At 34.2% G+C, this 72,089-nt stretch overlaps 2 protein-coding genes across 3 annotated transcripts; both read right to left on the reverse strand.

Annotated features, from left to right (window-relative positions):
- Positions 1 to 36,535: 36,535 nt before the first annotated feature.
- On the reverse strand, positions 36,536 to 51,261 carry LOC131151968 (double-stranded RNA-binding protein 2-like). Of its 2 annotated transcripts, none has more exons than XM_058103503.1 (4): positions 50,590 to 51,261; positions 49,356 to 49,632; positions 38,772 to 38,991; positions 36,536 to 37,981 (listed from the first exon to the last, which is right to left on the reverse strand). In XM_058103503.1, exons 2-4 carry the CDS (start codon positions 49,599 to 49,601, stop codon positions 36,672 to 36,674), a joined length of 1,776 nt encoding a protein of 591 aa, XP_057959486.1. In that variant the 5' UTR covers positions 49,602 to 49,632; positions 50,590 to 51,261; the 3' UTR covers positions 36,536 to 36,671. The 2 variants fall into 2 exon arrangements, with proteins under 2 accessions (XP_057959486.1, XP_057959487.1); XM_058103504.1 differs by having other exon boundaries at positions 50,419 to 51,161.
- On the reverse strand, positions 42,522 to 45,723 carry LOC131151969 (uncharacterized mitochondrial protein AtMg00810-like). The gene is made up of 2 exons (XM_058103505.1): positions 45,653 to 45,723; positions 42,522 to 44,583 (listed from the first exon to the last, which is right to left on the reverse strand). Exon 2 carries the CDS (start codon positions 43,712 to 43,714, stop codon positions 42,716 to 42,718), a length of 999 nt encoding a protein of 332 aa, XP_057959488.1. The 5' UTR covers positions 43,715 to 44,583; positions 45,653 to 45,723; the 3' UTR covers positions 42,522 to 42,715.
- Positions 51,262 to 72,089: the final 20,828 nt, after the last annotated feature.

Below are 72,089 nucleotides of genomic sequence, written 5' to 3' on the forward strand. Positions count from 1 at the left end.
AAATAAGTGTTGATTGATTAAATCAACATCAAGTTGATTGAATCCCAAAGCCTATAAATAGAGACTTTTGAAAGTGACAAAGACACACAGATACAAAAAAGTCATATAGACAATTGAGAATGAGAGTAAAAATTTAAGAGTTTGAGAGAATTGTGAGTTTGGAGGAGAGTTTGTGAAGAAAGAAGAAATCGGATAAAGACTACAATTTAAGAGTCAGAAAGGTTGCAGATTCTGAGGCTTGGAGATTGTAGAAGGTCAGAATTAGAGAAGAATTGAAGGACTGACATCAAGCTTGAAGATAGAAGGAGTTCGAAGAATAAGGTTGGTTCTGTTTTGTTTACCTACTTAATTTTGCTTTCCAATTGCATAAATGTTTAAAATTGAAGATCCAGTGGTTTGAATGTAAAATTTTATTTAAATTAAAAGGTTTGGATATGACCCGTTGATCGGGATACGGTTCATTATTTGGATCAGACCCGTTGATCTAAGATTCGACCCATAAACCCAAGATTTGACCCACTAAACCAGAGACCAAGATACAATATCCAGGTCCAATTTGAACCTGGACCCATTAATGATTGAACCTAAACATGACTCGTAGCCCAATTGAGTTTTGGGAGAATCCAACCCATATGATAAGTAACCCATTATGCAGGATAGGTTTTATTGGGCTCTGTCCAATTAATTAAAGCCCAAATTCACCAATTGATTGGTCCAAACCCAATCCCCAAATTAAGTTTGATATGGCCCAGCTAATTAAGTCCAGGCCCAATGCTCAAACTAAATGTTATTTAGCCCAGCTAATCAAGCTCAATCTACTCAAGCCTAAAATCTAATCTACTGGCTGTTTGTTTCACAATTGAGAAATTTTCTTGAGAAAATTTAAGTAAGGCAGAGAAAATCAGATAAAGGTAGGAAACTTATTTTTGATCTCAAATATAGTGGTAAGAAAACAAACTAAGGCTTCTTGTTCATCTTCTTAGTGCGACTTGTAAGAAAGAAAATGGAGTGAGAAACAAAGGAAAAGAAAAGAAGCAGAGAGAGTGCGAGATCTGAAAGAAAAATGAAGAAGAAAAAAAAGAAAAAAAAAAGTGAACCACGTGTTACCACTGTGGGTGGACACGTGACCCACCAAGCCCAACCGGATTGAACTCGGTTGAATTGGTCTGATTTTTGAGCCACTAGCTTTATTTATTTTATTTTTATTTTTTAATTGATTTTTAATTTTTTGAAAAAAAAATTGGGAAAATAATAAAAAATCAAAAAATCAGAAAAAAAATATTTTAAAAATCAAAAAAATTAATTAAAAAAATATTTGAGTTATTTTGGCTCAAATTTATGATATGAATCCTTACTGAATATTTGCTGGGGTGTCCCCTACGAGCGACGCGTTGCACTTGAATCACTTTGGTGTAGCAAAAAGTGGGCGAGGGTGGGCTAGGTCGTCGCCCTGAAGCGACACATTGTGTCGGCGCTCGGGTACAGTGTCAAATATGCGAGGGTTCTTACATCATTCTGGACGTGGGCAGGTAAAGATGTTAGTTCAGGAAACTAGAATTAAATTAGCAACTTGGAAAATAGGGACACTTACGGGTAAAAACATCGAAATTGTGGATACAATGATTATAAGAAGAATTAATATAATTTGCCTTCAAGAAACTAAGTGGGTGGGGGAGAAAGCTAGAGAAATCAATAAATCAGGATCTAAACTTTGATACACTGGAAAAGAAAAACATAAGAATGAAGTAGACATTATTATGGACAAAAATTTAAAAGATAGTGTTGTGGATGTAACTAGAGTAAGGGATAAAATTATAAAAATAAAGATGGTATTAGGACAAGAGATAATAAATATCATTAGTGCTTATGCTCCTCAAGTTGGCTTAGCAGAAAATCTTAAGAGATAATTTTAGGAAAATATGGATAGTATTATATAAGGCATACCAGGAACTGAGAAAATATTTATAGGAGGAGATCTGAATGGACACATTGGAAGAGATAAAAAAAATTATGAGAGGATACATAGAGGATGAGGATATGGATATGGAGAAAAAAATGAGTCTGGGGAAACGATCTTAGACTTTGCTATATCATATGATTTTAGTATAATAAATACTTGCTTTAAGGAGAGAGAGAAACACTTAATAACCTTTAAAAGTGGACAAAATAGAAGTCAAATAGATTTTTTTTAACCAGGAGGATAGATCGTTTATCATGCAAGGATTGTAAAGTTATTCCAGGTGAAAGCCTAACCACACAATATAGAGTCTTAGTGTTAGATAAATGTATTAAAAAAAAAAAAGGAAGAAAAAAGATAAAATAAATTAGTGTAAGAGAACTAGATGGTGGAACCTAAAAGGAGAAAATATAATAAAATTTAAAGATAAAATGTTCAAAGATGGGGATTGGACCATAGAGGATGGGATAGATACAAAAACTCTTTGGAATAGATTAGCTAACTCTATTAAAAAGATAGCAAAAGAGATTTTAGGTGAATTAAGGGGAAAATTCTCGAATAGCAAAGAAAGTTGGTGGTGGGATAAAAATGTACAAAAAATCATAAAGATAAAAAGAATTTGATATAAAACGTGGCAAAAAATGTAGAAACATAGATAACTTTGAAAAATATAAGGAGGCAAGAAAAGATGCAAAAAAGGTCGTTAATGAAGCTAAGTATAGATCATTTAATTGTTTGTATAATAGATTAGGTACAAAAGAAGGGGAAAAAGATATATTAAAATCTGCTAAAGCTAGAGAAAGGAAGAGCAAGGACTTAGGAAATGTAAAATGTATAAAAAGTGAGGATGATATTGTCTTGGTTAAGAACAAAGATATAAAAGAAAGATGATGAAGTTACTTTAGTAAGTTGTTTAACGAAAACCAAATAGAAGGCTTAAACTTAGAATTGTCAAATGAGGAAAGTTATGGGACCAGATAACATCCCAATTGAAGTTTGGAAATGCTTGGGTGATAACGGAATTATATGGTTAACTAATTTATTTAATACAATTGTAAAAAACTAAGAAAATGCCATATGAATGGAGGAAAAGCATTTTAATACCTATATACAAAAATAAAGGAGATATTCAAAATTGTAATAACTATCGTGGAATTAAACTTATGAGTCATACGATGAAACTATGGGAAAAGGTAATTGAACAAAAATTAAAGTTAGAAATGATGATCTCAGAGAATCAATTTGGTTTTATGCCTGAGAGATCTACCACAGAAGCTATTTATCTTTTAAGAAGATTAATAGAAAAGTTTAGTGTAATGCCTCAACCTGGGTCTATCAGGGAGCATTGCGTCTCTCCTCGTCCACCTGGACTAGACAATAGGAGGGCGAGCCTTATCGAACTAATGACTGGCCCCACAGACCAACACGTGCCTTTTTTAGTGTGTTTTTTTTTTTTCACTCACACACTTCTTGAGAAAACTTCTTAGAAGGTCACCCATCCAAAGATTACTTCAAGCCAAACATGCTTAATTGTGGAGTTCTTATGGGAAGACTCTTGAAAATAAAGGAACACCTTGTTGATACGGGTAGTAACATTTGATCTTTTTTAAGCCTTTCTTCCACGGGGTATCACATTCTCCCCCACTTACAAAACGCAACGTCCTCATTGCGAACCCACATTTCCAAACCCAGGCGATGTGAATCTCACCACACTTCCGACTGGGTAATTCCTCTAATACCAAACTGTAATGCCCCGAACCTGCAAACCTGGTCTGGTGCGTTATACCTAATTAACCATGCTTTGTGGCGCCCCGAACCTGCCTTATGGGACCCGGGTGCCACGTCATTCATTTTCCTGTACCTGTTATTCCATTTATAATTAAGCATCGGAAAACATAACTGTTGCGACGTCCCGGGAGCCCATGTGCCCCGGGCGGCGAAATTAAAAATTAATTAAATATTTTCATGAAAAAACATGGTGTAGGAGTCGCCACTAACCTTTAGTGCGGTTAGAACACATGATTACTACCCCGTTAGGGGTAGAATCGGTCTACATTACCAGAGTTGGGGTCGGGAGTTCGGTTACGCGAGGGGAAGGTACGAGCACCCCCTACGCGCCCGTTCTTACGAACGGTACCTAATTAATTTGAAATTATCCCTAAGTTAATCTAATAAGTCTTTAAATTACTCATTTTTATGAATTTATAAATACATGTGAAAAATAAATAAAATAATAAATAAATAAATATAATATATACATATATATTCCCTCAGAGCTTAAAGGTACGTGAAGCCCGAAGGCTAATACCCCCCGCAATAAAATCATAGGGATTATAAAAATCAAAAATATTTAAATAAAAAAATATATAATAAAATAAAATAATAATAATCGTTATAATAATGAACATAATAATAACAATAATAATAATAATAATAATAAATAACAATAGTAAAAATAATAATAATGGTACTAATGATAATAATAATAATAGTATTAATATTAATAGTAGTAATCCCATAGTAACAATAATAAATAATATTAATACGCACATATTAACAATAAATACGTATTCTAAATATCATAATGGTAACATAATGATTTCACACATGATAATAATAATAATAATACCCTATAAACAAAAGGTAATAATAATAATCTTCCTAATGGTACACACCCCTAATATCCTATAAATACCTTTACACCCATATGGAAATAATTGATAAAAGAGATAAACTAAATTTCAAATTAAAACATGGAAACCTATGCACAAGTAAAGAAATAACGAAATTATGGAAACAAGGTATTGCTGAGAATAATAAATACAAGATGGTTGCCAAAATTAATACACAACCCTAACTATACACATATTAAATACAAAGTGAGTACAATAATGACCAAAAAAAAAACCCTAAGTACATAATTTATATGAAAGTAATTTCAACCCTAAAAGTACATCAAGATACAATAAATCAAAATATGAGAATACAATAAATCAAAACATGATATACAATGTTAAGAATATGTAGTAGTAAGGCAACAATTTTAAATATACCCTAATATACAATAATAACATAATCTCAAAATACTAAGGTTACCAGGATAAATGATATTGTGTACATTAAAATACTACAAATATGATAGTAATAAATATATTATATGTAATATCCATTATAATATTGAACATACCTTAAAACTAATTTTCTAAATACACTAAAATACTAAACACAATATTACTAGATATATCAACATGCCAACCGTAACCAAAATGTAAAACATGCAAATCAACTATATAAACCTAAACATAATAATGAAACAATCTACATAATAAACCCAATAATAGCATATAACAATAATAAAACAATCCACATAATAACAATACCAACCGTATGCAAACAATAGAATATTAATACTAATAAAATCAATATGATAATTAATATAATAATAACATCCAAACCATGCCGTAATTTTACTAATAGTAATATACAAACCAGTAACATAAGAATAACGCAATCATGTAATTAATAATAATATACAAACTACGTAATACTAATGCTAATATAATTAATATAATGCCAATGCTAATATTAATAAACCAACTATATAATAATATTACTAATAATGATATATAAATCATATAATACTAATAATAACAATACACCTATGATGTGATAACAATATTAGAAATATTATACAAATCATACAATAATATTATTAATGGTAATATACGAACAATCTAACAACATTATTAATAATAACATACAAAACAACATAATAACATAACATATAAATAATAATGATATTACTATCAATAATATACAAATAATAATGCTAATATGGTCAATATAGTGTATACATATAGAGGCAAATATATGAAAAGTTTAAACTTTAAGTGTTAAAACCCCAAACCAAAAAAAATATCAAATATCTAATATGTGCAAATAATGTAATTTGACCTTTTAAAAATTGAAATAATCCTCAATAAAAATCCTGCAACCATAATAGATCAGTTAGTATTTAATATGCATAAACAAAAATAAAAAAAAAATAATAAAGATTTAAATATGAACAAAAAATTCTGCACCCAAGAAAAATGAATCAATTAGTAAAAAAAATATTTACAATCATAATAACAATATATGTATACTAACTATAAAATAAGACATACATGAGATGCATACCTATATATGTAAATAATAATCATAAAAATATATACATACAAACCCACTGGTTAGGGAGGAGCTATGTTGCGTGTGTGTGTGGAGGCCGAGTGGTGAGGAAGCAGCAGCTGGGTCACAGAGACGACGACCAGCTGGAGATCCTGATCGTGGCTAGTCTTGGAAGCTGGCCGTGGCTTGCGTGGTGGCTGGAGAAGGTGACGGGGTCGTGGGAGAGAGACATGGCCGCCGGAATATGGCGGCGATGGCGTGAAGAGCAAGAGAGCAAGCCGCGGAGGGGCCGTCTGCGGCTGTGGCTGGGGCTGGTTGTTGCTGTGAGTGCTGTGGTCTGCGCGGATGGAGGCTTTGTAGATTTGTATCCTCTTCCACAGGTTGTGCACGGCTGGGTCGGAGTCTGGCTGGACGGTGAGGGCGGAGAGATTAAGGGCGGTGAAGAGGTCGGAGCTGGGTTGCAGGTTGATGCTCAGAGTTGCAAGGAGACCGTAATGGGAGGTGGCTGCTTTGGGATGCTCATCTGCTGCTTGGCCGTGGGTGCCTGTGGTGGTTGCAGTGGATAGAGGGGCTGCTGTGGGGATGGATGGCCGGAGAGGGTGGTCAGGCCTGGTGGTTGGGAGGATTGTCAGAGGATGAAGGAGGCAGCAAGGAGTGAGGCTGTGTGTGTGGCCGTGGTCGGAGTGGAGGTTGCTGGAAGAAGAAGAAGGAAAAAATCTTCCTTGGCTTGCTCTGCGTGCTGCTGTGTAGCGCCCCCCGGGCTGGAGTGTGTGCAGCGCCTCCTTATATAAAAACTTTTAGCAACCCTAACCCATCTCTTTTCCTTTTTTGAATTTTTGTATTTTATGGTATTTTTTCTTTTTGAAAACAATATATATGACTATAACTACTTATTATGGTAATAAGGAAATAATAATAATAATAATAATAATAATAATAATAATAATAATAAGGTAAAAATAATAATAATAATAAAGTGAATATAGAAATAATGTTAATAATAAAGATAATAATAATAATAATAATAACAAAAATAAATAATAATAATAGTAGTAATAAAGATAAAAATACTAATAATAATAAAAATTAAAAATAATAATGATAATAATAGATAATAATAATAATAATAATAATAATAATAATAATAAATAAAATAGAAGTAAAAATAAAAATAAAAGTAATAATAATAATACTAATGAAAAATAATAATAATAATAATACAACTAATGAAAATTAATAATAATAATAAGCATAAATAAAATAATAAAAATACTAATAATATTAAAAATACTAATAATAATAATAATGATAATAAATATATTGGGCCGGGGTAAAAATGGGGTGTCTACAAACATAACTACAATCCTCTATCAATAATATATCAGAGTTTTCTACTTCTATCTACATTCTATAATAATCCATTCAACCATCTGTATCTACATATATACATATCTCCAAGAAAAACATAACCATCAACTTCCAATATTCACAACCCAGAAGACTTAAAACATAAAACATAAATCATAAAATATTTACATCCTAAAAATATCATCAACATTATACCCTTACTTTCTATAACTCAAAAATGCTATAATAACCTCGAGCTCTTTAAGCTCGATCTCGTGGAGGTCCTGAAAAAGATAAATTTATATTTTGGTGAGACACATCTTAGTAAGGGAAGAAACAATATATTAAATCAGCGTGTTACCAACATGAAATTATAAGCAACATAATATTCAACATTTGCAGATCTTTAACATAATTTCTGAAATCATTTTTTGAACCTAATCAATCACATGTAAGATATTTTACTCATGAGAAAAACCCTAGGATAGAGGTGATTACCCGCCCATACAAGTAGCACCCCTCTGCTCTAATACTTTAGGCAACCCAAAAGTCACAACTGAAGCATACCAGGGCACTCACCTTACTCAGTAAGCCCTCAGATGAAGAAGTAATCTCATACTCACACAGTTCATCCAAAGGTTTACCAGCAAAGGACCCGAGAATAGGGAAATCTACCCGCCCATACAAGTAGTTTCCCTCTGCCCTAATACGTTATGCAACCTACTGCTACACCCAATACTAACCAGGGCACACTAGCCTTTCTCAGCAAGAGCTCGGGCGAAGAGTTTAAGCCGCCCAAACGTAACATGTTCTACAAGTATAAATAATGATGCTACCATAATACATTATTTTTTCTGTTATTATTCTGTAATTCTCATCTGTTCATGTTCTCAATTTTGACATTCATAACATTTCACTTTATGTTGCTCTTTCCCATTTCACGTTGTTCACATTTCACATTTCATTTTCATTTCATTCTCATTTTCATTTCATTTCATAATATACCCAGCATCTTTCAGTTGTTTTTATGTTAGTCCCAACATCTTTCAACTATTTTTGTGTTAGTCCACATAAAAATGCGCTAGTCTGCTACCTAGTATCTTTCAGCTATTTTTGTGTTAGTCCCAGCATCTTTCAGTTATTTTTGTGTTCGTCCTAGCATCTTTCAGGTGTTTTTGTTTCCATGGTTGCATTAACACCCACATGCAGCATATTTCATATATCGTTTTCATACTCAGTTCATTTCCTATATGTCCTGCATCTCATACATATAACATAATTCCACACAAAATTTTATTTTACTCATGCCACACTATTTAGCAGTAAAATTCATATATGTGAATTAAATGGAAAATGGATTATGTTATGTATATACGTGAATATGTTTTTGTATGGGTTTAAAAACACCAATTGTTTAAATTATGTTCTCTGAGCTTAGGGCTGTTTATTTAGATACGTATATGTGAAAATGAACTGATGTAAGTGAAGGATATTTTCAAGATAACTATGTAAGAAAGGAAAGGTATATTTTCAGTATATAAGCCAACCTACATTTAACATTTATATACTGAAAATATACCTTTCATTTCTTACATAATTATCCTGAAAATATCCTTCACTTACATCAGTTCATTTTCAGATATACGTATCTAAATAAACAGCCTTAGTCTTAAGGAACATAATTTAAACAGTTGGCGTTTTTAAACCCATACAAAAACATATTCATGTATATACATAACATAATTCATTTTCCATTTAATTCATAAAAATCTGGTTTAATATATATTTCCCCTTACCTGCATTCTTGAATTACGCCAATAGGAATCCCCAAGATGATGCCTGTGACGCTCACCCGGATCCTAATTCAAAAACCCTAGTTTAATCAGATAAGCCACAAATAATCTACTATTTCTACATTTTCTCAACCTATAAACCTCAAATAAACATTTAAAACCCCAAAACCAAGAATCTTAACCCTTACCTCAACTTTGGAGCGTTTACTGAAAAGCCCAGTTTAGAATTATGCTCCGCTAGATGTATAGAGAATCTTCCCTATAACACCGTAGTGGTCTCCATTTTTTGATTCAGGTTGAATCCGGGCCGAAAACTTAGATAGAAGGCAGAGGAGGCGATTTCTAGAGAGAGAAAACGGAAGAGACTGTTTTCTTCATGAGGAAGCTTCCCTGGTTCCTTTTATACTCAATTTTGCTACATGGCCTCGTCGACGAGAAAACAGGATTCATCAACGAGTCACCCAAGGAACTTCGTCGACGAGATATTGCATTCGTTGACAAAACTTAAAATTCGAAAGTCTGTCATTTGAGATCCCTTAGTCAACGAGAGACTGAACTTCGTCAACAATTCTATATAAACTACTCGTCAATGAGGACAAGATATTTATCGACGAGTTCTGCTATTTTCTTTCCAAAAAAATTTCCTTTTTCCCTTGATCCTTTATTTATTTATTCCATTTTTTATCTTCCTAATTATTTAGTCATTATAATTTTTTGGGTCGTTAGATTCTCCTTTCCTTCAAAAAATTTTGCCCTCGAAATTTTGGTAATAATTTTTTTTCCCATTTCTACCATGGTTAACTTAATATATTCCATACAATTTAGTATATATCAAAAAAATACTTTTACATCATCTATAATATAATCATCATATAAAATTCTCAATCATCCATAGCCAAGTTAAATCATTATTATCTTAATCATAAACCCATACCTGTTCCCCCCCTGACATTCTTTGGCTCAGGCTGGATCAATGAGTAAACTCGTGCTGGACCACCTCTGCCAAGTTATATTGGTTGTTTTGGCCGATCCTGATTTTGTGTAGGTATACCACGTAACGGTTTTTGACAATTCTTCTTAATATGCCCCAATTTACCGCACTTGAAACAACTAGGAGTCCTAAACCATTATTCACATCTATGTCTCTTATTACATGTCTAGCATATGGGGTAACACTGACTATCTTGATAATCGGGATAACCCCGATCTCCTGCCTCCTACCTCGAGCCGACTGCATCTTTCCCTTTCTTTCCTGATCTCTAACTGACCTCAGTTTGAAAACTGGGTGGTGTAGGCCTCTTCTTTTGCTCTGTAGGCTCTGTACTGCTCTGGGTGCTCTTCTCCAACACCGAAACCTTATCAATCAAGTTTGAAAAATTTTGGACCTGGAATCCCACCACCAACTCATAAATTCTTTTTTCAAATTTCCTAGCCTTCCTTACCTTGTTTGGAATCAGGAATGGAGCAAAACGCAACAATTCAACAAACTTGGCCACATATTCTCCAACTGTCATATTTCCCTAGGTCAGGTTAGTGAACTCTTTAATCTTTTCCTCTTCAACAGATGAAGGAAAATACCTTTCAAAGAATAGCTCCTTGAACCTCTCCCACGTTAGAGCTATCTTTACCAATCTCTATTCCTCTAGTAGCTTCACAGAAAGCCACTAGCGTCTAGCATCTCTGGTTATCTTAAATGCGGTATAACAGATCTTCTGCTCGTCCGTGCTTTCTTCATGAGGAAGCTTCCCTGGTTCCTTTTATACTCAATTTTGCCACGTGGCCTTGTCGACGAGAAAATAGGATTCGTCAACGAGTCACCCAAGGAACTTCGTCAACGAGATATTGCATTCGTCGACGAAGCTTAAAATCTGAAATTCTCTCGTTCGGGATGCCTTCGTCCACGAGAGACTGAACTTCATCGATGATTCAATATAAACTACTCATCGACGAGGACAAGATATTCGTCGACGAGTTCAGCTGTTTTCTTTCCAAAAAAATTTCCTTTTTCCCTTTATCTTTTATTTATCTATTCCATTTATTATCTTTCTAATTATTTAATCATTATAATTTTCTGGGTCGTTACATTTAGGGAAAAGAAGAGGGACTTGCATATGATATTTATTGACCTTGAGAAAGCATATGATAGGATACCTAGAAAAGTTCTATAGTGGGTTTTAGAAAAAAAAAAGGTGTATGTTGTATGTATACCAATGTCATTAAGGATATGTACGATGGAGTAATAACTAGGTTTTTTTTTTTTTACTAAAGGATGGTGGCACCTCCAATTATTTATTGATATACCCTCACTTTTGGTAGAGGAATACCATAGTTACATGACAATCATTGGGAGATTAAAAATAAAAAAGACATTAAAGGCCTTCCAAAAACAGCACCAACAACCAACCAAAATAGGATTACAAATCCAACCAAAGCTAAATAAGAAAAAAATATAAACAGACCTAGAAAAATAAAATAAAATAAACTAAAATAAAAAAATCTAAACCAACCAAACAAAAATTGAGAGGATGAACTAATGACGAAGGGAAGTGAGACCCAATCTATCCATCCAAAGGATACCTTTCAGAGAACGCGGTAAAAGATGTTATTTTTTGTAGATGAAATTGTTTCTCATTTCTCCTTCTCTAGCTAGAAAATCAGTCGCACTATTACCTTCCCTATATTGATGGATCACCATGAAGTTCACTCCTTCTAACTCCGCCACTATTACCTTCCCTATATTGATGGATCACCATGAAGTTCACTCCTTCTAACTCCGCCACAAGGTCCTACCAAAAATCCCAAAGATACCACAAGGTACATCTACCTTTTTGAATACCATAGGTGTACATCAAGGATCTACTTTGAGTCCTTATCTTTTTACTTTAGTGATGGACCAATTGACTAAGAGTATTCAAAAAAAAGGTTCCATGGTGTATGTTGTTTGCGGATGATATTGTATTAATTGACAAAACTAGGGATGGAGTAGAGGCTGAGTTAGAATTATGGAGAGAAGCTTTGGAATCTAGAGGCTTTGGGATAAGTAGAAATAAAATAGAATATATGAAATGTAATTTTAGTAATGATAGGAGAAATATTGGAGACAAAGTTAAACTTGATGATGAATAAATAAATAGCACTAGCATTTGATTTCAGGAAAAATAATATGTCTATTTATATTATTTATATTTGAGAAAATACTGTTGAAAATGATCATATGTTGAATATGTGAAAAATCTGTTACTGTGGCATGAGTAGAAAATGTTATGAAATACTGTTTTCTAGAAATGTGATTATGATACAGACTTTTATAATGGAAAACCGGTGTATGGGCCGATATTTTTATATATTTTTCTAGTGTATGGGTCATGCTATGTGTGTGATTTGCCAGCGTACGGGCTGTGTTATGATATGATTTTTCGGCATACGGGCCGTGCTATAGATGTGATTTGCTAGTGTATGGGCTGTGCTATGATATGATTTGCTGGCATACGGATCAAGCTATGGTAAAATGTGAGATACCGGCGTACGGGCCAATGATTTTTATGATATATGTATATATGATAAATGATATGATTGATTTGACAATTAATGATATGAAATATCCATGTATCACAGTTTCAGTATATGTTATATAGTATCAGAACCTAGTTGGCTTGGTCTAAGCTAGCACTTGCACGGTACCATTGCTATGTGTCCATGGTCTTCGTGATCATGATATCTGTGTTAACGCCGCTGTACGGAGTGGTGTGAGATTAGATGGTCGATGTGGTTTTTAAGAAGTGTGTGATCGCTCCTGGTGTACGGACCAGGTTAGGCAGACCCATCAGACTTACAGACTGTACTTTTGACTTGACAGTGGTCGGCCAACCTTTGTCAGGTCCCGCCTTCGGGCCACACAACCCAGTCATGTGGGGATAATACATGACAACAGCCAGTTAACCTACCAGGGATGTTTTTTTATTATCATTATATGAGATGAAATATGTTTATGAAAATGTAGTATGTTCTACCATGATTTGATGATATGTATGTTTTCCTAGATACATAACAGTTACTGAATATGTTCTATATGATTTATGTATGACACAGAATACTCATGTTGCCACACACTGGTATTAGTTTATTTTTCTTACTAAGAGGTGTCTTACCCTTAAATTTTATAAACTTTTTGAAAGCCTCGGATAGGAGAGCGGGAAAAGCCCTACTGATCTAATGATGTTTATCTGCCCTTTTTGAAGGGTAAGTTTTTGTAGGGACAGTTAGAGTTTGTGGGGAATGTCCCTAGATCTTATTTTTGGGATGTATATACTGAGATACAGTGGATATAGTGACTCTAGTATTTTTGGTAATGAGATGGATGTTTTGTGTTTATAATACTGTGATTATATGTTTCCTGCTGCTTAGGCTTCCGTTTTGTGGTCTGATGTATCCCTGGTACCCACGAGTCTAGGTGGATTATGATCTGCTGAGTTAGAATATGAGATCTTGATTTTATTATTATATTTTGTGGAAAAAAAATATGGAAAATAAGCAGGTCGTCACACCACATTCCTTTGTTGGCCTCCACAAGGAGCCTGATATACTCCCCAATGGGGCCTGGGAGCTAGGACTTGGTATGGCGGTCCTGGACATGCACGTGCCATGTGTTCGGTCTCCCACAACGGTTACAAACATCTCTCCCTACCCAACATTCCCCTAAATGATGTCTCTCGCATGTCTGACACACTGGGAAGGTCTGCACACCCTGACTCTCACGAGGTCTTATCGTCTGCCTCTGATCTCCCCTATCACGGCCTCCTCTCCATGGGCCCTTGCTAGAGCCAGCCTGAAATCCCTGAGGCGCAGGTCTCTTCCTTTGACTCTGAGCTGCTATACCTCTCTGTATACCACTCTCAATGATCGCAGCTCTGTCTACAACCTCCGTAAATGTCTGAGCTCTAAAACCAATCACCTACTCAAACAAGTTCTCTCTCAAACCCTCTTCAAACTTCCTTGCCTTTTTCTCTTCATCATATGCTAGATGTGGATCAAAATGCGAGAACTCAATAAACCGAGTCATGTACTGAGATATAGTCATCTGCCCCTGTACCAGGTGCATAGACTCTGCTGCCTTTGCGCTCCGAATGACTGAGGGAAAATATCACTTGAAGAATAGCTCGTTGAATCGGTCCTAAGTCACTGGCATTAGAACCAGCCTTTGCTCCTCTATCAATCGCGCTGATGTCCACCAGCGCTTCGCCTCTCCTTTTAGTTTAAATGCTGCAAATACCACCTTGTGCTCATCCGTACAAGGAAGCATAGCCAACGTCTCTTCAATGTGCTGGACCCAATTCTCAACTACAATCGGGTCATCTCGTCCAGCAAAGGATTGGGGCTTCATCCGCGTAAATTGCTCAATCATACAATTATGCTCCTCTGAGCTCCTGGCCATCTCAGCCATCACCTACTAGGTGACGCTGCGTAGTACTGCATCCGTATCACCACCACCCATGCTGGAAGGACCTGACCTGTCTCCCCCAGTATTTGTGTCACTACTTCCTAGGTCCATCTTGAAAACAAAGAACATACTTTAAGAATCTTATCTCTTGCACAGACCTAATCTATTTTATTCCACTAAAATCCCATATTCATAACTAACTAACTTCCCCGATCTTAATTCAAAATCCAACTCTGCAAACGAGACACACATCCCGACAATAGTTTACTATGGTTTTCCTGAAATCGTTACCCCAGGAAAAACACAGAAATGACCACGGTAATCCTGTACCCAAACTACAAAACAAACCTAAAATCTTTTCCTATACTCTGGTATTGCTTCCACTACACTCTAAAGTCCACAGAACCTAGCAACTTAGACTTTGATACCAAATTGTAACGACCTGCTAAAATTCTATATATTTATATATTAAGTTAAACTGTGCTGAAAACTCCTGATGGAATAAAACATCAACCTAAGCAGCAAGAAGTTGAAGTCAAGTATCCACAACCATATACATATACAATATAATACTAGAGTGCTAAATACTTCCAAAATATAAATACATAACTGAACTAGGGCTACACAAAAATACCCTCTTTCCCAAAACGCTCACCCTCCTAGAAGGGTAGCACTGTAACCCCTCTTCCTGCGAGCTTGATCTGCTCGCCTAGCTGGATCACCAGAAAAATATCGATTAAATGAGATAATGTTATTACTAGGGTGTAGCAAGTGAGTCATATATTTGGAAAATCTGATCTACACAAAAATACCATATATAACAAAACTGAGAAAACCTATATACTTGTTATCATATAAAATGAGCTTACATAGCTTGACATAAACTGATTATTCAGAATGTTCTATTCATAAACTGATAATACTTATAGTATAGTTGTTGTCTGTAAATTTGATTCTAATAAGTATAAATAATAACTGTGAAAATTCCCTGGATAGATAACTGAAGTCATGAATTAACCCTTCATGATAGGGTTGTGCGGCCCAAACGCAAGACCTAACCTGGCTAGCTGACCATGGTAAGTCAACTGAACTCTGACAGTCAGATCAACCCCCTCAACCCATATCAGAAGGGGAGTCTGTCCACAACATAGGCACGATCGACTTCTGAATACCACCTATTATCTAAATAGGGGTTGCACTCTGAACCGAATATAGCTACAGTATCGTGCTCTACTGCTAAATATGGTCCATCAGGGTCTGATACTATATACGTAATTGATATTTCTAAAAAAATAAATATTGTTTTTACCATGATTCTATAACATCTTAAATAACCATAACATCATATAAATTGCTGAGTAAACTATAACAACTGAGTTTCTGAGATATCTGCATATATGAATAACTGAAATATCTGATTTACTGTATGAACTGAATGTTATAGTTTTGAAATAGGTGTATCATAATATTCTGAAAATACTGCAAAATACAAGTTTCTCCGCATATGTTGAAAATCATGGTATTCTAAAAATTATGGAAACCTTGTACTGAGCTAATACTAACTCATGCCACACAATTAAATATCAACATTATTAGGCTTTGAAACTGCATAAATAATCTGAATAATTATTTGCTGAAAACATATAATTTATACTGAATCATAGTAGGTTTGCCTAGCATAGCATGTTTCCCTTACCTGATTCCTGCTAAAATCTCCTACTGTGACGGGTCCTACACCCGCTGGGCTCCCCACTTACCACCCTGAAAATCAAATATCCCATAACAAAATATCATTATTTCCTTGTGACTACATTTCCTACAACTTATGGAAAGCCAAACTTTGACAAAAAGACCTTACCCTGAATCTGGGATGAAATTCAATTCCGTCCCACCGACGATCCGCTCTAGCAGACTTAGGGAGAACTTCTGCAAGAGCATCGTGGTGGCCTCAAATTGTCGATCAGGTGAACGACCGGGGCCGAAATCGAAGAGAGAGTGAAAAGGAACCGTAGAGAGAGAGAGAAGAGAGAGAGTTTCGCTGAATTTTTGCGTAAAAATCCTCGTTTTACACTATTTATACTGTGGCCTTCGTAGACAAGCCACGTCACCTCGTTGACGAGATCAAGAAGGCAACTTATCAACAAACTTTCCCCCTCACCGACGAAATTCAGAGTCGCCCAAATATATTCTCGGTATCTACTCATCGACAAAGGACGCCCTCGTCGACAAGCTCATAGTGCAACGTCGTCGATGAAGTCTGCTTCCTCCTTCTGTTTTTGTTTCCATTTCCCTCCCTCTTTATTATTTCAATACCATTATTCTTCAGGTCATTACACTATACGTTCAAACATACACGTGCGACATATCTCATTTAACTCAAATGTGTGCATGCAAATAATTGTAACTGTAAATGAAAGTATACACATGCGGAAATTGAAGTACGGAAATTTAAATAAGAGAGAGAGAGAGAGAGAGAGAGAGAAAGAGCGTGCGACACAAGATTTGTTATCGAGGTTCGGTCAAACCAGCCTATGTCCCCACTTTGGGCATACCCCTAAGGATTACACTATCACTGCTCACTTAAACGAGTGGAACAGAAGCCGTTAAACCCTCTCCTTATGAAGCGAGGTAAACCCCAGCTCAATTACCAGGCTGAGTCCAACTGGTCTCCCTTATGAGGCGAAAACACCCTAGTTCAATTTCTAGGCTGAATCGAACCGATCTCACTTTCGGGGCTGAGACTCCCCAGTTAATTTAACAGGATGAACCCAACCGATACATTAAAAATAATTTTTTGAACAAAAGATATGCTTCTAAATACAAGCAGATATGTTCAATTTTAAGTTTAATACGAGCACTCTAATATGATATGCAATAATGCTCAATAGAGAAAGTGTATTTTTCAAAACAAATAATCCAATCATTGAAGAAAGATATATATGATAAAATACATCAAAGATTTGAACCCTAATAAAATACTCACCCAAAAATATTTTTCAAAGACGAACTGGAGAACCTAGGGTTTTTTGTCTTAATAATATTTTTGCAAAAACGAAGATGTGTGATCTTTGATGTTAAGACTTCAAAGATCAAAATAAAATAAGTATTTCTTCAATAAATATTAGCAATAAAAAGTATTTGGAGAAATTAGGATTTATGCTCAAAAGTTATTTTTGCAATAAATACAATCAAAATAAATTCCCCAAAAAAATAAATTCTCTCTTACAAAAGATTTTCCAAATAGTAATAAAGAGAGTTGGAGAGTAAAAAATTTAACTCCAAAATGATTTTTGAAATAAAAGTGTATGTGGAGGAACTTTGATTAAGTTAAAAATTTGAGAGAAAATATTTTTTAATCAAAGTTGTTAATCTAAGTTATAAAAGGGGTATTTATAGTTTTTTTCGAAAATTATGACTGTTATGAACATATTGGAGATTTTTTAAATTGTTTAATTAGAGTTCAACCCCAATTATCGCAGTTAATTCTTGGCAACCCGAGAGATTTGGTCACTTGGTCCCTAGGGCCGGTCGCCCGAATAGACACAAAGCCTGTATTGGGTTCGGGTGACTATGGGTGAGTCCGGTTAGCTAAAGCCAAGGTGATTTCCCAACCTTCGTAGGTTCGAGGGCCCTGTTCTTGGTTTGGGTTGCCGGTTCTAACTATTCGGTCGCTTGAGGTCATTTTGAACTGGAGGTTCGGGCGGCTAGGGGTCGTAAAAAGTGTCAGCATTCAAGGCTCGGTCGGCTGTGGAATTTTAGTTGAAATATGGGTCGGACACCCGAGCCAAGTCAAAGAATTGACTTTTTACTAGTTTGGTCAGCCGAGGCATTTTTAACGCCCTATGTTCGGTCAACCGAAGCCCTTTCAAAGCTCAATTTATATCCTAATTTTTATTAGAATTCACCCATGTTAATAATGGTATACTTTTAAGTTATAAGGGATTTTCCATAAAGTGTTTATGAGGACCTAAAGTCAATCTAAGGCCTATCTGAACACTAAGTCATATCATGCAAGATGTATGCATTTATTACAAATCACAATATAAAAACGTAAATGCATATACAAATTAAATTAAATATGTCTTCTTCTTCGCTCTTCCGATATCATGGAATGCTCCTAAGTATATAGTCTTTACGTCCTTCAAGGCTTCCATTGCCTGTCTCCTTATGTATGTGTTGGATTATAATTTGTTCAATCACTAAATACACACATAAGAAACATGTGTTTTGTCAGCATAAAAATAGGGATCGGACTCAAAAAGCTAACAATCTTCCCCTTTTTGATAATGACAAACGCTCTAGAACAAAATGGGTACAACCTGAAAAGGCTCCCCCTAAAAATATGCATAATTGAAAAATAAACAAAAATAGTACAAGCATATTCAATAAAGAAAACAAATAAATAATCATGCATTTAAATTTTTGCGTTAAAGCACAAGTTCAAATAATTGTCCCCAAAATATTTTCCCAAAAAAAAAAAAATTCCCTTGTGGTCATAAACATTTTGCTTATAAAGTTCTCCCCCTTTTGGTATCAGCAAAAAAGGTTAAGCTAAGCATAAAATAATTTTATCATTTAAAACAGACTAAGGAGAACTCCCCTTTTTTTGAAGAAAACTTTTATTTTTCTTAGAAAACACTCTCCCTTTTTGGTATAGGATTTGGGCATAAAAAATTTTGAACTATTTAAAAAAAAAAAAAAGGATCCAAGGCCACAAAACAGTTTAACTGGTCATCTGAAAGATAAAAATGACATGGTGAACAAGGCCAAACCAGAATTATCCACAAACCATGACAATTTAAACATATCATAAGAGCCGTGAGATTTGAGTTTAACACACACCACATATGATAGCAAATGTAGGTTTGAGCATAAAAGCGGTCTAACTATTTCATATGCATTTCATATATGATCCAAGAACTAATTATGCAACACCCTTAAAAAACACTTGAAATTTCAAGACATAAAAATTTGATACAAAGAAGCACAAGTCATGAAAGCATTTAAGCACATAAGCAAGAGAAAAAAAAAATTCCATATAAGTTCATTTCTTACTTTAAAAATAAAAATAATATATAATATAAATAGATATATATATATATATATATATATATATATATATATATATATATATATATCCCTTATGATTTTCAATAAATGCTGGGGATGATACTAATGCTTGTTGAAAAAGAAACTTTAACCTGAAGGTTCAAGCAAGCAATGTTTTTTTGGTTATCATTTAAGCATAAATCACAAAGTATCAGAAAAATGCAATCATATAGATCCAAAGATATTAAATAAATTTAAAAAATAGGGATCATATGGAAAAACAAAGAACTGTGGTCAAGCAACATTTTAATTCAAAAAATTTTCAATATAAACATCATATTTAAGCACAAGGCACAGAAAATTCAAAAACAAATATAAGTCTAAAATGTTGGTGAGCAATACAAGATAGGATTTTATGTTTAGATGCTCCCCCTATCAATTTGAATACGTGCTTAGATCTTGTTAATTACTTATACTGATACTAATTTTTGAAGAATTCAATATAGCAGTATAAGTAAATATTAAAATAATTCTAGTGGTTATAGATCAAGCATTTTAACCAACCAATAGGGTCTTTTCTATAGAACATACATGCTTTAGAAAATTAATATTAAGTCATGCATGGTGTTCACCTATACCATGAACAATCCATATCAAAGATTGATTTAGTGCAGACAGGACATGATGTTCATGGTACCTGAAAAGGCTTCAGACTCAAAAAGTAGAAACAATAAGAATGTGAGTCTATGGGGCAGGTGACTTAAATCCTTTTCTCAAGGATGGGGCTTAAACTCCTTGGTATAATCTCAACTACACATAAGTGCATTTACATTCAAAGATGAATTTCATTCAAGCACATCCATCACATGTTCATCCTTTTTAATATTACTTAGCATACAGGAGATTATAGGCATTAAGCACTTATTCATTTTTCCTAAAAGTGGGGCTTAAGCTCCCCATGTATATTTGCATGCATTCATACTCGCATTTAGCTCAAGGATAATGTTCATTTAAGATCATTCCTCATATATTCATCCTATCAAGGGATTTCTATATACAGCAAATACTAAACATTTAGCATATAAACATGACATATTGCATTTCAATTTAATGGACGATAGCCAAATAAGGCTATACTCATAGGTAATGCATAAAGGTTCAAAAAGGATGGCACGACTCAAAAATACAATGAGTGTGTACAATATGAAGCCTCCCCCTAAGTCATGCAATTGCCCTAATTTATGGACCATCATCAGAACATGTGACGTTTAATTTCAGAGATGATGTTTTACCATTTAGGTCCCGAATGAGAGTACATAACCCAAAGATTTGGACCAAATGGTGTCCATGAACTAAATTCATTCTAAGACACAAAAAAGAGTGTACATGTCTTCAAGACATCTGGCGGTTTGGATTTTACATGTACTAACATGTTCAAATACCGTGCATCCTAGGAAGGGAAATGTGTTGTTTATACTAATCAAAAATTAATTTCACTATGTATACCAGACAGTATAAGCACTCATTTTAACGCAACTACACTAGTTATATATTAAAGCATTTTATCATATGACCAATGCAGTGTTCCCTATTTGTTCATGTGCATGCATCTTCTACTAAGGATGAAAAATTAATATTCTTCTATGATTCACTCATCCTTTCAAAAATATCGTAGCATGCACTTGATTGTTTTCTTAATACATGGTTTTATTCTTGAGAAAAGTTCTATCGAAATTTCAGCAGCATGCCGTCTGTAAATTGAACATTTTTCCCATTTTAACAATGTACTTGAAACATGATAGATTCAAGCAAGCAGTTAAAATAATCTGCATCATGCAGATACTATTCAGTTTAAGCATGCAAGAACCTATATCCACTACCAGCATGCAGTTCACATCATCAGCCATGCAGGAGACATTCAGTACAAGCATGCACATTAGTAGAGCAGGCAAAAATATTTGTCCATTTAATGAAATTATCATTTAAGCGAAGAATGGACAATAGGCATTCAGTACAAAGCAGTTTATATCAAGAATATAATCGATCAATCAAATGTAATTATTTTTTAAGCAAAGGATGGATTGTGAGCATTCGGTGCAGTAATTACAATTAACTATCCACCAAGGAATTTAATCATCTCACAATATATGGAAAGTGGTTTGCAATTCAAACATAAATTCACTGCTCTCCTCAATTATGCAGCCAAGGAATTATATATTCTATTAGCAGTTATTGGCATAAATGATATTCTCTTATGTGGAGATGAGATTAAGATTTTCTTATATTAAATTTATCATTTAAGCTCAATGATGAGTTTAGGATTTTACATTTCATACCATAAGATAAAGTTCCTAAAACTCGATACTGTGTGATGGACAAAATATGCTACATTCAAGAATTTTAAACCTTAAGCATATATATATATATATATATATATATATATATATATATAGCATCAAAAATCTTTTAACAGGTAAATGCTCATTTGTCCATCTGAAGGGGGATAGGCAATATATTTATATTCACCAACCATAAAAATGTCTATGTATATTAAGCTAGATTGGATAAGATCATTAAGGCTCACGTATTGGCTTGATTTTCTTATGGGTCTTAGTATAACAATAGTGTATATTAAAATTCTAAATTTTAAGTACATGTAACGTCCCTCAATTTCTTAACATAAAATATCACATAATAAATAAAATGGTCAACCCGAACCCGTGGGTAGTGGGGACACCTGTCAAACACAGCGGAAAACCTAGCAGCAGTAAACATAAAATCTCAAACATCCAATCATAAAACATAATACCAGAGCATTCTATACATCCTCACATACATCCAAATATCTCTAGGGTCAAACACAAAATAACTCTGACGCTATTACAAAATCTTACCCTTCTCACAGGGTAATCTCACTAGCTCAACGACGGCCTTGACCCGCCAGTCTCTCAGGAGCTCCTGAAAAATTAATTAAGTTTGGGGGTGAGACACTTCTCAGTAAGGGAAAATAAACTAAATACAGCTGTGTGGTAACATGAATATTTAATGCATTTGTACGTATACAGTACATTTCATAATTCTATAAACATAATCATATCGTACTGGGTAAACATATATTTTCACATCTGTTAATAAATCATATCATACATAAAATCATCTGTTATAACTATAGTACTGAAAACAAACTCAGGATGACTAGCTAGCTGGTGTCATGTATTACCCCCCATGACGGGTTGTGCAGCCCGAAGGCGGGACTCGACAATGGCTGGCCGACCACTGCCGAATCAAATATGTCTGTAAGTACGATGAGCCCGCCACACCCTGGTCTGGACTGCCAGGTGGACGTCCACACTCTACTGAAAGCCACATCGACTATCCATCTCCCATCCCCTCGTGGGACGGTAGCACTAATAAGGCCTCGTGCCAAAATGAACCCATAGTTACGGTACCGAGCTCCTGGTCTGAACTAAACTAACATTCTGGTTGTGAAAACATATAATACATGATCACACGTAACATCATTATGGCCTCGTGCCGAAAACATAGATACGGCCTCGCGCCGAAATCATACGTATGGGCTCTTGCCAAAATCATAGTAAATATGGCCTCGCGCCAATAATATAAATACGGCCTCGTGCCGATAACATAAATACATGGCCTCGCGCCAATAACATAAATACGGCCTTGTACCGATAACATAAATATATGGCCTCGCGCCAAAATTGTTTCAGGTATATATATACTGAAAATACATCATTTATTACATAATTGTCAAAACCATCACAACATAACTCATATTTTCATAATACCTGAAATCATGCTTGGTTCGTAAAATCTTTCACATCATAATACATTTCACATAAAATAATATTCATGCCACACATATGCTGTTAAAAGTCATACTTCATATTCTAAAATCGTGAATTCCTTACGTTTCATACATACATATACATTTTAATCATCATAGCAGTATTTTCCCAATTGTACATTTTATTTGTAATACACAATATAACATATGCTTTTCTGAAAATAAATTTACTCATAATCAATAATAATTTGTATGGAAAAATTACTGCTTTAGTTTATTCCCTTACCTGACTATTGAAAAATTCCTTAGGATCCAAAATTTCACGCCCTTGGCGCCCAAAATTTAACTCCTGCAATTTACAATTTTCCCCAGATTAATTAATTTATTTCTCCAAAATAATACTCATCTAGCCTTCCTTAGGCTCCATATACCTCAAATTAATATTTAAACTATTATTTAACATCCCCACTTAATTTTTCCAAATTTTTCCTGCGGATCCCAAAATTACACCTGCGGCACTCACCCGAGCCCTAAATTTCAGAAATCCTACTTCAGTCTCAGATGCTAAATATTTTAGCATTTCTAAATTAATGCTAATTAATTAAAAATAAGCCCCTTAATAATCGCCGCACCCCAAATTTGGGGTTTTGGCCCGACACCCCCACAAGAATTCCGTCCCACTAGACTTGTAGAGAATCATCCCTAGATTCTCGTGGTGGTATCTGTTCGTCAATTGGGCTTATATTTTGCAAGAAATTAAAGAAAAATGGAAAAATGGTTTACCCCAAGGAATACGCTTATGCCACTCCTACCACCGATCCACTCCGGTAGAAATGATGGCAGCGGCGAATGGAGTCCAGTGGTATCTTCGAATTTTTGATCGGGCGAAAATCCGTCATGAAATCGAGGAGAGAGGAAGAGAGAACGTGAGGAGAGAGAGAGAGAGAGAATACAAAGAGTTGCAGAGAAGAGAAAATAAAAGAAAAGAAGAAGAAGAAGAAGAAGAAGAATAGTATGAAAATCATACTGGGGGTGCGTGAATTAAACTTTAGGAATCCACCTGAAGCTTCAAGAAGCTTCAGGTGGTTAACATATATATATATATATATATATATATATATATATATATATATATAATAAATATATTTAATTAATATTAATAATAATAATATATTTTATTAAAAAAATAAAAATTAATTTTAATTAATTTTTTTTTGTTTTTGTTTTTCTTTTAAATTCGATTAATTAATTAATTTTTTTTTCTTTTTTTTTTTAATTCGTTTAATTAATTAATTAATATTATTGTTTTTAATTTTTTTATTTTTCTTTTTATTTTTAGTTTTATTTTTATTTTTATTTTTTTTTTGAAATCAATCCACTAATATTTTATCTCTTTTTGGGGTTTTTATAGTACAAAACACTATTTAGACATTTAAAGCGTTATGACCCCTTCTTGTAATAAATCCTAACACCTTATGAGTATTAACCAAATTCCTTTTTTTTTTTTAACACCTCATAAGATAGCATGTTGTCATTACTAGATTCACATGATTTTAAAAATAAAAGGAAGCATGCAGCATGTGAATTAAATAAATTCAACACATGATTCAACAAGTATTTTAATGCACAATATAATACAAGAATCATGTCATGAATTATCTGATAAGAGTAGAAGGAGGCAGAGATATACAAATATGTTTTACACTCTCTTAATCTTTTTAGCTCGGAGTGGTGTTCTCCTCTCTCTCAAATTTTCTATACCTCAAATGGTTCCCAAAATCCTTAGCACTAGTATAAATCATAAGCTTTATAAAAGCATTAAACTAAGGCATAATATAACAAATGCATGACACTCAAATGATATGCATTAAGTTCAAGTCATGCACTTTCAAATCATTTTCATGTTTGGGAAACTATGTATTAAAAATTATTTTCAATGGGACATGAAATACTTTGCCAAACACTTTCCAAAACCTCCAATCGATTGATTTTATAAAAATCATTTTCAATTTTCGAACGGTAAAATATATACAATGAAAACAGTGGAGGATTTGCAAAGGCTTTACTCTCAAAATAGGGATACACCAACAATGAGTCGTTGTGATCTTTAGCATAATCGGTTAAGCCCTTTGCATGAGTCTCTGATACCAATTGTTGGAAATGGTGTAATTCCAAGAAAGGGGTGAATTGGGTTTTAAAAATATTTTGGTTAAATTAAACATTTGTCGATTCATCACATATCATATTTCATTCAATGTAATAGCGTGTATGAAAAATGATGAAATTATACATTCAAACATACACGTGCGGCATATCTCATTTAACTCAAATGTGTGCATGCAAATAATTATAACTGTAAATGAAAGCATACATATGCAAAAATTAAAGTACGAAAATTTTAAAGAGAGAGAGAGAGAGAGAGCGACACAAGATTTGTTATTGAGGTTTAGCCAAACTAGCGTATGTCCCCGCCTTGGGCATACCCCCTAAGGATTACACTATCCCTACTCACTTAAATGGGCGAAGTAGAAGTCATTACAACCTCTCCTTACAGGGTGAGGTAAACCCCACATCAATTACCAGGCTGAGCCCAATTGGTATTTTTGGGTTGAACCAAACCGGTTCACTTACAGGGCAGGGACACCCTAGTTCAATTTTTGGGTTAAACCAAACCGGTCTCACTTACGGGGCTGAGACTCCCCAGTTCAATTAATGGGCTGAACCCAATCGATCTCACTTATGGGGCTGAGACTCTTCAATTCAATTAACGGGATAAACCCAATCGATACATTAAAAATAATTTTTTGTACAAAATACATGCTTCTAAATACAAGCAGAGATGTACAATTTTAAGCACAATACAAGCACTCTAATATGATATGCAATAATGTTCAGTAGAGAAAGGGTGTTTTTCAAAACAAATAATCCAATCTTTGAAGAAATATATATATATATATATATATATATATATATATATATATATGATAAAATGCATCAAAGATTTGAACCCTAATAAAATACTCTCCTTAAAATATTTTTTAAAGACGAACCGAAGAACCTAGGGTTTTTGTTCTTAATAATATTTTTGCAAAAACCTTGTGTGATCTTTGATGTTGAGACTTCAAAGATCAAAATAAAATAAGTATTTCTCTAACAAAGATTAGCAATAAAAAATATTTGGAGAAATTAGGATTTATGCTCAAAAGTTGTTTTTGCAATAAACACAATCAAGATAAATGCCCAAAAAAAAAATAAATACTCTCTTACAAAAGATTTTCCAAATAGTAATAAAGAGAGTTGGAGAGTAAAAAATTTAACCTCAAAACGATTTTTGAAATAAAAGTGTGTATAGGGGAATTTTGATTAAGTGAAAAATTTGAGAGAAAATATTTGTTAATCAAAATTGCTAATCTAAATTATGAAAGAGGTATTTATAATTTTTCTAAAAATTATAACTGTTAGGGACATATTAGGGATTTTTAAAATTATTTAATTAGAATTTAACCCCAATTACCGCTTAATTATTGGCAACCCAAGATATTTGGTTGTTTAGTCCTTAGGGTCGGTCGTCCGAAACAGACACAAAACATGTATTGGGTTTGGGTGACTATGGGTGAGTCTAGTTGGCTAAAGCCAAGGCATTTTCACAACCTTTATAAGATCGGGCACTCGGTGCTTGGTTCGGGTTGTCGGATCTAGCTATTCGGTCGCCCGAGATCATTTTGAACTAGAGGTTCAGGCAGTTGAGGCTAGTTAAAAGTGTGAGCATTCAAGGTTCGGTCGATTGTGGAATTTTAGTTCAAATATGGGTTGGTCATCTGAGCCAAGTCAAAGAATTGACTTTTTACCAGTTCGGTCGACCAAGGCATTTTTAACGCCCTATGTTCGGTCGGCCAAAACCCTTTCAAAGCTTAATTTAGGTCTTGATTTTTAATAGAATTCACCCCTTTTAATAATGGTATAATTTTAAGTTATAGAGGATTTTCCATGAAGTGTTTATGGGGACCTGAAGTCTGTTGTAAGGCCTATTTGAGCATTAAGTCATATCATGCAGATGTATGCATTTATTACAGACCAAAATATAAAAACCTAAATGCACATACAAATTAAATCAAATATGCATTCTTATTCACTCTTCTAACATCAAGGAATGCACCTAAGTGTATAGTCTTTAAGTCCTTCAAGGCTTCCATTGCTAGTCTCCTTATGTGTATGTTGAATTATAACCTCTTCAATCACTAAATACATGTTTTACTACGCACCCCACTTGTGCCAAACACCAATACTACAACTATTGCTATTGAATATATAAGAAACTAAAGCACTGTAGAAACTAATAATAAAACAATAAAAAGAACAAGACAAGAAATTAACGAGGTTCGGTATAGAATTACCTACGTCCTCGGGCGCCGATGATCAATCCACTACTTCTTGACAAAGTACAACTTTGAGGTGTGTTTTACAAAAGGAAAGTTGAGTTCTTTATATAGCTTCAACCTCAAGTCCAAAAAACACTTCTCTCCAATGTGGGACAAATAATACAAAAAATTCAAAACAACTTTTTATACTAATGTGAAACTATTCTTCCAACGTGGGACAAAAAAACAACAAATCTCCACCTTGACGATAAATTTAACAAATTTTTCAATCACCAACATTTTATGGAGTTCCATATCATCGGCGCCTTCAAAAAATATTCAGACTTGAAGGATATTGATCAAGTCGAAACAATGTTTGAACTTGATTGTTGTCCAAATTTTGGTTAACATATCCGCAGGATTTTCAATTGTAGCAATCTTCTGAATAAGTATCTTGCCTCCATCAATAATATCCCGCATAAAATGAAACTGAATGTCGATGTGCTTCGTTCGTGCATGATAGACTTGGTTCTTTTCCAAATGAATAGCACTCAAACTATCATAGAACACAATAATGTGTTTCTGAACAACTCCCAAATTTTCAGGTAAACCCTGCAACCAAATAGCTTCCTTAACAGCCTCTGAAGCTGCCATGTACTCTGCTTCTGTTGTAGACAAGGCAATGGTAGACTGTAAGGTAGACCTCCAACTCACTAGACCATTAGCAAATGTAAAAACATATCCAGTAGTTGATCTACGTTTATCCAAATCACCTGCAAAATCAGAATCCATATATCTAACAACACATTGATCAATAGTATTATTTTTCTCAAATACTATACCAACATCAATCATATTCATAATATATCTCAAAATCCATTTCACAGCTTGCCAATGCCCTTTACCCGAATCATGCATATACCTGCTCACCATACTAACAGCTTGTGAAATATCAGGTTTAGTACATATCATTGCATACATCAAACTACCAACAGCACTTGCATAAGGAACCTATGACATATACTTACGTTCCTCATATGATTTAGGAGATAAAATCGCACTAAGTTTGAAATGAGGAGCAAGAGGAGTGCTTACTGGTTTTGACTGCTCAAACATGCCAAAACTCTGTACTACCTTCTTCAAATACTGTTTCTAAGACAAACTAACTTTTCCTCTTATTCTGTCTCTATGAATTTCCATGCCAAGTATCTTCTTTGCTTCACCAAGATCTTTCATCTCAAACTCTTGATTTAATTGACTTTTCAACTTGTTGATTTCTTCCATATTCTTTGAAGCTATTAACATATCATCAACATACAAGAGTAAATATATAAAAGATTCATTTTGTAGTCTACGAAAATAAACACAATAATCATGTTTATTTCTAATGTACTTCTGACCCATCATAAACTAATGAAATCGTTTGTACCACTGTCTTGGAGACTGTTTTAAACCATACAACGATTTACCCAGTTTATATACCCAATTTTCTTTTCTAACAACCTGAAATCCATCTGACTGAGTCATATAGATTTCCTCTTCCAAATCACCATGTAAAAATGCAGTTTTTACATCGATCTGAACTAGTTCAAGATCAAATTGTGTTACCAAAGTCAACAAAATTCGAATGGAATAATGTTTAACAACTGGAGAAAATACCTCATTATAATCAATGTCTTCCTTTTGTGCGTAGCCCTTAGCTACCAATCTAGCTTTGAAGCGAACATTATTTACATCTAGAAATCCTTCTTTCTTTACATAAACTCATTTGCAACCAATTGCTTTCTTACCTTTGGGCAGCTGGGCTAGCTCCCAAGTCTAATTCTGATGAAGAGACTACATTTCTTCGTCCATCGCTCTTTTCCACTTGTATGATTCAGAGTTCCTCATTACTTTTTTAAAACTGTAAGGAACATTATCATCCATAGCTGGAAGTACATAGGCCACCATATTAGTATATCGAGCAGGTTTTTGAATTTCTCGTCTTGGCCTCTAAGTAACAATTGATTCTTGTTGCTGTGAAGATTCTTGAATTGAAATCTTCTCTTCTTGTAAACTATTCCCCACCGTAACTGGAGAGTTACTCCTGCACTTATCCCCAAGAATATTGCTTTCTTGGCTCTTGGATCCAACTTAGATTCTTTAACATGATAATAAGCCATAGTACCAAATACACGTAAAGAATTATAATCACTAGTAGACTTTCCAGACCATACCTCATAAGGTGTTTTTCCCCCTATTGCAGATGATGGTAGATGATTAATGAGATGGCACGCATATCTAACAGCCTTTGTAGTAACCAGGAAAAAAAAAATATATATATATATAATAATAATAAAATAATAAAATAAAATTAATTAATTAAATTAACAAGTAAAATGAATAGTATGATAAAGAACAAATATATATATATATATATATTAAAGCATGTATATATATATATATATGTGTGTGTGTGTGTGTGTGTGTGTGTGTATATATATATAAAGTATAAAAGCTTCTTCAAGAAGCTACACTTTAATAAATGTTTACTATATATATATATATATATATATATATATATATATATATATATATATATATATATATATATAAAATAACACAAGCTTCTTTAAGAAGTTTTGAGTTCATTCTCTCTCTCTCTCTCTCTTCGATTCCGGGCTAGTTTTATGCCGGATCGACAAACCGAAGCCACCACGACGCTCCTGGCGAAATTCTCTACAAGTCTGCCGGAGTGGATCGTCAGGGAAACGAAGTTGGATTTCATCCCAAATCCAAGGTAAGGCTTTATATTCAATATTTGGATTTTTGGTAGTTGAAGAAAGTGATATACGCGTAAAAATACTGAACTTTAATACTGAAAATTTTCAATTCCAAGGTGTTGATTGGGAACGTTAGGAATCATCCCTAAGTTGAGGTAAGACTTTTTAAGTCGAATTTGACTTAGTGTTAGTTATAGAAAATGTTGTACGTACGAAAATACTAAACTTTAATTCTGCGAGTTTTCATTTTCAGGGTATTGAGTTGAGAACCTTGTGGGTACGGGGAAGATTTTCTTAGGGGCTTTTCAGGAATCAGGTAAGGGGATAAACTAAGCTAGTTTTGTTTTGAGAAAATGTATGTATATATATATATAGCATCTGGTTTCAGGAAAAATAAATATATTTATATATATGATTTATATTTGAAAAATACTGTTTAAATGATGATATGTTGAATACGTAGAAAATTTGTTTAGTGTGGCATGAGTATAAAAATGTTGTGAAATACTGTTTTTTTTTTTTGGAATGGGGACGATATGGATTTCTATGATGGAAAACCGGTGTACGGGCCGAGATATTTTTATATGTATATGTGATTTGCCGGCGTATGGGCCGTGCTATGTGGATGAGATTTGCCGGCGTATGGGCCGTGCTATGTGATTTGCCAGCGTACGGACTGTGTTATGTGATTTGCTGGCGTACGGGCCGTGCTATGTGGTTCGCCAGCATACGGGCTGTGCTATGTGATTTGCCGGCGTACGGGCCATGTTATATTAAAATGTGTAATACCGGCGTACGGGCCGATGATTTTCATGATACACGTATATATGTGAAATGATATGATTGATGTGAAAATAAATGATATGAGATATTTATGTATCACGGTTTTAGTATATGTATATGATATCAAAATCTGGTTGGCTTGGTCTAGGCTAGCACTTGCACGGTACCGTTGCTATGTGTCCATAGTCCTCGTGATCATGATATCTGTGTTAACGCCGCTGTACGGAGTGGTGTGAGATTGGATGGTCGATGTGGTTATTTTCAAGAAGTGTGCTGTTATCGCCCCTAGTGTACGGACCAGTCTGGGTAGACCCATCGGACCTACAGACTACTGTTTGACTTGGCAGTGGTCGGCCAACCATTGTCAGGTCCCGCCTTCGGGCCACACAACCCAGTCATGTGGGGGTAATACATGACAACAGTCAGCTAACCTACCAGGGTTGTTTTTATGTTATTATTATGATATGAGATGAGAAATGTTTATAAAAATGTAGTATGTTCTGCCATGTTTTGATATGCATATGTTTTCCCAGATTTGATAAACAGTATTAAATATGTTATGTATGGTATATGTAGAACACAGAATACTCATGTTGCCACACACTGGTATTAGTTTATTTCCCTTACTGAGAGGTGTCTCACCCCTAAATCTTATACATTTTTCAGGAGCCCCTGATAGGAGAGCGGGAAAAGCCCCGCTGATCTAGATCAGTTGTTTGCCCTCTTTGGAAGGGTAAGTTTTTGGTAGGGACAGTTAGGTTTTGTGGGGATTGTCCCTAGATTTCATTTTTGAGATGTATATACTATGAGATAGTAATTGTAGTGACTCTGGTATGTGTTATGATGAGATGCATATGATTTTATACTTTCTGCTACGTAGGCTTCTGCTGTATGTTTTGTTATATCTCTGGTGCCCACGGGCCCAGGTGGATTGTGACCTGCTGAGTTAGAGTGTATGATGTGATGATAATTTATTTATATAAAAAAAATATATGTAAAAAAGGAGCAGGTCGTTACAGCCTTAGCCCAAAACCTTTTTTCTAATCCAACATTAGACAACATACATCAAACTTTCTCTAGCAAAGTTGTAGTGTATCTCGAACTGTGAAGTGTCAAGCAATACCTTTATCTTGACATACCTTCATAAACGAGTCACTTGTGTATTCACCACCATTATCTGATTTGAGCCGTTAATCTTTCTGCCAGTTTATGTTTCAACTAATTTTTTCCACTTAAGGAAAATATCACACACTTTATTTTTATGTTTCATAGAATACACTAAAACTCTTCCGGAAAAATCATCAACAAAAGTGACAAAATAATGCATACCAACTAACAAAGCCGTTTTTGTGGCCCCTCATACATCTGTATGGATGTAGTCTAAAATACCTTTAGTCTAGTGGATTGCAGTGCCAGATTTCACTCTAATATGTTTTCCCAGAATGCAATGCTCACAAAATTCAAGTTTGCACACCTTTGCACCCTTTAACAAACCTCGCTTGACTAATTATTGCAAAGATTTTTCTCTTACATGTGCTAATCGCATATGTCATAACCTGGTTGTATCTGAACCTGCATCTTTCTTAGAAATAACAGCTGTTGAGCCAATAAATGTACTACCTTATAAATAATACAAGTTATTTTTCCTTATTCCTTTCATCACCACCAACGCACCTAATTTAATCTTTAAGGTTCCATCTTTTAAAGTGATAGTGAACCCTTTAGATTCTAAGGCACCCAATGAAATCAAATTCTTCTTTAGGCTTGGAACATACGTAACATCAGTCAAGGTCTTAATAGTTCCATCTTGACATTTTAACTGTATAGATCATATTCCAATTGTTTTACAAGTATTATCATTTCCCATAAAAACAACCCCACCATCTAATTCTTCAAAATTAGAAAACCATTTCCTATTGGGACACATGTGATAGGAACAACCAGAATCTAAAATCCACTCACCAAAATAATGTGATGAAAATGTTCCAACAAGAGAAAAATTTGACTTACTTTCATCATTATTGGCTATAGGCATTAGAATGTGTTTTGTCCTTATTCTTCTGCTATAATTTAGGGCAATCTTTCTTCCAATGCCCTCTCTCACGAAAAAAGGCGCATTCATCTTTAGTAGGTCTCCTACGAGATTTACTCCTCCCATGAGATTTACTCTTTCTTCCAAGCATACGACTCTGAGAACGTCCCCTTATTGTTAGTGCTTCTACTGTTTTCTTATGGACCCTCTAATCCTTCTTTCTGCATTCAATACTAATCAATGCAGTACAAATAGCATCATAAGTAATTTTATCTTTCCTATACAATAAAGTGGTGGTCAAATGTTCATACTCATCAGGGAGAGAATTCAGTAACAATATGGCTTTATCCTCATCTTTCACCTTTTTATCCAAATTTAACAAATTAGCCAAAATTATATTGAAAGCATTTATGTGGTCATTAATCAAAATACCTAGTTGATATTGGAAGCAAAACAATTTCTTTTTCAAATAGAGCCGTTTTTCTAGACTCTTGGTCATAAATGTATTTTCCAATGTCTTCCACAATTTCTTTGCAGATGCCTCCCTCATAACACAATATTTCTAACTTTTAGCGAAACACAGATGAATTGTACCACATGCCTGACGATTGATCTTTTCCCAATCTCTATCACCTATGTCTACTGGTTTATCATCCAAAACAATATCTAATTCTTGCTGATACAAGATGTCCATCACCTCACATTGCCACATACCAAAATTATTGGCACCATCAAATTTCTCCACCTCAAACCGAGCATTAGCTATCGTCTTCAAGATGATATCGAAGCCAAAGGGGCTGGAGTTCGTGTGGACAGAGTTTCTTCTACTGCTGCACGAGTTTCTGTCATCTTCTATATATTCAATAGCAACCAACAAAGCAAAATGCCTAGGATAAATAGTACGTACCAATTGTGTCTACTCTATTTTATCCTATGAAATTCCACTTTGACCAGGCCGACCTTTAGGGAACGACTGAGCCGCAATGGTCTCTGAGCACTCGCTTAGACAAGGTATTTCTTAGATATCAAACATGGAATTAAGGATCCTAATATAGGAACATCTCCGTATCGACACTATTCAACCTAGCTCTGATACTAATTGTTGTGTCGGGCACCCCACTTGTGTTAAACACCAATACTACAACTATTGCTATTGAATATATAAGAAACTAAAGTAATGCAAAAATTAATAATAAAATAGTAAAAAGAACAAGACAAAAAATTAACAAGGTTCGATATAGAATTACCTACGTCTTCGGGCGTTGACGATCAATTCACTACTTTTTGACAAAATACAACTTTGAGGTGTGTTTTACAAATGGAGAGTTGAGTTCTTTATCTAACTTTAACCTCAAGTCTAAAAAACACTTCTCTCCAATATGAGACAAATAATACAAAAAATTCAAAACAACTTTTTATAGTAATATGGAACTATTCTACCAATGTAGGACAAAAAATAACAATACACACATAAGAAACATGTGTTTTGTCAGCATCAAAACAGGGATCGGACTTAAAAAGTCAACATACTCATTTGTTGTCCTTGAATTAGATAATAATTAAAGAAATATGATTGAGATAGTAAAATTACAAAAGAATGCAAATTAAAAATATAAAAATTATTACAAGTATTTTAGCTAATCATTATATTCAATATTCACTTGACAAGAACAATCTTATTGCACATGACAATTGAAAAATAGTTAAAATATTTTATGAACATTTTTTTTATTAAAAATGATCTATTTTTATACTAATTATATTTTAAATTCATATGATCATTTTATTTTCATTTTAGTTATAATAAATGAGTATGTACAAAATGAATGATAAGAAATTCATTATGGATATTAAAGTGTTTTAGAGACAAGTTGACAAAACAATTAAAAATAATAAAATTTAATTTTCAATATATTTTGTAACGATAGAAAATCAACAATAAAAACAAAAAATTGATATTGTGTACAATTAAATTCTCATAATTCATTTTTTCATTATATAAAAATAAAAACTGAAAAAAGATTTAACACCATTTTTTAAAAATCTATCATGTTTGGAAGATCAGGAAAAAAAAAAAACTGCCCAAAGAAAAAATCTCCATGCTACAAATCTATTTTGGATCAAGAATTTTGTTTAAAAAGAAAAAAAAAATTATTATATTTTATTTATATATAAAATAGTTTTAAAACAAAAAAAATATTTTAAATATGATAAATTATTAAGAAAAATTCAACATAGATAATGTGTAAAATCATAATTTTGTTCCTCCATCATACGTTTCATTTATTTATTTATTTTAAAAATAAAAAATTATGAAAAGAATAAATTCATTCATATTTTTCTTCATTTTCCCAATCTTTCCAAGTTTGAAATAGGACCCAAAAGATCAATTGAAGCAAAGAGGAATTTTGAAGATATGAGTGGAATGATTATATCAAGAGCTAAGCTTAGCCTACAAATTTTTACGTATTAATTACCCTCGCGAAAAATATAGGAAAAAGTTGGATCGAATAACCTTGACTAATAATATAACTTAATTACTTCCACAAGCTCGATTCCAAAACAGATTGTTATTCTTTGCTCAAGCAAGATGAAAACCATGATTGCGAACAATTCAACCATCATATTTGACAAAATTTTAAAATTAGGAAAACCTTTTTTAATGCCAAATTCCTTAAAATTAGGAAAACCTTTTTTAATGCCAAATTCCCCACATGCCCGACGCTTATGTTTTTATCATTTGGAGAAAATCTCGAATAAAAGGCTTTTCGTGACAATGATACTGAGACACAACTCACTTTTTTCGTAAGCATTAAGTAAACTATGTGTTTAATTTTTATAGTTTCAAATGTTCATTGTGTGAATTTTTTTCTTACTCTAATTATGCTATTAATTGATCCTTGCTAGCTAGAATGACAACATTAAAGTATAGCAATTGAAACAAAAAAAAAAAAAAACTGTGCATGCAAACTAAGCTAAAAACACAAAAAGGACACTTCTTCAGATTCATTATAAGAAAGTAAAATCAAAACTCAGAAGGTATTAAAGAATTAATCCTTTTATTAGTCAAAATTCTTCATTCTGTTTCCCTATATTATATGGAACTCTGAAGCATAAACATTGCTCAGCTATTCCTGCAACCTGTAAGGACCTACAACAATCAAAAAACGCAACCGGTTCACATTCGAAGCTTACCAAATTCTGAACTTGTAGCTGAAATATCTCCGTCTGGTTCTTCAGTTGTCTTCTCACCCCCTGATGGAGGTTTCTCCTGGCTAGGCGCTGGCATTGCTTTAGCAGGAGGGGCTGAACAGACTGGCACAACTGATCGAACATGAACTGCTGGTGCCATGAAATTAGCAGACGGCCTGCACCCACCGCTCTTCATCCCTTCCAACCAAGGTCTAGTTGAACTTGCAGAACCTGAGATTCTCACTGGGTGCAGAGTAGGTACTCGAGGGTTTGAAGTCTCGGGTTTGGGGTCACTCATAGATACAGAACTAGCTGTTCTGGCCATCACAGGTGCTGCGGACAAATGTGGTACAAGGCCCCTGGTCAATCCAGGAGAACCTGGGGTGGGTGGAGTTTGGGGTCCAGTACTAGACAGACGATAGTCCAAGCTGTGTGAGGTTTCTGACCGGAACTTTGTTTCGTCTGCACTTGTCGGTCTAGGCCTAAATCTGGTATTGATAAACCTAGGACTAGTCCACTTAAATTGTTCAGCTGGCCGGCTGGTTTGAGTGGAGTTTCCAGAACTAGATGCTAATTCACTGCTCCTATCTTCTTCTTTCCCCTGCAGTATTCCCTGGATTCTCGGCTCAGAATGACCGGTTGGTGGAATGGGTGGCTTTGCAACATCAACTGGAGAAAGCCTGGATGCATTTGACAGGAACTTGGCTTTCCAGGGACCAGAATTTACATCACCATGAAGCCAGTCCTCTTCCACTGGAGGTTTTTCTTCGATCTCTCGTATGGAAACTTGAGACATACTCCTAACTGGAACAGGCACCGAACGGTTTGAGATATAAAGAAATGGGCCAATACCTGGCACAAGAGGGACGTGTTCTTGCTCACTAGCCAGGAAATAATGACCCTGATCTGGCTGAAATATGGACCGTATCAATGGAAAAACGTGGGGACTGGGGGGAGTCGTTGGGGCTGACGGAAGTGCCAACAGGGGGCTTGGCTGCTGAGCTGCTCTATCTTGTGGCCAATTTTGATACATGGCTGCTTGTGTGGCGAAGTGAGAATAAGCCCAATTCTGGCACTGCATAGCATACAATGATCCACCACCATTATATGGGATCACATCCTTTCGCACAGGAGTAGATCCCCGTCGTTCATGTCGCCGATCTCTCTGTGATGATGTGCTAGTCTCTGGTGGTTTTAGACTAGAAAGATAACGAGCAACAATGACTTGTTCTTGCTCATCATTGCTTACAGACTCTGCTGAAGAAGAGGAAGATGATGGAGAGCCTGACCGTGACACTGCAGAAGCAACACGAGGAGAATCAGTGTAGGGTGATAGCAAGGTAAGGCAGATACAATATAAGCATTCATGGGATTCCCTTTCAGTGCAATCCCGCTGTTCATTGAATTGAGGTACTAGGACCAATTTAGAGTACCATCTCTTAAAAGCCAAATAGGGAATGAAGGAATTCTCCACATTTTGGGCCTTCTAGAGTATTTTAACATTGTAGGACATTAATGAGAATGATGTATTGTGACACCATAAGGGAAGGCACCAGTAAATAGCATTAAGAACTTGAAGGATAGTTTAGAATTGAACAAATAAAATCAAGAGTATTCTGTCAGGGAAATCAAGTGCCATAATCTAGAAATGGCTGAATCATAGATAGCATGAATTATGAGGCTTTGAACCAAAACTCTGTCATCTGGTATAAATTTGTTAAAATAAATTGCCAGAGTTACGTATGCAAGCATTAAAAGCACTGTGACCAGAAAAAGTAGAACACACAAGGTTCCGGTTGAACCAAAGCAATTGTTTTTCTATCCAGAGAAAAGCTTCAAGTTAATCATGTGCTCATAGCAAAATGATCATTGCTCATAGCCAGGCTTTATAGCCAGACTATCCAGGATGTCAACACTAGTCTGGCTATCCAGTCTGGTGGTATAGCATTGCTATCTTCGATTGATGGTTCAGGGCAAACCACCTCATCCATATTCACAGTCTTATGACATTGCTGCCTCAGATTTCTGGTGAAAACAATCCAGAGAAACATGAAGAATGACAAAAAGGTAAGGGACTGATGTGTACATTGTTTCAAGGCAGACCAAGCAGCCATTGCTGCATTTTTCTGAGCTTGCTTCTTGGTTTTAGCTGCTTCTCCTGTAAAACTCATTCCAGCAAGCTCCACTGTGCAAGAGAAAACAGGAACATGGCCAGGTCCAGAGCGAACAGTAGTATAAACTGGAAGTTTCAACCCAGCTCTATGAGCTGTTTCTTGAAGCAGGTTCTTGTAAACTCCAGTTTCATCCTGAGTAGTACAAAATTATGAAAAAGAAAAATAACTATAACATTGTATACAAACAATATGCAGAACTTAAAAGAGAGAGGACTGTAAAATATTTATTGGGAGATGACATTGTAGTAAAAGGCCACCAACTGCATACAGGTAACTAAGACATGCATATCAGAGAGGGCAGAATTACAGTAGGTTGAATTGTAAATCCCGCCAAGAAAAACTAGGACATCTACTACTAAGAAACACATTCATAATGATCTAAATTAAAGTTGATAGTGGCACTGGAAGCGCAGCTCAGCTTCAAGATATTGGACCATTGAAAGAGTTCAATGCTCCTGTCCAATCAGTTAGATAGCCTGCTGTTAAAAAAATTTAGGAACAAAAACAGAGAGAGAGAGAGAGAGAGAGATGCTGCACTTCACTTGAAGGGAGAACTGAGAAGACATAAAAGATGCACTGGATAATTCTTATGAAACCAGCACTTAGTGCCATGTGGAGAATTCTTCAGGCAAGGCCACATAGGTATGAGTCAGCCCCTGCTTCACACTCATGGACAAATGGACAAAGGTTAGGCTGCCTAACCAAGTTACATTTTAGACAATGGATAATTTCCCTGGATACTGACAAATTTTAGGAAAGTTTAAATTAAACTGATAATTTTAATTCAAAGTCATTCAAAATCCAGGAGATGGTTAGTTGCCTAAAATTTCATGCCTAATCTAATAATTTCTCCTCATCCTAAATGCTAAATCTCTGCACCAGATTCTGATGCATCACTTGTATCCTATGGAACTTTCTCCACCCATATTTGTCTCTCCATTACTACATAATATCTGTATCCACTCTAAAATCACACCACTTTATGAAAAAAAAAAAGTATATTTTAATTAAGAATTCATATTTGAAATACTTATTGTTGAATGACTAGTAATTGCTTATAATAAATTTATAAGTTTAAAATGTGCAAGAAACATTACATAGCATAAAAATAATTCTCAATAAAAATACTTGGGTCAGGGTTGGCCAAGGCAACATGCACCCACCCACAGCAACACCCACCCCATACCATGTGTTACCACCTAGAGTTCTTGGGTTGTAAGAGAATAGAGAAGGGAAAATAATTTACCATTCTCTTCATCTTTTTCCTTCAAAATGTTGCATTTATTGACTAAGGATTTGAAACATGGGTTTCTCCACATGTGGAAAGTCACTCCACCGAAAGTAGTCCTCTTTTGTTTCCCCTCCGGATCAAAACATCTGCAATCTTGGTTTGAGAAGAATTCCCTCTCAACATCCCTTTTGTTGATTGGTATAGGTGACTGGTGGTTGCTTTATATCACACTCTGCTTCCTAAAATAAGCTAAAAACCTATAAAATTGTCCATCTGCCTAGATAAAAACTTATGATTGCTAATCTGAGCTTCTTGTATATAAAATTACTTGGTTTTCTCATTTACACAAAAAGGGGAACATTTCTCCCACTTTCAATTTATCAAACTTCCGGTTTAAGTTGAGTGATCTGTGGCAGCATCCCGTGCCATGCATTCAGATCAATCTCTCCAAATCAAGACAGATATGATCATCCCTAGGTTAGGTTCTGCTCCACCTTGACCACAAATTCTGGTCTTTATGAATGGAATCTCTTTGGAAGACAATCTGACCCGCATCCTCCCACTGTCTTATCTCGGTAGATGTCACACTTCACACTTTATCCCTGTTCAGAATATCTTGGATTCGTTACATTCCACTAAATACAGCCCCTTTTCTAATAATTGGAGCTCATCAAGGTATAGGGCCCATCACATTTGACTCATTATGTTTGCTACAACATAAGAGTTTTGAAGGTGCAGCAAGATAGCTCCTGTGGCATGACTTGATCCGATCCAACAATCCATTTAGTATTCGCAGGTTTTATTTTTTATGTTAGTAAGATTTGGACAGAATTCCTCTTCATTTGCACGAGGTTTTGGTGCATCAAGGATTAGGGTTTGAGTGTTGAGTGATTCTGATTTTTTCTGTATCTCTGTTGGATTCATAATGAAAACTCTCTCCTCACATGCCTTTCGATGGAGGCTTTCAATGCCAAACAACATAAATCTTGTATTTTTTTTTTTTTTTTTTTGAGTTGTTTTTTGATTTTCTGGTCTTGTTTTACTGTTTTGCTTGATTTGGGGGTTTGATAATAACAACGTGGCTTTAGAACCCTGATTGGTTGAATAAACATTTTCTGAAGACAACTGTAAAGCACAATATTCATGTTCTTGACAGCGCGACATGGCAAGTCAAGATACATGCAGTATTAAGTCAGATGGATCAGGAAGATGCTTTGTTAAGGATAAAGAAGATGTCAAAGACAATGAAGAATGACAGTAGTAAATGAATGAACTGGGAAGCCCTTACTCTGTAACTCAGATTCAATTGCATCTGTTAAATGAGATTTTGCAAAATGTTTTGAGTCCTCTTGCTGCTTTATAGCATATGTTGGAGTCTGTGTATTACAAAAAAGCATCACCAGCAAATTTTGTTTCATGCGGCATCTGTATTCCTATAGTAAATATGTCAAAATCCATCTTGATAAATTCAAGGCAAAATCACATGTTCGAGAGAAAAAATTTGACAGAAAAAAACTAAGAAAAACCAACAGATTTGGAATTTTGGATGTCAAATAAGAGAATCAGAATTTGGCCTTGTGGCTATTGTGTTCATTGTCATCTTCTAGCTGGTGCGACTCTTTATTGTATCTAGGTATTCCTTTAGGGGGAACCCTTTTGTCGGTTGCCTTTTGGTATACAGTATTGAGAGAATAGGGAGCAGACTAAGAGACTTGATTGGAAGAGGGCATATTTATCGTTGGGGGTGGGCTCGGGAGGGGGGTTGTGTTAGGTTAGAACCATCCTTTATAGTATTCCCTTTTTTTATATTTCTTAGAATTCCTGTTCCCATGAGGGTGGCTGGGACTTTGGAGAGAACTACGAGAGTGGTTTTGGGAGAATAAGAAGGATCATTTTGTTAGCTGGGAAGTGGATAGCAGACCCAAACCTAAGGGGAGACTGGGGCATGCAATGGAATCTAAAACATCTCCTTAATTGGAAAGTGCTTATGCATCTTGGAGGTTAATTCCTTATGGCACCAGGTTATTAAAACTTCAAAAGTACTGAATTCATCAAAATGGGTGGGATGCAACAGGAAGTGGCAAAATTTCCTATGCGAGTCCCTGAAAGTTCATTTCCGAGGTCACTTATCTATTCTTTCCTCTTGCTTTAAAGTCGGTAATGGTGATAGAATTCATTTTTGGGAGTACATTTGGGTGGGATAAACTGTGTTGGAGCTGTTGGTACCTCGGCTGTTTAGTATCTGCTGTTCATAACATACCAATTTCAGATTTTTCTTTTCTTAGGGTGCACTCTTTCATGGAATTCCATTTCTTCAGGAGTCCATGAAAGAGAGGTTGATGAGCTTAATTATTACCGGTTGTGCTGTTCTTTTATTCCTAAAATGTGCATGAGCAGGGGGGAGGTGGGGAATTAGGTATTCTACAAGGTCTTTTAAAAACAGAATGAAATTTCTGTACTTCTTGAATAATTTTGTATAGACCAATTTACAATATTTATAATACAATCCAAAGATCTAAATATGGAAATAGTCTCCTAAACAAATCTCTCTCAATAATATACAATATATACTTCCCTAAATTACTCCAAGATATTCGAAGATACTCGGGATTTCTATACTCCCCTTCAAGTTGGATCATAAATATTGATCATATCCAACTTGCAAATGAAATCATCAAAGCTCTGGTGGGCTAGCCCTTTAATAAAGATGTCTGCAGTTTGTTCCTTGGTAGGTACATAAGTCAAATAGATGGTTCCTTCTTCAACCTTCTCTTTGATAAAATGTTGGTCCACTTCTACATGCTTAGTCCTGTCATCTTGAACTGGATTGAGAGAGATACTGATGATTGCTTTGTTGTCGCAATAGAGTTTGATAGGGAATTTCACCGGGATTTGTAATTCTTCCAAGAGTTTCAGTAACCACAGCCCTTCACATATCCCTTGTGCAACTGCCCTGAATTCAGCTTCAACACAGCTTTGAGCCACTACATTCTGTTTTTTGCTCCTCCAAGTTACCAAATTTTCCCATACAAAGGTGCAATATCTAGTGGTAGACCTTCTATCTTCCGTTGATCCTGCCCAATCCGCATCTGTGAAAATTTCTACTTCCTTGCTTTCACATTTCTTGAAAAAGAGTCTTTTACCCGGAGAACCCTTGAAGTACCTAAGGATCTTATACACAGCATCTAGGTGAGTCTTTTTTGGTGAATGCATGTGTTGACTTACCACACTTACCGCAAATGTAATGTCAGGTCTGGTATGCAATCGGTAAATTAGTTTACCAACCAATCTCTGATACCTCTCCTTTTTAACTGGTATTCCGCAGTCTTCGACCCTTTTTACTACTTCAATCGGGGTTTCACTAGGTTTGCATCCAAGCATGCCAGTTTCGGTTAGGAGATCAAGGATATACTTTCGCTGAGAGACACTGATACCCTTTGCTGATCTAGCAACTTCCATTCCCAAGAAGTACCGCATTTGTCGCAAATCTTTAACTTCAAACTCAGAAGCTAGGACTTTCTTTAATCTTTCCATCTCCACTGTATCATCTCCAATTAGGATTATATCATCAACATACACTATCAAAATTGTTTTCTTACCACTTTCAAACTGTTGGAAAAACATAGTGTGATTTGATTGCCCTTATTGATATCATTGATTCTTTATCACTTTCGCAAATTTGTCGAACCATGCTCTGGGAGATTGCTTGAGTCCATACAAGGACCTTTTAAGTTTACATACTCTGTTTTCTTCACTTTTCTTACTGAAACCTAGTGGTATCGTCATGTAGACTTCTTCTTCTAACTCGCCATTTAGAAATGCATTCTTAATGTCGAGTTGTTGTAGTGGTCAATCTAAATTAGCTGTCAAGGACAGGAGTACTCGAACTGTATTCAATTTTGCCACTGGTGTAAATGTCTCTGTTAGTCAATGTCATAGATTTGTGTAAACCCTTTTGCAACGAGTCTAGCTTTATATCGTTCAACTGTCCCATCAGCTCTATATTTCACTGTGAAGACCCATTTACAACCAACCAACTTCTTCCATCTCGGCAAATTCATAACATCCCAAGTTCCATTCTTTTCCAAAGCTTACATTTCCTCTATGACAGCTTCCCTCCATTTAGGAATCTCTAAGGCTTCCTGGATATTCTTTGAAATTTTTATCCTGTCAAGGTTAGAAGTAAAAGCATGATATTCTGTAGACAAGAATTTTATAAGACATGTATTTTGACCAGGGATATTGAGTACATGACCTAGTTTGTTTTCTGACTGCAATGGGTAAATTGATGTCATCAAGTACGGGCTTATCAGAAGGGAGCTCATGACCATCTATTACCTGATCGGGATTAGGCGTGGACTCATGGTTGCTCATAGCTATCACCAGTTCCAACTCTTTTGGTGCCTCAAGTATGAGACTCTCCCTGTTCTTTGTGTTTGGCTTTCTTGAGTAAATAAGTATTTCTGTGTTGTTTTGTTTTTCTGCATCTCCCCCTGAGGTTAAGTGATATTTTGTACATAACAAGTCAAGAAATGATGCAATGGTAGACTCAGTGTATGGCACAGATTCATCAACAAAGAAATCAAAGAACCGATCTTCACTCCATTTTTCCCCCTGAAGAGAGGGTTTTGGGATGTAAGGAGTGGTTTCAAAGAACGTGACATCAAGGCTAACAAACAACTTTTTTGTAGTGATAGGATCATAATATTTGTAGTATTTCTCAGTAGGAAAGTAACCAATAAAAACGCACTTAATGGCACAAGGTTCCAATTTATCCCAATTGTAGGTATGAACATGAAAAAATGCAGTACATCCAAAGATTTTCAAAGAGAGATTGGAGTGGATCCGAGTGTTGGGAAACCATTTCTAGAGTTTCTGGAGAGGAGTGGCAAAAGAAAGACCTCGACTAGGCATTCGATTAATGAGATGTGTAGCTGTTAAAATGGCATTGCTCCAAAAATATATTTTTCATATTTGTAGTGAGCATCAATGCCCAAGCTACTTCAAGAATATGCCTATTTTTACGTTCAGCAACCCCATTTTGTTGAGGGGTATCACACAGGAACTTTGATGAACAATTCCATTTTCTTGAAGATAATATCCCAAGATATCATTGAAATATTCCGTACCATTATCAGTACGTAAAAGTAGAATGTGAGTTTGGAATTGTGTTTGAATCATGGAGTGGAAACTGGAGAAACTAGAACGAACTTCAATTTTATCTTTCAACAAGTAAACTCAACAAATACGAGTATGATCATCAATAAAAGTAACAAACCATCTCGTGCGAGTGCAATTAAGAGAGCGTGAGGGCCCCCATAAATCACTGTGAATCATAGTAAAGGGTCTGGATGGTTTGTATGTGGATTTTGGAAAAGAATTACGCTGGTGTTTTGCAAGTTCAAAAATCTCACACTGAAATTCAGAAGACGTTTTATTTGAAAAAATGGAAGGAAATAATGTCTTAGTTGGAAGACCCGTCCTAGAATGGCATAACAAAATTTCACTGTCACTAGAAACAGATGCAGAATCACAAATAGTAGTTTTACATTGTTCACTCACATTAGCCTCCTCAAAGTAGTAGAGTCCCTCATACTCCTTAGCACTGTCAATCGTCTTTCCGATGATAGGTCCTGAAAAACACAATGAGAGGGAAGAAATTTAGCAAAACAATTGGAGTTTTTAGTTAACTGACTAATGGATAGTAAGTTGCAAGCTAAATTAGGAACATGAAGAATAGACTCTAGTGTCATGGAGTCAAAGAGTCAAATATTTCCTTTGCTTGCGACAGACGAGAGTGATCCATCTGCAATTTTAACTTTCAAATTTCCAGCACAGGGTGAATATGATGAGAAAAAATGATAGGCATCGGTCAAGTGGTCAGAAGCACCAAAATCAATAATCCAAAGAGTTTTGGAATTAGAGGTTATATTCAAGGCTTGCAAAAAATTACCTCTTTGAGCTAAAGAACCTGAAGAAATATTTGTGGAAGACTGACCCGTGGCTTCGTAATTTGGTAAGGAAGACGAAGCTATGTAATAACTCACATGGTGTTCGACGTTGCACACGACAGCACCTTCGGGAATAGATCTGGGCGGCAAAACATTTTCGACAACGAGAGTGGCCTTCTTGCCTCTGTATATGAACTTGCCGGAGTACATGCCCTCGCGACGAAGAGCTCCTTAAGATGCTTGTACCAGAAAGGATGGCAGAAGGTGACGCATGCAAGAGGAGCGCCGCAACTTGGGTCGTGGATGATATCAGTGATGACTCCCTTCAGATAACCGTTGCGCTCATCGAAGTCCAAGGATCAGAAGCGAGCGGGTTCCTTTCGGTGGTGGGTGTGCGACCAAAAAATAAATCCGGCACCCTTACGCTGAGCCCTGATCACACGACCCATTTGGAAGATCTGGTGGAAAGGGATGAGGAAGGAGGCAAGTCTCCGTGGCTCGCCGGTGATAAACCCCAACTTTCCCTTGCCATTCATCTTCTCCACCGTGAGCTGGAAGGACGAGTTATCGAGTCTTGTTGAGCCCATGGCGGAGATTGCTTCGTTCTCACCCTCGTGAGATTCAGAGGTCATCAAACCTCTGCTTTGGCCGGCGGTTTCCGCCATTGATAGCTAGGTTTAATCTCCTAGCTCTAATACCATGAAAACAGAATGGAATTTCTGTATTTCTTGAATAATTTTGTACAGGCCAATTTACAATATTTATAATACAATCGAAAGATCTAAATATGGAAATAATCTCCTAAACAAATCTCTCTCAATAATATACAATATATACTTCCCTAAATTACTCCAAGATATTCAAAGATACTCAGGATTTCTACATCTTTCTTCACTAGTTGTATCTTTATTCATCTTATAGAACCTTCAATTCCTAGCCCTTTCCATTTGAATAAAGCTGGCAGGCAAAAGTTCTTTTGAACGTTCAAGCTTTTATTTGGACTCTAGTCCTCAACAGGATACCAATGACTGGCCGTAGATAGACCATATAAGGTGCTCAATGCAGATGTTTGTATGCTATGTTGCGAGTCAACGAGACTAACTCCTTCATTCCAAGGTGGTGAGGTATCTTTGGAATACTTCATTCTCTTATTGTAGTGAGGCATGGACGGCCCTACAAAATGTGTATGATTCTTTGTTAGTAAGGTTTTGGGGTTTTGGGAATAGTAGAAATGGAAGAATAACAAAATGGGGTTTGAGGACTTGTGGAGTGTAATTTTTTGGACTTTTTAGCTCAAGAATTACATGAGAATTTTCAAGGATGAGAAAGCTTCTTCGATTTTGCTTTGGAAAAGGTTACTTTTCTTGCTTCTTTCTGAGCACATTCTTTTGGGTTTTTTGGGAGGTTATCGCTGTCCTTATCTCTTGTAGTTTTTTACTCTTTAATGGAATTTTAGTTTTTAAACAAAAAAATAAAGCATCTCCCAAAAAGATGACCAAACCTATTTTCAGTCCAAAGAGATGATTGATGATGAGATGAGCGCTGGTGTCTCTGAAAATCAAAAATCTAGAAAGCAAACAAAAGTCTAGGTCAAAAAAGGAAATGGCAAAATGAAGAAAAAGATTAAAAATAAAGGAAAAGTCTGTTAAAGCCAAGGTTCTGGAGGACGGTATCAGTAATGAGAGTGTTCTATTAGTGAGTGATGATGGAATCAAACATCAATGAATGGGTTTTAGACACTGCTTGTTCCTTCCATGTGTGCCAGTGTCCCAATGGGGACTCTTTTGACTGTGGAGCTGTGTTGACAGGCAATAATGCTTCTTGCAGTGTTGCTAAGACACAACCAAATCGAATTTAAGGGTCAGTTTAGTATTATTGCAAAAAATTATAAAATGAAACTACAAAGTCACAAACAGAACAGAAACAAAACACTGTAAACTAGCTACCTGGTAAATATTTCCAAAATTCAAAAAAAAAAAAAAAAGTAATTGAACACGTACAATTTGTAAACTAGCAGGGCTCTTGTGATTGATACTTGTACTGTTTTTGGGTTCTTTTCGTTTTTTAATAGCTTTTTGTATCTTTTGTTATCCAGGGAGGATTCCTTGTCTCCCATTATGTACCCTGCTTCTTAGTTCTAATAAAATTGTCTTCTATCCAAAAAAAAAAATAGAAATTAATTACAACCATTTTTTACTTAATTATTTACATTTTTAAACTCACTTTTCAGTACTCCAAGAGCAATCACACAATATATGACAACTGAAAGAAAGTGGTAAAAATATTTTCAAGTTGACTTATTATTTTTTTTTTAAAATTAGAAAATTTATGGATATTTTTATTGTAATCATATTTTAAGTTTACATGGCCATTCTTATTTAGCTTTCTTATTAAAATTTTAAAATGTGCTAGACTCTTGTGAGCAGAAAAGGGAGCTTAAGTACTGCACTGCAGTTCATAGGACCAAGGCATCCTGGATTATATTTGACATTTCTGACCTTCGGTCTCAACTTCCATCCAAAGGTAGTGCAAGATAAATGCTTATTCTAACTATAGAAAAGTTTGGGTGTCCTTAAAGCAAAAGAATTGTGCATACCTTTCAGCGGTGGAAGACCTTGATTGAGAGGCAGATGAGGAAACAAATCAAATGCCTACAAACTAACAATGGTTTGCAATTTTGTTTGAAGAGTTCAATGAATTTTTGTATGATTTGAGGGTATTGTAAGACATAACCAAACTGCTAGAAAACCTTGGCGTAGTTGAGCACATGAATAGGACTTTAATATAGACAGAGAGCATTGGTGCTCTTGAATGTCAGCTTGTCTAAGGATTTTTTATCAAAGGCAACGTCTAGATCTTGATCCTTGGCAAGTCGCTCTCCATCCACTTAAGGTGAAGACTCCATAGGAGGTAATTCTGCTAGTTACCTTGATTTGGAAGTTTTTGGATGTCCTACATGTTCACATGTTAATAATGGTAAACTAGAACTGTGGAGTTAAATTTCAGTAATTGTTACTAAACCACATTTCCCTCAGATAGTCAGATGAAACCATTAAAAATGATAAAGGTTTATTCATTTTGACTCTCAAGTGTCTTCAGCACGCGTTAGCTCACAAATATAAAGGTTAAATTAGACAAGTCCTTCATAATCAGTGGGTCTAACAGTTAATTTTACATTCAGTATACAACTACATTCTAAAATTTAGCAGTGAACAAAACTGGAAATTATACATTTCTGAATATATAAGACAGAAGAAGTTTTTAAAAATAAATAAATAAGTAAAAGGGAGGTAATATACCAGTTAGAAACATACCAAAACTCTAGCAGCTAGTGCTTTAGAGGGGCCTTTCTTTGAAAGCACATTAAGTGCAACCTCAGCTGCTGCATGTTCAGCCTGTCGCAGAGTATTGCAGAAGGTGGGGCTCTCAAATATTTCCCCATTGAAATTAACTGTGGCTTTGAAGCGAGGGGCATGGTCCGGTCCTTCTCGTATACAGGCATAAGATGGCAAGTTGAAGCAGCTTCTCTGAGCTAATTCTTGCAACTGATTCTTATACATGCCTCCTATGCCAAGCAATCACAAGAAGAATCTACAAAAAAGGAAACATTCATAAATATGCATCCCACAGAGAGAGAGAGAGAGAGAGAGAGAGAGAGAGACCATGTCACCATGCACTTTTAGTTTCAAGAACAGGAATAATGATTTCAAACAATCACCTGACACCTAAACGCCAAAAGTTTTACCCAAGTTGTACAAATGTTCTTCACATTTTCTCAAATAATTTTGTGAAACTTGGACCGCATTTCAAATATTACAATAACAGCACAAAATAAAATGTAATTCAAGCTCTACTATGATGTGTTGGCTAAGCCAGAAACCTCAACGCAATGCTGACAAAACCCATCCAGTTGTGCAACAAACATAGTACTAAAACTCAAGTAGTTTGTACATATATAGATAGCAGAATGAACCCAAACACCCAGTGAGCAGTATTCTACTGCACAAAACTAGGCGTGATCGAGAAAACGAATTAGCACAAAACAAGTGATTTCAATATTTAGGGCTCTCCAAATCAGCTCCTCAAAGAAATCCCAATATGTCAAACACCCTAGAAAACCATACCACAGCATCCCTGCTTCCCCCATAGGCCATAACAACAAAAACAACAAATGAAAGAGAGTAATAAAGGAATGTCATAGGGCACTCTAATTCAGCTCAAGTTCCACAAGCATCAAACCTGAGCAAAGTACGTCTCAACTTGTATTCAATTCGAGATAATTTATTTGAAAACCCATGAAATATTCAAAAGCCCGCCTCGATCAGATAGCCCTTAAAACCAAAACTAGCCAAAACTCGTTCGGATCAAGAAACCCACCTCTCAAAAACTTCGAAACCCCAAAGGTTCCTCAATTTGTGCCAGAAAACAGAAGTTCCACTCAGCTCACAAGTACCAAACGCAATCGTATGTCAACCAACAGTACCCAAATGACAAATAGTTCATTCATTTCAAAGCCCTGCATAAAAAATCGAGAGAAAATATACTGACCTTAAAAGGGTCTCAAACGGTGAATTCTTCTGACCCAACTGATGGGTCGACCACCGGAGGGCGGGGTCATAGTCACCGGGAGGAATCCAGCAAGTGGGATCTAATAAAGAGAACCAAAGCCAAGAAGATCTGAACAACAAACTGAACTTTCACCCCCCGCTTTGATGATGTACCTGTCCATCAACTATGTTGTTTGTGCTTCCTTCATTACTCTCTCTCTCTCTCTCTCTCTCTCTCACTACCGCTACTTTCTTGTACTGGGACTCTTTCACTGCTGATACTGCTGCTTCTACCACGATAAATGACAGCTGCTTTTAACATCAGCCATTACTCCCATATTTAAAATTGGCTTTGGGTGGTTTTGCTAATTACACCTACCGCACTAAATTTGGAGGAGGTTGGTTTATCCGGTGGAGATGTCGCTGCCAAGCGCCCCACAACGCGAGTTCAAAGCACGTTCTGGGAATCACAGCCTCTGCCGCGTCCACCCTCCTGCCCTTTGGATGAGAGTTGACATTCAACCATTCATATATGCTTCATTACAGCCCTTTGAATTTGAATTGAAGAAAGTCATGGTAGGCTAGGACCATCCTTTCTAATTAAATCCTCCATTAATAGCATCCAGGCAAGGTGAGGAGTGGAAATCTTCCATTGGCAACACTCTGCTTTGGCAAATAGGTATGTGGCAGCATAAAACACGTTTGATGGTTCTAAACTTTGGTTTGACATTTATAACATATGCCAAGTGTCTCCATATTTGATTTTCATTTTTTATATATTTCTTAATCAAGACAGAATTTAGGATAAATGTAGACAAATATTTGGTTTTTGTTTATATTTTGATAAATTTGGATTGATTTGTTTAACTTAATGCAAGGCATGACGGTTTGTTTTAATTAGTTATTTACGAAAAAAAATTGTGGGTCTAGATATGTTTTGGGCAATATTTTGACTAAATGTTGGAAGTGAACCTAGGTGTGGGGCCTATAAATTTTATAATTATGTATCTAAGCAGGATAATCAAGATGAGCTGATATTAAACCTTTGCCTTTTTAAATTAAAAATATTATGAGGGAAATAATCTTGTATGTACAATTTAGAATTTATTAATTATAAAGTATATTTTTATTTAATTTTATATTAAATGGCAAAAGACATTGACCTTCCCTAAGATTTGACAAAAATACACTGACCTCACTTCAAGTTTCAAAAATTTTAAGGACCTTTCCAGAAGTTTCAAGATCTCCAAAAACCTCCTCTAAAAAGTTAAAAAAAAATACGAACCTATCTTTATATTTTACAAAAGAATGAATCTTTTAATGGAAGTGTTGACTCTATGAGTCTGATCCCGTTTTGATTATGACAAAACTAATATTTCTCACCTGTGCACTGAACTTATTGAACAAGTTTATCCTCAGCATTAGTAGGAACTTAAGCAAGTCATACGAACTATGAAGATCAAGCTTCATTTATGGTGTCTGAAGAATCGAAAGAATGAAAACCTATTTTTCTATTGTATTTGCATTCATTTTTAATTGGTCTATAATAGTAAATATAGGAAAATGTCTGTAATAATATTTGCATGTCATGCATGTAGGTAATTGTAAGCTCAAGACCTTAGGGATACGCCGGATTTTTGGGACCATTTCAAAATGACCCTAGAAAGACCTTAGGTCCCAGCACAAACACATAAGATGTCTCCAAAATCACTTATAATATCAGAGGAATTAATTGAAGGGAAAAATGGACATAAAGGGCAAAAATGTGAGGTTTCAGGCGACCGAACCCTGGGTGTTCAAAATACATCGAGCGCCCAAAACCGTGGATCGGTCAACATGTTGACCTGAGTTTGGCAAACTGAACTAAAATACACGTACCGTCCACGGTCGACCGAACCGCTGATATGACATTTCCCAACAACTTGGCAGCCCGAACCTCAACATTCACATCATTCTCGGGCGACCGAACACATGAGTTCAGTAAACTGAATTATGGATCAGGCGACCGAATCACGGACCTTTTGGAAATCGCCTCAGTTCAGCTAACTGAACCTTGACTCGGGCACCCGAACCTTCAAAAACAACTTTTTTAGTTGAGTTTGTTCGAACAACCAAACCATAGTTTAGCCACCCGAAACTCTTGGGTTGAAATAATTTTTACCGCAATTAAGCACAGTTAAACGGGGTTAGTATTTCTTAATGGTTTTAAAGTAATATTAATAATTCCCCCCATATCCCTAACGATTATAATTCGCCCTACTTCTATATATAAGACCTCATTTGTGAAAATTAGGAGATGATTAGCAAAATCATTAGCAAGAAATCCTTTTAAACTTAAAAAGCCTATTTTGCCTATTCTACTTCAAATACTCTCATACGCTCATTCCTTTGATTAATCCTAGTATTGTGAGCATTTCTATTGTGTTATTGCTTGATTGTTGATTGCTTAATACTCTCATTATTGTAATTGTTGATTGTTACTGATTTTGGAGAGTTAAGCAAGAGTTATCCCACATATTTAATTTGATAAATCTAGTGTTAGGAAAAACTCATTAGCTTGAGGATCTTAGTATTGTTATTGCAAGATTCCTATAGTTATAGTTTTGTTGTGCAAAATATTTTACAAGTTATAATTTTTCAAACAACTCTTGTGTTTTTTTCATTAAGGAAAATATTTTGAATTGGTTTGAATGTTTGATTAGCATCTTTGAAACTCTAATCCAATATTGAGATTGATATATCTTGTTTCAAAGAAATAGCTTGTTAGAATACTCTTGAACATATTTATAATTATACATTGGTGAGTGTTTGCTTGCACAAAATCACATCACTGAGCTTATAATATCCTATACTGTTGATGTGTGGTTGATTGATTACATTTGGTACATAATTTCTTGACTGAAAAACATAATCACTAGGTAACCTAGTTTACTATTGAGAAATATTGTTGTATTCCATGAGTGGTCTGAGGGGGCGGTAATCCATCCCAGGAAGGATTGTTTATAAAAGTTGAGGTCAGTCCTGTGCTAATTGACCTGGTTGTATTTAGGTGCCACTCCACCTGTTAAGTGAGCTCATAGTGTAATCATTTTATTGGTAAGTCAAGGCAGGGACATAAGCAGGATTGGCTGAACCCCGATATCATATTTGGTATCACTTTTACATTTCCTGTATTATATTCTGCTTTGTGTTTGATTTAATTTCCTTGCTGAATATACTATATATCTAATTGACACTAAATTGTACCTGGTTGAGAAATACTGAAATTGTGGTGCATGTACTGAAAATAGTTTAATATATCGTATCTACAATTTCATATATACTTAGACTGTTCTTAGGTTGCATTATACTGTTGCTAGATTAATTTAACTTAGGAGGAAATTTTTTAAATCTCCAATTCGCCCCCCTCTTGGAATTACACCAAAGCTAATGGAAAGATTTGTATCTTTTTGGCAAATCTTATAAGAGGTTTGTGTCATTTTTCAAACCTCATGAGAGGTCAATACAATTTTCAAAACCTAAGGGAAGGTCCCATTTTTTTTTTTTTGCCAAACCTCAAAATATGTGTCTTTTATCCTAAATTAAATAATGTATTCTTCTATTTTAATAAATATGATCATTTTTTAGTAGCAATTTTAAATATTTTATAACTTAAATTTCAATTAAAAGAGGTGGTTTTTAAACATTTATTACCAAAAACAAAGTTTCTTTAACTAAACAACAACAAAATCAAGCCTTACATTTCACTGGGCAAGGTCAACTACATGAATCCTTTTTCGCTAATTTATGTGATCATGAACAATTTCTTTCCACAAATTTAGAGTTATTAAATCCTTACTTACCCATTTCAAGTTATTTTAGGTCTACTTCTAACTCTTCTATTACCATTCACAATAACTAACTCACTATTCCTCACTGACGCACTATGTGACGTACATTGCAAGTGTCCAAACCATATGAGTCGTCCCCCTTTTATCTTATCTTCTATAGAAGTTATGTTTAACTTACTGCGAATATATTCATTTTTAATTTATCTTTCAATATTATACTGTTCATCCATCTAAGCATTTTAATCTCGATAACTTTTACTTTTTTGATATGTTGTTTTTTAGTTGTGTAACATTCAAAGTCATATAGCATAGTTGGTCTTATAGTCGTCCTATAAAATTTTTCTTTTAATTTTAAGGGTATTCTATGATCACAAAGCACACTTAAAACACTTCTCCAGTTTGCTTAACCTACTTTAACTCTATGCATCACATCATTTTCAATTTCTTCTTCAGCTTGCATAATAGATTTGAAGTATCAAAATATATAAGTGTTATTTATTTCTACATCATCAAGTTTAACTTTGTCTCTAATATTCCTCCTGCTATTATTAAAATTACATTTCATATATTATGTCTTATTTATATTTATCCTAAAACCTCTAGATTCTAAAGTTTCTCTCCATAATTCTAATTTAGCCTCTACTCCACTCATAGTTTCATCAATCAATACAATATCATCTGCAAACAACATAAACTATGGAACCTCATTTTGGATACTCCCAATCAGTTGATCAATCATTAAAGCAAAAAGATAATAGCTCAAAGCAGATCCTTGATGTACTCCATCATACTTATCTTTAATGACATTAGTAAACTGATTGCATACATCTTTCTTTTTCCCCTAAAACCTAGCATAGAACTTCCCTAAATACCCTATTATATGTTTTCTCTAAATCAATAAATACGATATGCAAATCCCTTTTAGTTTCCTTAAACTTTTCCATTAATTTTCACAAAAGATATATAACTTTTGTACTAAATCTCCTAAGCATAAAACCAAATTGGTTTTCTGAGACCTTTGTTTCTAGTCTTAACCTTTGTTCAACTACCCTTTCCCACAGTTTTAACGTATGACTTTTATTCCACGATAATTATTGTAATTTTGAATATTTCGATCGTTTATTTTTTATATAGGCATTAAAGTAATTTTCCTCCATTGATCTAACATTTTCTTAGTTTTTATAATTGTGTTAAATAAATTAGTTAACCATATAATCCCATTATCACTTAAGCATTTTCAAACTTCAATTGGGATGTTATCCAGTCTTATAATTTTTTCATTTTTTTAATCTTTTTTTAGTGTAAACTTAACTTCATTAACTCTAATCTTGCAAATAAATCTTATATTTTTACTCTTCTCCTCATTTGTCAATTATAATTTTAAACCTTTTATTTGGTTTTTATTAAATATTTTACTAAAGTAACTCCGCCATCTTTCTTTTATGTCTTATTCAATTCCTTAATCAAGACAATATTATCCTCACTTTTTATACATTTAACATTATCTAAGTCCATATTTTTTTTTTATTTCTTTAGCTCTAGCAAGTTTAAATATATCTATTTCCTTTTTTTTTTTTTGTATCTAATTTATCATACAATTTATTAAATTATTTATGTTTAGTTTCGCTAACGACCTTTTTTGTATCTTTTCTTGTTTCTTCATACTTTTCAAAGTTATCTAAGTTTTTACATTTTTGTCATATTTTATACCAAATTCTTTTTGTCTTTACAGTTTTTTGAACATCTTGATCCCACCATGAGTATGATTGTATACCCGGTACCCACTTTCGAGTCAGGTTATGTATTATGGTATCAGTAGTTGACGTGGCCGATATGTGGTGTATGTATTATTTATATGGAAAAAAAAAAAGGTATGAAAAATCAGGGCGTCACAACAACACTAGCAACTTCCTAAATAAATCAAGTTTGAACAATGTTCAAACTTGGATTTTGGTACTGTCTTAGTCATCATATCAGAGGGATTATTCTCTGTTGGAATTTTCCTTACTTCTATTTCTTCACTAGAAATAATATCCCTCACAAAATGCTGTCTAACATCTATATGTTTGGACCTATCATGATAAACATGATTCCTAACCAAATGAATAGTGCTTTGATTGTCACAATAAACAATGATGGTTCCACTTTACATTCCTAATTCTAGACACAATCCTTTTATCCATATAACCTCCTTAAATGCTTCAATCATGGCTATATATTCAGCCTCAGTGGTAGACAAAGTTACCACTGACTGCATGTGTGATTTCCAACTAACAGTACTACCTAAAAAAGAAAAGACCATACCAGACAAAGACTTCTTGGTATATAGATTTCCAGCATAGTCAGAATTTACATATCCTTTTAACCCTATTTCACAATGCATTTCCCTTTTTCTAAATATTAATCCTTACTGTTTTGTTCCAGACAAGCATTGAAAAATTTGTTTCAAAGCATGTCAATGTGGTTTTCTAGGTTTGGTCATAAATCCACTTACTTGACTTACATCATAAGATAAATCAGGTCTAGAACATACCATAGTATACATTACACTATCAACCATACTGCATAAGGTATTCTATTCATAAACAGTGACTCATTTTTAGTTCAGGATACTATTTCCTAAACAAATTAACGTGTTGTGCAACAGGAATAAAAGTAGGTTTAACATGATTCATTCCAAATCTTTTAAACACCTTTGAAATATAAGACTTTTGAGACAAGTAGAGAAGATTTTTATCCCTTTCTCTAGTTATTTCCATGGCTAGTATTCTTTTAGTAAAGCCTAAGTCTTTCATTTCAAATTTAGATTTAAGCATGCATTTAACTTGACTTAACAGATCCAAGTCTCCACAAGCAATCTGCATGTCATCAACATATAATAACAAAATATATATGACATTTATCACATGATTTATAATAGCCACATCTATCATAATTGCTTCTACATAAATCATTTTGAATCATGTAAGAATCAAATCTTGTATATCATTGTCTAGGTGATTGTTTTAGCCCATATAAAGATGCTTTAATAAATATACATGATTTTTATTCGTTTCCTATATCAAAGCCCTTGGGAGGTTGCATATAAACTGTTTCTTCTAAATTACCATGCAAGAAAGCAGTTTTAACACCAAGTTATTCCAAATGCAAGTCATTTACAACAACAAAAAATAATAGAATTATAATTGAACTATGCCTCACAATAGGGGAAAATATTAAATAATAATCTACCCCTTCCCTTTGTGTAAATCCCTTAGCCACTAACCTAACTTTATACCTAAGTGGTTCAATTCTTGGGATTCCCTCTTTCCTCTTAAAGATCCACTTGGATCATATGAGTTTCTGCTTTTCCGGTCTAGGCACCATCACCCATGTCTTATTCTTGTTTAGAGACTCCATTTCTTCTTGCATTGTAAGAATCCATTTTTCAGCCTCTTTACTATCCATGACATCTCTAAAAGTCTTAGGCTCCACCTCAATTTCTGTTTCAGCAACAGAAAGAGCAAAAATTGTCATATCAGCTTCCCTATACATTTGAGGAGGTTTTATGACCCTCCTCTCCCTATCCCTTGCTAAAAGGTAGGTTTTACTTGATCCATAGATTTCTATTTCTGAGTTTTGCACCTTAGAATTTGCAACATCTGTTTTTGAACAGTTGTGAGAAGTGGAGGGTTGCTCCACCTCAAACTGCAAGTCACTGGTATCAGAGTACCAAGCAAATTCATCTGAATTTTCTGGTTTCCCCCCTCCCCCCAATGGTAGCTTCATTAAAAACTACATCCCTGCTAATAATACATTTTTTAAACATATCAAAAGTATCACTTTTATATTTTAAAACATAAACCCATACTTTCCTAGAAAAGTAATCTATTATTGACAAAAAATACTTAGAACCACCATGAGAACTAACCTTAGCAGGCCCCCACAAGTTTGAATGTATGTAATCAAGAGTGTTTTGTGGTGTGAGTGGAATTCTTAAAACTAACCCTAGTAGACTTACTTAAGGCACACTCCTCACAGAATGACAATCCCTCAAGTTTCCTATCCCCAAGCAGCCCCTGTTTCTCCAACTCCTTTAGGCCTTGTTGGCTAACATGTCCTAGCTTTCTGTGCCACAAGAAAACATGATATTTTACCCTATGATTGATAGGTGAAGCCTCACCTATCACTTCATTTCTTACCAAGGTGTACAACCCATTCTTTAGCAACCCTTTCATCACTACAAGTGATCCTTTACATACTCTCAGGCTACCTCCTTCAGACTTAAACGTGTACCCCATTTTATCTAAGCTACCAAGAGAAATCAAGTTTCTCTTCATTTTAGGTATATACCTCACATCTCTTAGCACTATTTCAATCCCATCATGCATTAGAAGCCTCACTGTCCCAATACCCTATATTTTACAGGACTTATTGTTACCTAGGATAACATGACCCCCTTCTAAACATGTAAGGATTCAAACTAGTTTTTCAATGGATTCATATGGAAGGAACATCATGAATCTAATATCCATTCTTTTTCAGAATCTTTCTTAAAGATGTTCAACACTTCAACATTATCATATCCATCTAAAACTACTGCTGTCTTACCCTTTGATTTAGAGGTGGTGGCATTGGTAGCTTTTTTCCTTTCAGGGTAGTCCCTCTTAAAGTGTCCTTCCTTGTGACAGGAAAAACACTTTAGTGCTTTGCTCTTAGACTTTGATATAGACCTCTTTCCTTTTCCTTTCTTGTCCCTCTTTTCAGACCTACCTCTCATATTTAACCCTTCCCCTGTCTCTGTTTTGGACTCAGACTTGGTGTACAATTCCCTAGAGTGCAAAACAGCTTGCACTTCTTCTAAAGTTAGGCTCTCTCTCCATACATCATAGTTTCTTTAAAAGTATCATAGGTAGAATCAAGAGAACTCAATAAAAATAATTGTCTAGTCTTCTTCATCTATACTAATATCAATATCAGCAAGATCCAAAATAATTTTATTAAACTCATCTAAATGTTCATCAATAGATGTTCTAGGGGTCATCTTAAAGGTATAGAGTTTGGTCTTATTATGGAGTTTGTTTGCTAGGGACTTTCTTTGTCATGTACAAACTTTCTAACTTTAGCGAAATTCTAGCTGTCGTATCCTCATTGGCAACTTACCTAAGTACTTTGTCTCCTAGGGACAAGATAATGACACTGTATGCCTTCTGAAGGATTTTGGGCTTCACTTGGTCGATGGAGGGTAAACTTGGTTTCCCTTCTTATGAAGTGGATGCCCCCTTCTTGTCTCCAAGAAGGGCCTCCTCAAGCCCCTGCTGTACCAAGATGGCCCGCATCTTGATCCTCCATAACCCAAAGTCATTTTTCCCAGTGAATTTTTCTAACTCAAAATTGGCGGTCCCCATCACAAAGTCAAGCTCTAATACCACTTGTTGTGTGATATACCCTGATTTCAGATTATTTATTTACAGATTCTAAACAAATCCTTTATAGAAATCATATTAGCAACCACAAACAACACAACTAAAACATGCTTTTTCCAAACCTGATCAAGACAAATTTTTCTCCATCGAACAATCACAAGATTTAAGGAAATATACAATAATAAACCATAAAAATGCAAGATCAAACACAAGAACACATTTACGTGATTCGGTGAAAAAATTGGACTACATCCACGGCAGGAACTCACCTTCGAATTAACTTTATTAATGGTGGAAATTAGTTACATAATACAGATCTCACTTGCGGGACTTACCAATCTTTCCAAGAATTAGCCCAAGAAGCATCCCAAGAAACCCTAACCCTCTTGTTTTTCTTCGCCATGGGCTCTCGGCCTCTCTCCTTTTTCTTTCCCTGATTCTCTCTCGAAATTCCCCCTCCAAAAAATATTTACATTCTGTTTTCTGTTATGCTCCACAAAAAACAGCACTAGAATACATTTCTAAAAGAAATACAAGTGACTTACAATTACAAAATTGCCCTTAATGAAAACTAAATTTTAACCGTTGGATTCCCAGCACATTAGACGGCTCAGATCTATCCCAGATTGTAAGCTTGACATTCTGCATGCAACACATGCCCTTACCTGTAAGTGTCTTTATATTCCAAGTTGCTAATCTAATCTTAGTCTCTTGCTCTAATTTTTTTACCTGTCCACATCCCAAATGATGTGGGAATCCTTGCATATTTGACAACATACCCGGGCGCTGACAAGTAATATTGCTTTGGGGCAATGTCCTAGTCCACCCTTGCCTAATTTTTGCTACACTCGGGTGGTATAAGTGTTACACGTTGCTCGTAGGGGATGTCCTAGCGAATATTTGGTAAGAATTCATATCATAATGATCTAACAAATTTCACGTTGACTGTCAGTTACCTAATGCAACCCTTCTCTTTTACCCAGACTTCAGACCGACTGTGTGTGAAAGATTAAGACATTAAATGCATCATAGGCGGAGTTTAAAAAAAATAAGTTTCTTTAACTATTTAATAAAAGGTATCTTTTGATTTGAGAAAGTTAAAAGATTCAATTTCAATTTTGAGAGATAATCAAGATGAGCCAATATACTAAACATTTGCGTTTTTAGATTAGAAAAATATTATATTTAAGATAAATAATAAATCATAAAAATTGCTAGTTATGAAATGTATTTATTTATATTTAAATGAAATAATTTTTTTTGTTTTAATTAACAAGAACATTTTTATAAGTCATTTAAAATATTTTATAACTTAAATTTTAATTAAAATAGGTGGTTTTTAAGCATTTATTACAAAAAAAAAATGTCTTTTTGTTGTAAATGAAATAAAAAGAGGAAAAAAAAAGTTTGGAGCTATAGGAATTCAACAGTCTGGTTCTTCAGGAACTACATGTTGCTAATCATCTTATCATCTCATTTTGTGGCAAAGCATGTCCTTATATAGGCAAATACATTGACATCCCAAAAGTTAACCACATAATGGACCATTATGTGGGTATACCAAAGGTTGTAACCTATTATCTAGATAGTTATCCACATAAATATACATGTTTTACAGCATTTCCCCTTAGATGACTCTACACTATGAATATGCCTCGTTAAAACCTTCGCTAAGGAAAATCCTGTGGGACAAAACCTTAATGAAAGAAAAAGAGTACAATATTCATACTTCCCCTAAAAAATACAATCAATTAAGAAATGTCCTTAAGTTGTCACATTCTAATGTTATGCACATGCTTCTTGAAAATTGAAGTTGAAAATACTTTTGTGAATAAATCTGCTGGATTGTCACTCGAACGAATTTTCATGTGTGTAAAAGAACTTTAGTGAAATATGTTTAGTTCTATCACCTTTTATGTACCCACCTTTGATTTGTGCAATACATGCTGCATTGTCCTCGTACAATTGCTGGCGTGTCATTCTCCAGTGATAATCCACTTGTCCCTTTAATGTGTTGGATTATAGTTCTTAACCATACACATTCACAACTTACTTCATGAACTGCCAATATTTTTGAATGATTTGAAGCGGTAGCGATGATCGTTTGCTTTACAGATCGCCATGACATAGTAGTATCACCACATGTAAAAATATAGTATGTTTGTGATCAAGTTTTATGAGGATCAGAAAGATATCCAACATCAGCATATCCTTTCAACTCTGACTTTACTCCCTTTAGGTAAAACAAACCCATATCAGATGTGTCGCAGAGATAACGAAGGACATGTTTTACTCCATTCCAATGTCTTTGAGTTGGTGTAGAACTAAACTTTGCCAGCAAATTTACCACAAAAGCTATATCTGGTCTAGTGCAATTTGCAAGATACAAGAGTGCTTCTATTGCACTAAGATAGGGTACTTCAGGACCAAGGATTTCTTCATCATCTTCTCAAGGACGAAAAAGATCCTTTTTCACATCAAGTAAATGAACAACCATCAGGGAACTTAATGGATAAGATTTATCCATATAAAATTGTTTCCAAGATTTTTTCATATATGATAATTGATGAATAAGAATTCCACTTGTTAAATGTTCAACTTGAAAACCAAGGCAAAATTTTGTCTTCCCAAGATCCTTCGTCTTAAATTCTTTCATTAAGTAGTCAACAATCATTGAGATCTCTTTTAGAGTTCCTACTATGTATATGTCATCAACATAAACTGCGACTATAGTAAATCCAGAATTTATCTTCTTAATGAAAACACAAAGACAGATAAGATTATTTTCATATCCAATTTTCAACAAATATTCACTTAGACGATTGTACCACATTTGTCCAGATTGCTTCAATCCATATAAGGATCTTTGTAATTTAATAGAATATATTTGCCTTTGTTTTGGATTATATGTGTCAAGCATTTTAAATCCTTCAGGGATTTTCATATATATGTCATTATCCAATGAGCCATGTAAGTAAGTTGTTACTACGTCCATAAGGCGAATGTCATGTCCTTTAGAAACCGTTAAACTAATCAGAAATTTGAAAGTAACTGCATCCATAACAGAGGTATAGGTCTCATTATAATCTATACCAAACCTTTGGGAGAAACCTTGTGCTGCAAGATGCTCCTTGTATCTCACAATTTCATTTATTTCATTTCTTTTACGTACAAAAACCCATTTATAGTCAATAGGTTTGACATTCTCAGATACCAGTCCAAATACCTTACCTTACATGTGTTTGGTGGACAGTGGCACAACTCACACAATTCTTTGTGTTAAATAATATTTCTTACAATTAACATTAGTTGAAATTACTGCTAATACAATATCTGGCTTTGCAAATGTAATAGAGAGCTCTGGAAGAGTTCACATTATGTTTCCAAATGCAACAAAATTGTATAGTGATGATGCATTGTATTCTAGTAGATCCTAAAGAAATTTATTAAGTTTTAAAGATATACGTCGCAATGGATATCATGTTGAAACCAAAAATGAAGGAGATATAAAATATCTTTTTATTACATCTACAGTTTCAAACAAGAAAATCATATTAGAAAAATTTTCAAGTTTTTCATTTGGCCTATATTTCACAAAATAAGGATGGTTGAATCAAATTTTATGCACCGAAAGTACTCTGAGCCTAGAAGTTTTATACTTTGGCATGATCGTCTTGGCCAACCTGGTTCAACTATGATGCGACGAATCATTGAAAACACACATGGACATCCATTAAAGGATCAGAAAGTTCTTTTACCATGTGATTACTTTTATATTTCTTGTACTCAAGGAAAACTACTTGTTAGACCTTCTCCATCTAAATTACCTTTAGAGTCTCTATCTTTTCTACAAAGAATACAAGGAGATATTTGTGGCCCAATCCATCCATCTTGCAGACCATTTTGATATTTCATGGTTTTAATTAATGCTTCCACTTGATGGTCACATGTTTGTCTACTTTTAACTCGTAATATTGTTTTTACTAAATTTCTTGCTCAAATAATAAAGTTAAGATCAAGTTTTCCTGATCATCCCATTCTGACTGTTCGTTTAGATAATGTAGGTGAATTTTATTCAAAAGCATTTTACGACTATTGCATGTCAATAAGAATAAGCGTTGAACATTCTATTGCAATGTTCATACACAAAATGGTTTATTGGAATCCTTCATTAAGCGTTTACAATTTATTGCTAGACCTATGCTTATGAGATCAAAACTTCCTGTATCTGCTTGGGGTCATGCTATAGTGCATGTTGCGTCTTTTATTAGAATTAGACTAATTGGTGCAAAGGATACTGTTCCTCAAAATGAAAAGAAGCAATATACGTTGAGGTAGACTCATTAGCCAAACATAAGGTATTTGGACCAATAGTCTAAACACCTGAGAATGTCAAACTTGTTGGGTATAAATGGGTTTTGTATGTAAAAGAAATGAAATGAATGAAATTGTGAGATATAAGGCACGTCTTGTAGCACAAGGTTTCTCCCAAAGGCTTGTTATAGATTATAATGAGACCTATTATCCTATTATGGATGCAGTTACTTTTAGATTTTTGATTAGTTTAATGGTTTCTAAAGGACTTGACATACACCTTATGGATGTAGTAACAACTTACTTGTATGGCTCATTGGATAATGACATATATATGAAAATCCGTGAAGGATTTAAAATGCCTGATATAATCCAAAACAACGGCAAATATATTCTGTTAAATTACAAAGATCCTTATATGTATTGAAGCAATCTAGATGAATGTAGTACAATCATCTAAGTGAATATTTGTTGAAAATTGGATATCAAAATAATCTTATCTATCCTTGTGTTTTTATTAAGAAGATAAATTCTAGATTTGCTATAGTTACAGTTTATGTTGATGACATAAACATAGTAGGAACTTCAGAAGAGATCTCAACGACTGCTGACTACTTAATGAAAGAATTTGAGATGAAGGATCTTGGAATACAAAATTTTGCCTTGGTTTTCAAGTTGAACATTTAACAAGTGGAATTCTTATTCATCAATCATCTTATATAGAAATAATCTTGAAACAATTTTATATGGATAAATCTTGTCCATTAAGCTCCCCTATGGTTGTTCATTCACTTGATGTGAAATAGATTTTTTTTTCGTCCTCAAGAAGATGATGAAGAAATCCTTGATCCTGAAGTATCCTATCTTAGTGCAATTGAAGCCATCTTATATCTTGCAAATTGCACTAGACAAAATAACACGAAAAATTGTGTGATTCGTACCACTGTCCACCAAACACATGTCATCCTCTATTTTATCAAGTTTATTTTGTATGATCTAGTAAATGAAAAATAAAATTTAAGAATTAAGAAAGATAACAAAATATTACCAAACATATTATATGTAAAACTTTTTAAAATTACATAAATTATTTTTTCCAAAATAACATAAACATGAAAATAATTTAATAGTAGACATTTTCATCCTCAATCAAATGATCAATTTTGCCACTAGGATCCTAAAAAAAATCAGAAACATCAAAATCAACATCCAAAAGAGATTCATACTTAGCATCAATGGGTTTAGACAAATCACTTCATCATTTTTCCCTTTTCCTTTTAACGATGCCTTATAAAGATTAACTAGGTGTTTAGGAGTGCGACATATTGGAGACCAATGACCTTTTGTTCCATACCTATAGCAAATATTGTCATTATTTTACACTTAGTTATTTTTTTCAGAGTTTTCTTTATTCTTTACCCATTTCCTTTAAGTCTTTTCAGCATCTTTGCTTTCAAACTTTGAAGGATGATCATCACGAGTCCAACAATTTTTCTTACCATAACCCCTTTTACCACCATGACCTCATCCATGACCTTGAGAAAAAACCACATTCACTTTAGAGAATGGTGTTGAGCCAGTTGGACGAGATTGATGATTTTTCAACAAAAGTTCATTATTTTTTCAGCCACAAGTAAACAAGAAATTAGCTCAAAATATTTTGTAAATCTACGCTCTCGATATTCCTGTTGCAGAAGCACATTGGAGGCATGAAAAGTCGAATATGTTTTTTCTAACATATCATCATCAATATTTTTTTCTCCTTATAACTTCAATTGAGAGCTAATTTTAAACAAAACTGAATTATATTTACTTACAGTTTTAAAATCTTGCAGTCACAAGTGTATCCAATCATATCGAGCTTTTGGAAGAATTATTGTTTTTTGGTGGTCATTTCTCTCCTTTAAGTTGTTCCAAAGGACTAATGGATCCTTAATAGTAAGATACTCAATTTTCAATTCTTCGTGTAAATGGTGTCGAATGAAAATCATTGTGTTGGAAGTCCCAGCCCGGGAGTATATAGTCTAGAGTGGGGTGAATAGACTCTTTTCGCGCAATATGTATTTTTCTACAAAATAAAAACTCTTGACAAGATACAAGAAATTATATCGCAATATAAATATAAATCATGCACAAGATATAAAATAAAGAGTGTAAGGGAGAGAAAGAACAACACCAGTATTTTTACATGGTTCGGCACCAAGCCTACGCCCACGCCTTAGCACGAAGTCAAGGATTCCACAATCCACTAAAGATACTCCTTCACCGGCAGAGAAGCCTTACAACTCGAGAACAAATCCCTATACTTGGGAACAAACCCCTACCGCGCTCACCAAGAGCCTTCACCTTAGTTCACAAAGAACCTTACAACAATGGTTCACAAAGAACCTTACAAGAGTTTGGAAATACAATTTAATGCTCCTTAAATGAGCCAATATGAAACACAACCAAATCCTCACTCTATTCTCTCAAGGAATGAATCTCACAAGATAAGTGAGCAAGAGAGGATTGAGCACTTGTGAAGAATAACTAAAATGCAAAGTGCAAAGTGCTTAGGTTTTGGATAAAATGATATTTTTCACAAATATGATCAACAATGCTCAAAACCATGTTAATACAAGTCAAATAACTTGTATTTATAGCTCAAGAACCTTAGGAGCCGTTAACTAGCCGTTGGGGGGAAGAAAAAGCATTTTATTTGGCAAACTAGCCGTTTTCTGCCCGTTGAATTTGTCGGTGAAATTCTCTGAATTTCATCGACGAGGTCCCTGAATCAGAAAAAGTCACCAAAATGAAGGTTGTGAAATTTTGTCTTCGCTTTCCAGGGACACCAAGATCGTCCCATTTAGACTTTTATAGAAAAATTTATGCCCAAAATACCGTAAAGTGTTCAGGACTCAAGACTGCACTACGGCAGTGACGATTACTTTGTTTTTCCTTATCAAAAAGTATTTTAATGATTCAAAACATTCTTGGACAAAATTATATGAAATATATTAAGTCTAATGAAGATTAAAACTTGTCCAAATGAGTTTACTTTTGAATATAAATATTTTAATTAATAAAACACTTTTGAAAACCCATTTTGATATCTTATATGCTTAGTATGTCCTTTTGTAAATATACTTGACTTTCTTTGAACCTTTAGGACATTAAACTTGTTTTAACACAATCGGGACTAAGTATGAAAATGTTCTTAAAATTAGGATGTTAAAAACTTGTCCCTTTGAAAACATATTTGAGTTTTAGGATTCATTTGACAAACTCTTATTTTAACTTAGAAAGCCATGAAAGGTGAGTTTGTGTTTATGTTTTTAGTGCAATCCTATAAACTCATGTGTCCTAGTATGCTTATACAATAGCTCAACTCTTACTCAGAAATCATGCAAGATACACACCGCAAGAGTTATAATACGCACTCACTCACACAACCCTTATTACAATTAATTTATACACAATAAAAATTTCGAGATGTGCTTTGGTGCTTCTGAGTCAGTGTCCTTCTGATCTTTTCTATTTGATGTCTACTAGGTCCGATCTTTGCTTCTAATTTGGTACCTCTGTGTATCTGACACTTTGTACCTATACTAGATAAGATCTGTAAGGATGAAAAATACTAGAAACAACAAATAGGTTAATATCATCAAAACATATAAACCAAGATAGTGTAGCTGACAGGGCTAACATTCTCCCCCTTTTTGATGATGTCTAACCTATTAAGAATCTACTTAATCTTTGCATTTGTGTTTGTTCTTACTAAGGCTTATTGTGCAAAGATAATCTTATTTAGAACCACTAATGGGTTGTTATCATCAAAACATGACAATTAAGCTTACGTAACCTCTAAGACTAACACATTGCCTTTGCACAATCCTGTAAGGATGCTTGATTTCCTTCTTCAATTGTACTTCCAAGATTTATAACATTAAGGTGAATCTCAGCATCAAGTACCCATGGTAGATAATTTCTTCCATAAATATCAATGACAACGAATTCAAGCTTTGTGAGATTTGACATCATAAAATCACTTTGAAAACAAATAAAAATTCAAACTTAGGTAAATATTAAATGGAAATGTTATTCTCACATATATCTCAACATAAAAATATTTAAGGGCACGTACTCAAGATAAGAGATATAGTTAACATATAAATATAGTTTGACGAAAAACTAAAGTTATATAGATAACAAATGTTAAAGGAAACAAGATTCTTACCTTGTAATAATACCAACGAAATTTGTTATACCATTAGAGACTTGACTGATAACGTGTTGTAAATGAAATAAAAAGAGGAAAAAAAAATTTGGAATTATAGAAATTCACCAGTCTAATTCTTCAGGAACTAGATGTTGCTAGTCATCTTATCATCTTATTTTGTTGTAAAGCATGTCCTTATATAAGCAAATACATTGACATCCCAAAAATTAACTACATAATGAATCATTATGTGAGCATACCAATGATTGTAACCTATTATCTAGATAGTCATCCACATAAATATATATGCTTTACAACACTTTAAACTATTTAATGAAAAGTATCTAAACAAGTTGAAAGATTCAATTTCAATTTTTTTTTGAAAAGATACATCCACCAAACTTACTAAAAAACTATTTTTCGAACTCACAACTTATAATTAAGCCTTTATATTATTATTATTATTATTATTGTGCCTTTAATGAGGTCAAAGTCGAGTTAATATATTAAAAGAATGCATACAACTATACAACTTCCATGCTAAGCTATAAGTATAGGGTCTTGATAGCTTTATTTAAGTCATGTTGAGTAATAGATTTATTTATTCGTCTCCCATTATTGCCTTAAACAACCTTATTAATACTTTAAATTTGTGTAGTCTTGCATATTTGAAAACGCACTCATTAATGATTTATGACACTATTTTAAGTTTGGCCGATAATATTTGACCCGAACAAACTTATTATTTATAATAAATAGTTAATCATTAACAATTTTAAATAATTCATAGTTATGTTTGGTAAACCATATAATAAAGTTTTATAGATAAATATTATTTTAATAGTTTAATACATAGTTTATGTACTTCAAATTTAAATTATCATTTTAATAACTATAAATGTAATTTAATAATAATTTTAATATAGTGTTATAGCTAAAACTATATATTTAAATTTAATATTCATAGACATATTTATTAAATTTTAATAATTATAAAATACATTTAAAATAAAATTAGCAATATAATTGAGTGTAATTTCTTATATATTTAACTTTTTATTTGCATGTGTGCGTATGACTCAATCACAAGTTACTAAAATGATAAAATGCGTGCAAATTTGATTAAAAATTTAATACTTAATAAATATGTGAGTAGGCCGATACTACTTATACTAGGTAGTGCACGTAATCATTTTTATTTTTCTAACATAGCCAAATTTTACTTATAAATTTCATGACTTACCCTATTCAAAACTTACTTATAAATGGTTTTAAAAAAAATCATTAAACCATTTTTAATAAGTAGTTTAAAATTGAAATAGAGCATAGAGTCTCTATCAGTACATACATACACAAATCTGTATTATAAACAAAGATCATGCAATAAAATAACTTGACATGCTAAAATTTTTAGTAATGGCCCAACACAAATAAATAATTTTTTTTTCAATAATAATAAGAGGGAAAAAAAGTTAAGATAGTATTTGGGAGTATGAGTTTTGGATCTTAGATTTGAATTTAGATATATTTTAATACAATTTTATATTGTGTCTCGTCCAAATCTAAGGTCTTTCCGAACATAATCGATGATTGGGTGACATGGTGGGCTTCATGTCACCCACAACCCACTAGTCGTAAAGAATAATATGTTTTTGTTGTAATATGTGGCTCATATCGAGTGAAATACATGTCATAGAAAGTAGACTAATACCAAAAGTGGAGCGGAGTGGAACAGGGGTATTTGAGGAATTTTTCTAATACCTCTATATGACTAGAATTAGAATAAATACATACGATGTAACCCTACTTTGATACAGTGAAATTCAGTCATCGCTCGTTCCTGTGGATGTAAGCTTATTGTCGAACCACATTAAATTTGAGTGTTTTTGTTATTTTTTTCTCTATATTTTTTTCATAATATTCATCATAATTCCGCACATTTTATAATATTTTTGTTTAAAAAAAATTACATAAATATTTAAAAATATATATTGCAAAATTTATATTTGTCTTTGTTACTCGTTGTGGATTTGAAAATTTAATATAATTTTGTGTTACATTTTATTCAAATTTACTTAAATCCAAAATCGAAGTTCAAATTTCATCGACTTAAATGCTTGGCTAGTTGATGAGGTTTGATTGTGTAAACCCAAATGTCCTTGAATACATTTAATTTTAGGAGGTTGGGGGGGGTGGAGTCTTTTGGCCCCAAAGAATGATTTTTGGCGTGTGATTTTTTCCTACTTATTATTTTTCCATATTTGCTCTAAGTACATAAGCAAAAGCAAATGCAATAAAAATCAAAGCGAATTTAAGGATGAAGTTGTGGTAATAAGCTCAAAGACAAACGAAAAAAAAATCCACATTTAGAGTGAATGGGATATTTTCCTAAATGAATGTGAAGAAATTTGGAATGAAGATGAGTCATTTGTAGCTCAACTCTAATGAATTTTTAATGAAAAAAAAAAGGTAAAACAAGTTTAGATCCATTAATGAATTTTATTTTATTTTATAGTATTTTCTTTTTAAAATTGAAAATTTGTTAAAATATAACTAAAAAATAAGGAAAATATAAATGTTTATGATACGAGAAACAAAATTTTTGTTCATTGATTATATATACATTGTGTGATAATTAAATATGATAAACTAAGTTATTTGTTTATTGTTTTTTACATTTTAAAAATATTTTAAAATTTCAAATGGAACCTTAAGAAATATCACGTCCTTGATTTTTATTTTTAAATCATTAATTTGCGTATGAACTGCACTAAATAATAATTCATCTAAAACATTTCTTTTGCATTTTCCTTTGCACTCCTCCATTTGCAAATACATTATATATATATATGGAGAGAGAGAGAGAGAGAGACAATTTACACTTTCTTGATAATTTTAAATCTCTATTGGAAACATTTATGATCAGCTAAAATCATTTATGCTTGCATTGAATGCTTGAAAAGTTTGAATTTATGGGAAATTAAATTTAAACATTTAGACACCTCTTTTTCTTCCAGCTTTTTCTTTCTATTTGTCGCCACAGTCGCTATAAACTGCACCAATAATTCTATATGCTTTCATCCAACCACCCAGCTGCAGCGCGGCTATCGCCTCGCCGAAGAGTCTGACTACCATAACCACGCAGGTGGGCTTGGCTCTGCTGACAATTGGTCTTCATTTGCGTAACAACCTAGTAACTCCTTACTGCTTTGTTGCAGACAGCCTGCAATCTCTCTCTCTCTCTCTCTCTCTCTCTCTCTCTCTTGGAGGAAATTTGTGAATTGAAAATTCCGATTAATTCGATTAATTAAACACATTTGGCCGAACTACCATTTGCTCAACCCTAATCAATAAGTCAAAATAGACCATATCTCACCAAAATTGGGTTTAAGACTATTGTATTTGAATTTTGATAAAGGCGTTAAAAATTAGATATGGGAGATATTGAATGTATATTAAGAAAATTTTGGATTTATAATGATGGTCTGAGTTCTAATTATGTGACACGCCTTTTATAAGATAAACTTATGAGATCAACAGGAAAAAATGCACAATACTTCACCAGAATTGAGCCCAAAACCATTATAGTAAGCCACTGAATCGTCAAGTGTTAATTAATTATATGAATAAATGAATTCTGTTATTCTACCTTTGGAAGTTTGAATTTGTATAGATTGAGTAAAATATAATTTAGAATTGTATTGATGGAGAATTATTTATATGTGCATACACTCAAATTTAAGGATTGAAAAAT

This window comes from Malania oleifera, chromosome 3, assembly GCF_029873635.1.
Source record: "Malania oleifera isolate guangnan ecotype guangnan chromosome 3, ASM2987363v1, whole genome shotgun sequence".
In the NCBI taxonomy this organism is placed as follows: domain Eukaryota; kingdom Viridiplantae; phylum Streptophyta; class Magnoliopsida; order Santalales; family Ximeniaceae; genus Malania; species Malania oleifera.

Coding starts and splice junctions, on each gene's coding strand:
- LOC131151969 (XM_058103505.1), bottom strand. CDS start 43,714: ATGTTTTTCCAACAGTTTGAAAGTGGTAAGAAAACAATTTTGATAGTG.
- LOC131151968 (XM_058103503.1), bottom strand. CDS start 49,601: ATGTATAAGAATCAGTTGCAAGAATTAGCTCAGAGAAGCTGCTTCAAC. Junction 38,992..49,355: donor CACTAGCTGCTAGAGTTTTG/GTATGTTTCTAA, acceptor TGTACTACTCAG/GATGAAACTGGAGTTTACAA. Junction 37,982..38,771: donor TTGGTCTGCCTTGAAACAAT/GTACACATCAGT, acceptor TTGCTTCTGCAG/TGTCACGGTCAGGCTCTCCA.